Here is a 72,089-nt window from a genome sequence, read left to right on the forward strand (position 1 = left end):
TAGTTTTTATAAAGATGCCTGCCAAAGTTTCCAGCCAAATGTTAATTTAAAAAGTAAAGTCATGAAGTTTCATCAAGGTGATTCCCAAGACTGTGGCTAACAGGTCTTCACAATAGCAGCCCACAGAGCCACTGCTAATTGATGCATTATTTGGAGTTGTGAGGATAAAGTTACCACGACTGCACTGGAAGCAGTCAGATGCTATGACTGACCCCATCCCATGTCTTTCTCTAGTGGGATTTCTCTAGTAAATTGTGTTGTCTGAATGTTCACAAGTGCTTCTTAAAAAGGCATGTGAGAATTAGGAGTTTGATTAATGAAGTGCTCTTATTTTACGATTTAAAGAAATACAGTAATTATATATAAAAATGAAGCAGAACTGTGAATGCCCTGCTGTCATTTCAATCACTCCATTGACAGAAATATCTTGCAGAGTTGATGCTAGTAAATTAAGATTCACAGTGCCTAATAATTTTTATCCATGATGGCATTTTTTAGCGTGCCGGATAGAATGAAACTGAAATATATTTGATATTATTTGGTAGACAAAAATAGTAAAGTGAAATACGAATATGTGTACTGTTTCCATTGATTGGTACAGAGATGCCTTTGCCTTCCAGTAATGTCAGATTGCATGAAAACACACTAGTACCCATGGCAGAATATCTTGGGTGAATATTAACTCTTACCTGAAAAGTTAGAGCCACTCAGGCTTGTTTGTATGGAGTCTTCTAATGTTAATGGAGTTGTCCTCTGCTTTGTCACAAGCACACCTAGTATCCTGCCAGAGTAAATAGACATAACCCAAGGTAAATCCTTTCGTCTAGCAAAGGAATCACAGTAGATGGGCTGGGACAGGAAGGTACATCAGTGTCCTTGTAGCCTTCATGCCCCTTTGGTCTCACATTTGACGGTGCATTATGCTTTCAACCTGTGATGGAGGACTGGTCATACAAAAGCAGAGCATTTTAATCCATTAGTGAGGCAAAAGCTTTCCTGGAGCTGGAGTTCTTGTTCACCTATATAAAATGTGAGTGCAGCTAATTAGGACTGAATGAATATCTGTTTCGTGCTGTTTCTTAAAAGTCTGTGAAACGTTTTAAAATAGAAACCAGTAAACTTCAGGAGACTACTTTCAGACAGGATATTTTGGAAACTTTTATACACACACTACCAAAAGAAAAAATGGGTTCTGAATATTGTAGTGGAAAACCAAAACAAAACACCCTCACTTTGTTAATTATTTTACATAGTTTCACTAGTCTGAGTGCAGAACTCCCTATAAGAATGATAATTGGTATCATATAAGGATCTGCAATTTTTTTCTGAAGACTTTTTGTGTACCTTTCCAACTGGCCCCAGCCTACAATGACACTGGCAGAGGGTAGAACTACCAAACATTGTATAGATTCTGCGTGTAACTGCTATGACTGTAGGTCTAGCAGAGACTCCCATAGACCATTGTCTATGCTAATTTTAGAGAACAGACTCATTGCTTCTGGTATACCTCTTATTTTGTGTTTCATGCAGAGCATACCACTGCTGATGAAATTTCTGTCTTTAACTGAAGGTGCTAGTTTGTAAAGTTCAAGTGAAAAAAAGCACTGAAGTGCTGAGGTTTGTAGGTAATTTTATAACTTGAAATAACTATAATAATCTTGGATTGTACCTCCAAGATTACACATTGTTATTTTGCTCTAAATGAGCTTTTCTCACATTTTTAATTTCTAGGGATGTTGTGTGATATTCTGATCCTTTAAGAAGGACATTTTAGAAAACCAGTACTTTTGTAACAAAGAAGGCAGGATTGAGTCACCACTGACTTTATCTTAACTTTGCAGTTCCATCTACCCAATGACAGCACATCTGTGCATAGTTAATTCATGTAACCAGGCAAGACATTTATAATTTGTTGTGATTTGTTATAATGCAGACATAAGTAACAGTCTGCAAGTGGAAAACAGTGGTAAGCTTTCTTACCATGCTGAACTTACCTGTAGAAACACATTCCACAGCATTAGCTCTGCCTGCATCTGCACTCATCTGCACTGTTGGCATGTCCACTCTATATCTCTTTTTTTGTGGAAATACTATATGGTAGTGATGGCTAAATGGATTTCACTCAGAAGTATGGCTGGGGCTTACAACAATAATAAAGAGTCCGGAAGTGCTTCCATGGCTTAGGTGTAACCCATTTGTTTGACTGAGGGAAAAAGAGAAAATATTCAGCGTCAGGAGAGGTTGAAGGAATAATTATATCTTTCGGATCTCTTCACAAACAGATGGTTATAGTTAATGGGAATATCTTTCTACAGAGTGCTTTAAAACAGATAATGTTTTCAAATGGCTACTCCATGGAGAGGGTATTACCTTCACCTACTCTACCAGTTTTCTCAGGACAGTATGGAAAGAACAGTCCTTGGCTTTTCCTGAGAGCAGGATTTGCTTTGTTAGTTCTCAGTAAATTTGAAAAGCAACAACTTTCTCTCCTCTGCACCTATCCTCATAAATAAAAACCCTGCAGTACTTAGATCTAAGTGTATGTTCTATGTATATCTATGCAATAACTAAAGGACAAATGATCTTCCATTTTTATTTCTACAACTTTAATGAAAGGAATAGGATTGTATTACACAGCAGCAAGTGAGGAAGGAGTGCTGTCACTGCCAAGCCACAGAATTGCATCTAGGAAGCATTTATCTTATAATGCGGCACTTGACTCCAGGATAGTTTGAATCATCCTGCGTATATGCAGTAGTGACAAAGATATCATTCTTGATCTTTTTTTTCCTAAGCCTGGTCTGCTCATCAGTTGAAAAAAATATAACTCCTCTCTCTTCTTTCCTCAGTCATAACTTTATATCCAAGAATGACCTTTAATGTGCTATCTTGAAAGACATTGAAAATAATAGGTGTGTGATGTAAAACAATAAAATGTTCTGTGTCCCTGTTATGAGCAAGGGACTGTATAGAATCAAACTTTCTAATGCTTTTTTTTTACTAATTCTAACCTAACCAACCTTAACACGTAGCTAGTACAACTCACCATATTTTAAATAAAGTCCTAGAATTTCAGGATTAGCTTATTGTAAAAATTTACAATATTAAGATGTCAAATATATAGCATAATATGTGTAAAATACTGTGAATTCTATTTGAAAATAAGATTACAGGGAATCATAATGCACTGTTTACATAAATAAGCAAGTGTCTTTAAGAAAATGTAAGCACCTATCAGAATACACATCAGTGCAGGAGGCAAACAGTCATCAGCAGTGTACCAGTTTGCCTTCCATGGGCAGAGAGGCATGTCTGTATTTCATACTAAAACACACACTGTTACTGGCTGATGCAGCCTGGATGCATGCTGGATGTGCTGTGAGACCATCACAGGGGATGCAGGCAGAATTAGTCTCATTTTTGTTCACAAAGCTGAGAAGATTCAGCTGAGATGCAGATGAAATTAAAGCAGATCTGTGGGTGACTTATGGGCAAATGTAATGTCTGAAGGTATGCCAGGCCCAGCTCGGCACATACACTCACTCTGCAACATTCAATTTCCAATGGCATCATGTAGGACATGCTGAAACAGCTAGCTTGACTGTTCCAGTTTTCATTTGAAAGATTCTTAAAGCAAGAGGACCTTTTTTCTTTTGTACTTGTACCATAGTATTGAATGTCACAGGTTCATATAAACCTGTTAAAATATTGAATCAGTGCTATGTGATGTTTTACCAAGAGTTCGTTACCAATATGGGTAGGTCCAAACACAGATGGGAAGGCAAGCACCTGTCTTATTTCAACACTTGATGGTAGAAAGGGCAAGAAGGTGTTTTATTCGTCTTCTGCTGGTCATCTTACACAGCTTGGTGCAAACCTCAGAGCAGGACAGGCCTGGAAAGTTAAAACCAGAAGCAAATACACTATGTGATTAGTATGACATTCTGTAATCTAGGGTAAGAAACCTTGCCTCAGCCTTAGGATAGGGTGCAATATCGATTAACATCCTGCCAAAGGTTCAAAGGGACATGAATTAGACCCTGTAGAATAGAGAATGTGTCCCAACCAGGAACTGTAGTCAGAGGTATATATATAAATACCCCACCTCATTTTTAAAACAAAGTTTAGTAGACTTGTATCTGCATATGTTGTAACTCAATATAGTCCCATGAAAGTCACCTTGGTGTTATATTGTAATACACTGAAGTACATATTCTGTCATCTTGAGTTACAAAAGCTATGCTTAAAGCACAGATTAAATGACACCAGGAAATATTTCCAGGCACTGGAAGCCTTTCATATGTTATTGTATTGTTAGAATATTCTCTGTTACACTTTTGCTTTGTGTTACTAATGCCATCAAGAGTAATTCTCAGTCATATTTTTAGAGTTATCCTAATGGCTCACTTGGAATAAACACCTGCTTTTGTGGTCACCTGTTTTGAAGACTAAGAGAGCTTGATGGTATGGATGAAGCCAAACCACATGGTCCTATATATGTTCCATGAGTCTGTCTCAGTCTAACAGAAGCCTATAGGCTATTGATTCCTCACTGCATTACTGGTAGTTCCTTAGCTGCTTTCTTAGTCATACAGTTACAGTTAGAAAGAGAAAAGATTGTTTAATGGAAGAAGAAACAGATTAGGAATTTTATGTTTCCCACCTGGAAAGTAGAGATGGGCTAAAAAGAGCATATTGGCCTTTCCATATTTCCTTTGGGGAATACATATTGTAATTAGTTGCTTGAGTAATTGCATATCTGGCTGAGAGATATGGAACATGTGGAATTTAGGAGAAATTTAAAAGCAAATGAAGGCTAAAACTAGATTTACAAAGCCCTTGGTGACAAAAGGTTGGACAGATCCTTTATATCCCTTTTTATTTGAGGGATATAAAGGAAGGAGAATGTAGAGGGACACACTAGGGCTATGCTACCATAGCTGGGGCACGCCAGTAGGGACCCTGCTGTCATGTAGAGGGTAGCTCAGAAAAGCTACAAGTAAGCTCTTCCAGGAATGAATCATTCTTCCTGTTCAGCAACAGGTTTTCGGGTTTTTTAAAGGAACTCCAGGTTCTGAAACTCTGCAAACGAGAAACAGGACTTGCTTGAGAGACCAGAAGAAAAGATGGATGTTTGCATAGGTTTTCTATCAGTGAGAAAGGGAACTGCCTCTGGAGCTGAGAGGATGGTTGAAGAATTTTATCAGACACTCGTTGATCCCTTCTTTGTGGTGGTTTCTGAAGGCTTTCAAAGATGTCTTGAGTGAAAGAACATTATGATCTTCACCATATAAAGGCCTTTTGTATTGATTTCTTTCTTTGGTAAAAATTAATATTTAGAGAATACTAGAGATCAGAGATTTATTGCCTATTTGAAATAGATGACAAAATTTTGATTCTATTTTAGCTAAGAGACTGGGAAAGAAAATAACAAGACAATTATTACATCTCAGTCACTCTAGTATCCTTAAAGTGTAATGAAATTACCTTCTACCTGTCAAACTGCCCCTGCAAGACTCTTGACTTCTGTAATATTTGCTATTTACATTTGCTTGACATTTAACAGTTGTTGCTGCCTAGAAGGACACAGAGAGGATTTTTGCCAGAAATTAATTTCAATAACAGTATCTGAAGCAGTTGCATTTGTTGCTAATATCCTGATGGAATAAGGTCATCTGTGTTGGAAGAAAAACAAAAGAAGAAAACTGTAGTACTGGGCTGCATTTCTGCAGTTCAGAATTAAGCAGTGTCATGTCCTTGGCCACTGAGCCATAAACCTGTAGGTCTCTAGTGGATGAAAAGTGCAGGTGCACTGTCAATCACAACCTGTGAGGCCTGTCTCACTATTGTCTAGCTTTACATGCAAACACTATCTTTTAATGAGATCTTAGCTGTTAGAAATGCTTCCAGGTTGTGGTAGGATTCCAGTTCTTCAGACATTCAACTTTTTTGATTACTCTAGCTTCTATCAGCATGATGGATTTTTAGTGCTGCATGGGAGAGCAGGGCAAAGACAGGGAAAAAGGTGTGGCCAGGGCACTGCAGTCAGCCCTGTGTCTCATCCATTTCTTCACTATGTGAACCAAGAAAGGGGAGCTTTCTACTGCTTTCAGACAGTCTGGACATTATGATGTTAAATTTATTGCATCCCAAAACATTATTTGACCTATAATTTAAAACTATATTAAAGTAGCACCAAGAATCTTTAGTGATGCCCTGGTATATGAGTGCCATACCTGCAACAACCTCTCTGCTCAGACAGCTTGCTCTTGAATAGACAAGACAGTTTCCTCGTGCCTCTGTTAAGTGCTTTTCTTACGTTTCTTCTACTGGTTTGCCCAGGTCCGGCAGGGCTTCTGTAAGAAGAGCTAAATATCTAACCCAGATTTGCTGAGTCTTCATTTGGTATCTTAATCACAGTGCTATTTTTTTTTCCTTTCACAGACGATATATTTGCTTTCCATTTTTCAGAAGTGGCTTTAAAGACAGGCTAAATTATTAACTGAAGGCACCAGTTATTGGAAAACAAAAAACTCAAGGACGCACATACAGTAGCTCTCAACCTGCAGTGGTGTGAGGATGTTTTTCAATTGATACTGTAAGTGCAGAATTAGCATAATCAACAATCATTCCTCCAGAGTCACTGGATTCTATGATACTCTTGCTGTGAGTAGAATGTGCTCCAGCATGCTATGCTCCACTCACTGAGAAAATGAAAGATTCGTAGAGACCACGGATTAATGATCTCCAGCCGGCCAGCTTCACTTGGGTATGTAGCAGCAGGTAAGTTGAAGCTGAGGAAAAGTTCCAGTTCACATATTTGAATTTTAAAGGCAGTGTCTGTCCTTTGACTGTATGCTAGCACAATTCCCTCTGCAGTGTAGCAGAGTACTATTAATTAAATCAGAGCTGGCTTTTTATGTTTTACTGCTGTTGACATTTTTGCAGCTGTTAGAGAAATTACTCAAGGCCTACAAGTTCTGGGTCATTTTTCATTTATCAGATATTTTCTCCTCTGCGTACTCAATTCTGACTTTTATTTTTATTAATTTCTTATTGTACCTGAGGATCAATGTGATATTTCATAGGAATTTTATAACTTGCACAGAGGTAGGGATATTATCTGAAACCACCTTTACCAACCTGATATCTACTTAGACAGGGCCAAAATCTGACATTCTGCAGTGTGAAGACCCTCTTTAATTCAAGTTGCTTGAGGCATTTTGCATGATATCTCAAGTTTAAAATTTTAAAGTTTAAAATTTTTGGTTGTGTGAATTTATATGACAAATCTAGAGTTTACAGTGTTTACTAGCAGACTGAGTAACAGTAAACAGTAACAAATGGGACACATAATCAACTTCAAATAGTGGCATTTTGGATTTAGCTTTTTGGGTTTTCACCTTCACAATGTTAACTGATCATTAAATACAGGGCTTGTACTTCAAAATCTTCTTGAGCTATAGTAGAAACATCTGTTCTTGAATAGTGTTGATGTGATTAAGGTGATGCTTAAATATACACAGAAGAATATATTTAATAACCTTTAAATAACCTCAATATCTCTGTCTTTGAAAAAATGTAATACCATGACTTAATCCTAATCAATCACAAATTCATTTTTGTTGATTCAGCTTCCTCAGTGACTTGGCAAGATTCTTAAAATTGGCAGTGCTAAGAGATTACGGTCTAGTTTGAAATGAACAGTAGTTTGATATTGGCTGACCATTTTTTCCCTATCCAAATGGTATATTCTACCTTTCAGTAGTAATTATCATATAATTCCACACATGTCAGGTTAGAATAGTTAAGAGAACTAAATGGCTCATTTCCCTCTTTCCTTCATTTAATCTCCAAGGTTTATTATCCCCAGTAGAGAGACAGAGAGGGATGTCCATTGCAAAAAATTCTCCACAGTGTTTTCAAATGAGATTGCATGGAGGTGTATAGATTTCTGTGTAATTACTCATCTACATTTTTCCTGCTAAACTTTATTAGTCATATTGCCTTTGATCTCACTAACAGCATTGTTTTAAAGGGTGAAAGACACTCTAAAATGTTTACTTTCTGAATCAATGCACACAGGCCTGACCAAATGAAAAACTAGTATTTTTACCATTGGTGCATTCTCTAAATCAATGCAGGCTTGGTTCTGGCTATGATAGTGCTACTAAAATCTCTTCTCAGAGATTGATTTTGTTAGCTCCCAGGCCAGGTGGTGCAAGATGAGTCACTTCCCAGTGCAACCTCCTCTCCAGAGGGCTAGACACATCAATGTTACGTATCACCTGGTCCAACTCTGATCTGTGACCCTATGGCCCATCAGGGTTTTAATGACATTTTGTTTTGAAATGCATAAAGATGGAGATGTCAGAGTCTGCTTATAAGGTTTTTATGGAGAGTAGGTAACAGCATATGCCTCATGTCTCAAAATGCAGTATGAGGGCACATAGACGTGTTTGAGGCTAGAAAGGTGCTTGGAATCGTTCTAGAGGGTGTGAAACAAGGCAAAATTTTAATTACTTTATTACAACAAGCTACCGTCCTGCAGACTAGAGCAAACTATCCCTCAACCATACCTAGTTTTGTCTCAAAGGAAGCTCTGAGTACAAAGAGAACAGTGAGTGACGGTCAGGCTAAACCACCTATCTGAGAGCACACTCAATTATTCTACATGCTACATCGTACTGTCTTAAAAAAGAATGGTCTCATGATGGTTATTCAGATCCTAAGATGCTTCCTATCTTGAGCTTGGAGAGCAGAAATAACACCTATTATTGTGGGTAAAGTTTGGTGTATAATATTTTCATTATAAGCCTATTATAACTTCCCCAAACACCAATAATTTTGGCATAAGTTTTTCCACATTTTGAGTAGCTATTTTATTTTAATGCTTCAGTAAAAATGGCTTAGTCATTTAAAATGCAAAAAAAATTTAAAAGAATAAAAATATTTTTTTTTAAAAAATAATATTATAATTTGCTTCTTTGAAGTGTTTTAATGCCTTTGGGCTTAGGAACTGGAGCACTACATTCATCAGAGTGCTTTTCTTCTATGCTTAGTTTGGAACAAATTATTAGACTCTGAAAAGCCACAGGTTCATATACAGTTACATCATATACATACATCATATACATCATATACATACATCATATACATGATGATGAAATGTGCTATCAAGAAGCCTGCTGTTGAATTTTCTGCATGTACAGGTACAGAGCAAGTTCACAAGTCTCATAGACCTTGATCCATGGCTGAAGTACAGCAGCTGAAACCAGACTTTGGTACTGGGGCAGTAGGACTGGGCAGTCGTAGGTGTTTCAGATCATTCTTGTGATTTGCTGGTAGTTCTGAATTCTTCACTGTAAGACATCACATATCTGCTTCAGATGGGGATGACTGAACAACTTCATAGATACTTGGCCTCTCCTTTTCTTTACCTCATATTTCCTGGTAGCTCATCCACACAAAAAATAACTTACCTTCATCAGCTATGCTTTCCATCAGAAGCTCTTGGTCCAGACTGACTGTTTAAAAGACTTAAAATGAAACCTATTGACTTTCAAATTTAGAATTATTTGCTTATTTAAAAGTAGTTTTTCTTTCTTTAAGCACCCTTTTCCATTATCTTCTTTTATTTTAAGAGATATTCTACTCCACAGCTTAGATTTCAGCCTTTGTATTTCTATCATGCTGATAATATATTAATTACTCTCATTTTGTTTTCATATCTCCTTTATACAGTGCACAGCCTGGATGCTGCATGGAAAAGAAAGTAGTAATAAAAGGAAATATGATTTGAAGTTGAAATGAAAGTTAAGTAGACTTTCTGCATTTGTCACCATTGTCTACATAATTTTAGTTAAGAACTTATTATAAGTGCAAAGATGCTGAACTGAAGCTGCAAATGGAGCTTGATTCTGTCATTTCCTATTTTCTGTGTGCTTGCCTTTGTGGTTGTGGTGAGCCATTTAATATATACTTTAAAAGGAAATTAATTGTATGAAGCTACACAGTGCCACACACTAATAAATTCGTTTAATTGCCAAAATTGCTAAATCTCCCAGGAAGAACTTTACCATTGTAATTTTCACACTTCAACAACAATTGAAGTATCAGACTCTGAAACCGAATGCTATCTCTTTTCCAATGTTTAGATCAGTTTATATCTGATAACTGCATTGCTCATCAACACTTTTATTTTTACTTTCACTTTTCAATGAGACCTGTGATGCCCTACTGCCGAAAAAGTAGGCTTCTGAATAGGCTATCTGGCTAATGCAGGGATCTCTCGGTGGAAATCCAGTTGCTGATGTGGCCTTCTGATGTGTTCTCAAGTCACTTCATATTTTTAAAATATGCTCAGACACGTCATATTTTTAAAATATGCTGATCTTTCCATATTTGGAAGTGAAGACAATATTTTACATGATTAGTAATATCTACTATAAGCTGCTAAACAGCATATCCTTATAATATGACAAGTAAGTATACTATTAGCTAACATGAACAACGCAATCTCATTGTGGGAGTTAAATGATGAGATGAAATGATCTGTGAATTGGAAATGTGGCTTACAGTTCCTTAGGTATAGACTATATCGTTAATGAAGCAATTTGTTCTGTGTCCATTCACATTTCATTTGCTGCCATCAACAATTAAGAAATGTCATAGTAAGGTCATTCCAGATTAACACCTTGTCTTTGCAGAAATCTCATTAAAATAAAGTTCCAATTTCTATCAAGATAATGTTAATTCAATGGGAGAATAAATATTGTGGAGGACATTCGTGCAAAAGAAATTACTCTTAGAGACATTGTTCTCTTTTTACTAGAAGAAGTAATTCTTACACAGAAAGACATCCTATTGAAAATAGTAGCAAGGGATATTACTGTAGGAATTGGCTGAGTACCCTGGCCTGGTTAAGGAAGTGTGTCTTGTTGTCTGAGCTTTGCACAGATGTGCAGACCCTTAAATAAATTGAACAGAAAATAAGATTTCTCTCTTTGCTGGCTGCCTGTATTACAGCTAAACTACAAAGAAAGTAATTTCTCCAACCATCATGCATTTACTTCCCAGTCATCCTCAGAAACTTGTAACATTGAAGAGCGCTGTAATTGACATTTCATTCTAATATATTGACTGCATTGTCTGAATTCTGACTGGCTGATAAAGCTCACGGAAATCCAGAGTCTCATCATGCCCTGAATGATTTCAGTCTAGCCCTCTGGCAATCTAAGTGCTTAACCAGTGAAATAGGAAAGACAATATTTGGGAATTCTACTTTTCAAAATGCACAGGAACACAGTAACTGAAATAATCAAGTAGTCCCTGTATAAGGCAATTCTTTTTAAACTTGCAAAGCAGAATGAAGGAAAGATTTAAAAGAATATACATGCCAATTTAAATAAGTAAATGAGTTCATCCCAACTACAACTTCATTGAAGTTATATTTCAGATAAATTTCATCATATCACATTTTTATTGGAGAAAAAAATCAACGATCTTGTCTACAGATTTTCCATTACATCCCAGTTACTTGAAAGAAAATGTGATGTACATCAACTCATTCTTCAGGTCATACTTTCTAAATAGATGTGGATAATATTACACAGACTAAGTTATTGATCTCCCAGGTCCTCCACAAATGAAGTGTCATGTCATGCAACTTGTTCTTTACTATATCATCATGTTTTCATTCACATGGGCTTCTCTTCTTGAGAATGCATTTACTTATATAATGAGCTTTACTTCTTCCTAGGTCTCTGAAAAATACTCTTGTTTTCAGCCTGCCTTTTAATGTGTATGTATATGCCCCTTGTATAAAAAATTCAAACAGAAGGTAAGTAATTTTACAAATGTAAATATTTCTGATGTCTTTGACTTTTGATGTATTTGGGTTGTATAAATGCTGTGGGGTTTGGATTTGTTTCCTCTTTCTTTCTTTATCTTCCTTCTTTTTTTCTTCAGTGTTGCAGCATATCAAAATCCATGCTAACCTTGTCAATAATGGAATGATGACTGGGCAGCTGTTTACCAGTCTACAAAATACCTTATTTGTATTTGGCTCCTAATTGCAGAATTTTTACGTATTTGTTTCTTATTTTTGAACAAATAAAGAGAGATCATAAAATCGTTTCATTCCTAAAAGAAGGAGCTCCTCGATCCAGGCTAACTCCCCAGGTCTTGCTAGAAAACATCCTGAATGTCAGGCAGATTATTGTGCGGCCAGGGCTTCTCAAAGCCTCCATGGGATTTGCCCCAGAGCCAAGAATCCCAAAACTCCTGTGCCAGCGCCTCCTGCTCACGGACACAGCTCAGGGAAACGGGGTGAATAGAAAGGTGGCTTTGCCTTGTAGGTGGCTTTGCCTTGCTCTCTTTTAGACCTCTGAGAATAAATGCTTGCTAATAAACTAAAGATGCTCTGTGCTGTTCTCCAGCACCGAGGGCAAAACAGACTTAAAACTGCCTGTAATATAATATTCAGCTCCAGCAGGTCTGTTAAAAGTCTCTTATCCACCCTAACCCTGAACTGCACCCAGGAACTCTTTGGAAGCACACTAATTCATCAAGACCACAGCAAGGATGGGTGGTTCTGGATAGCATAGACAGCCAAAATTCCCCACCTGGGAAAAGCGTCCTTCAGTTTTTTATAATCTGGGTGCATATGCTTAGCCCCAAAGCTTTAGGACTTTGATTCCCATAAGTCACACTTAGAAATTCGTGCAGCAAAATTATTTTGATTATTCTGAAATGATATTTCTATTATTTTCCTCTTCTGCATAATTTAAAAAGTTGAAAATTCATTTTATTCTAAAAAAGGAAGATCTGTTATAGCCACTCTTAATTACTTGTGAGAATGTCACGCTATCTGCAAGTCTTGTAATTTATGTGTCACCTTGAGCTCTCATTTCTTTGAGGGACATATAATATCTACATTTTGTTAAAAACTCACTGCATGACAAACAATTCTAGGGGAATACACTGCTGCTCTGCTACATTTGAGCTGCTCAAAGGTAATGGTCCATGTGCATGACTTATCTTGAACTCTGTTGAGAATCAGAAGTTATTCTGGTGAGCACAGTTTTGTGTAAAACACAGGTAAATATCTCATATTTATCTTTGAGTTTGGAGGGAAGAGAATGCATACAGACAGTACCATGGATACTTGGTAAAATATTTCCCTGTGGTAATTTTGTTCATGTGTTTGATCCCTGCGAAGTAGCTCTCCATATCCACTTGTATTAACTTGTCTGGAATCTATTCTTCCTCCTACTTTCTTCTTAGGCATCCTACTTTTTTTTCAGAATTACTTTCCTCTTCTTTCAAGACTCTCCCTAGCCTTTCTCAGTACTATCTACAAGCTATCCAATACTGTTGACCTGTTAACTCACGTGTCTAATTGGTTGGCTGTGGTGAAATTCATAACTTTTCATAAATATTTTTTAAGGACCTTCCTATAAATATTAACAGTTTAAAATTTTTTAATATTTTTGGTTTTGTCTGCTTTAAGTTTTTCAATAGCAAAATACAAAACCTTCTTTGAAAAGTCTCCATGGTGTCCACAAAACACTTGACACCAGTCAAGGATCTTTTTGAATTGAGATATTTTTTTTGTCATGATAGTCATATCTCTCCCTTGTGTCTACCCTTCCAGCTAAATAGAACATAATTATCTAGCCATATATGTCAAACTAGACTGTAAATATTACTGAATGGAAACAGCATTTTTTTTTCCTGTGTTCATACAATATGTGAAACAGTAGGGGTGTCACTGAGCCATGACTTCTTTTCTTATATGCAAAAGAAAAAACAGAGTTCTGCAACAGAACAGAGAGCATACATGGTAATTCTTACTTTCAGAGTCCCAGGACAAGGTGTTAATGAACTAAGCAGATTCTCTGCTGCTCATAAGATCCTGCAGAACCTAAAATACCTGTCTACAAATCCTCAGTGTTGCCTTGTGCAATTAGATATTCTTCTAGACAGTAAGAAGGGGAGCTTACAAAACTGTGTAGAGGAGTTTTATTGAACTATTTTTCCAGAACTTTGTGTCCTCAGCTCACTGTAGCCTAGAAACTAAGACCAATAATGGATTTTGAAGATAAATCTGGTATGGCACTTACTATCACTGTAATTGATTTACATGGAAATATCTGTATACATATGCATATATATATAGATAATATTTATGTGCAAGCGTATGTATGTGAATTGCACACACAGGTCTATGGGGCCAGATGGGATCCACCCAAGGGTGCTGAGGGAGCTGGCTGAGCTGCTCACTGAGCCACTTTCCATCATTTACCAGCAGTCCTGACCAACTGGGGAGGTCCCAGTTGACTCAAGGCTTGCCAACGTGATGCCCATACAGAAGAAGGGCAGAAAGGAGGATAGGGGAACTACAGGCCTGTCAGCCCAACCTCAGTGCCAGGGAAGGTCATGGAGCAGATAATCGTCAGTGCCATCACCCAACACATACAGATCAACCAGTGGCTCAGGCCCAGACAGTAGTGGTTTATGAAAGGCGGGTCCTGCTTGACCAACCTGATCCCCTTCTGTGACAGGGTGATCCGCTTAGTGGATGAGGGAATCGCTGTGGATGTTGTCTGCCTGGACTTTGGTAAAACCTTTGACACTGTTTCTGACAGCATTCTCCTGGAGAAACTGGATGCTCATGGCTTGGACAGGTGCACTGTTCACTGGGTAAAAAATTGACTGGATGGCCAGGCCCAAAGAGTGATGGTGGAATCCTGGATTTACATACATCTGGCAGCTGCTCACAAGTAGCGTTCCCCAGGGCTCAGTACTGGGGCCAGTCCTGTTTAATAATATCTTTATCAATGATCTGGACGAGGGGATTGAGAGCATTCTCAGTCAGCTTGCAGATAACACCAAGTTCAGTGGGAGTATTGATCTGCTAGAGAGTAGGAAGGCTCTGCAGATGGATCTGGACGGGCTGGATCAATAGGCTAAGGCCAACTGCATGAGGTTCAACAAGGCGAAATCCACTTGGGTCACAATAACCCCATGCAGCCCTGCAGGCTGTGGGAAGAGTTGCCTGGTGGAAAAGGACCAGAGGGTGCTGGTCTACAGCCGCTCAATATGAGCCAGCATTGTGCCCAGGCAACCAAGAAGGCCAGTGGCATCCTGACTTATATCAAAAATAGTGTGGTCTGCAGAACTAGGGCAGTGATGTTTCTTCAGAAAAGAGTTTTCAAGCATTAGAAGAGGTGGCCCAGGAAAGCAGATGAGTCACTATCCCTGGAGGTATTTAAAAGACATTTAGATGTGGCATGAAACATGGTTTAGAGGTTGATTTGGATGATTGGATTCAATGATCTGAATAGTCTCTTCTGATGTGAATGACTCTGATTCTACGGTTCTGTTATTCTGTATCTTTTATGATGTGATCTTTCATTTCTATACTCTGGGCTACTGAAGAATACAAATGTTTTGCAAAAATTATCAAGTCTAGCAAAAATAGATCAGTTTCAAACCAACTGCTTTCCCTCCCAAGGGAAAAAAGCTGACAAAATTCAGTATAAAAATCAGTAGTATTCTCCTGATTTTAAAATTGTTATATTTTAGATATTACTATTTCTTATGCTCAGATTTAGCTTTTTCATGTTCACAAAGTTTCATTCTGGAAGTTTCTTTCCATATAATGCAATAATAAGAATTAATAATGAATAATAATATTAATAATATTGCATCAGATGGAAAGATATGTAAACCCTTATATATAGTCCTGAAAGTGAAGCAGTACCAAAGAATATAATTTGCTGCTACAGTAGGAAACTGTCAACTTTCTCACAAAAAGTCATTAACTTTTTTCTCTTTTGAATTATAATTTTGTCACTTGCGTATAACACCAAGGTAATAGATTTTCATTATATTCAGAGTGCAAAAACATTGGCTGTGGAAAAAGCAACGGGCTCAGATTAATAGGAGCCGACAAGCTGACCAAAGAGGAAGTGGCAGCATGGCTGGCACCATGGCTCAGTGGTTGTGACAGGCAATTAGTGAACAGAGCAGAACAGATGTAACAGGAGGCAGCAACAATTTACTGAAGTATTAGCTTGCTCACTCTGTAGTACAAGGAACTGATACTATTTGCTGATAAAAATAAATACTAATATGATCTTGAGAGGGGAAAAGAGACAATGTACACAGTCACATACAGGATTGAAATAACCTACAAAACAACAACAATAGAATCCCAACAAAGCAAGCTGTGGTAGACTAAAGGGAAAACAAAACAAAATGATCTTTGGGGATTTTGAAGATGAGATTAAGAGTCTTGCCTCATTACTGAGCTGTAACAAACTTTGAAAAAATAGCATGCTGTAGAGAACTTGTAATAGCATGTTCGTATTTCACAGCACTCAGAGAGGATGTACAATGTTCATTTTCTTTCTCCCCTGTTGTTCTGGGACAGACTTGCGTTACTGCAGCTCCTGGAAGTTGCTGCTTATTGGTGTGCTGACGTGCAGAGGACACAGCTACGTCCTTACCTAGATGGTCAGGGGAGAGAATTACAATCACATGGGAGGGTACAAACGTTGCTTTTTATTTTTTAAAACCCAGACACAACATTTGTATCTTGCTTTTTAAGATTTTTTCTTAAAAATACAGATCTCGCAGGTAAAATTAAATTATTTTACCTCAGAGAACTTAGGAGTTGTGGTTCCAGAAGGATTTGGATGGATGTCTTCAGTCTCAGAGGATGAAGTTGTCAATATGTACAGGGAAATTGAGACTGGATAAGTTACTGTTTTTTACTATATTAGGAATGGTTATGATTTTTCAAAAAGTAGAAGTGAAACTACATATTGTGGTTAACAGTAGATTACAGTATCTTCATTCTGTAAATTGACAATTTACAGATATAAATTCTGTATGTTATGGTAGCATACATTTTATTTAGAACTGAAAGTAAAATGGTCAGTCTTATGTGTACAGCCCACAGAATTGTTACTGATATCTTGTATTGGCAATATCAACAACCTTGAATATTTTGTGCAATTTTGGGCATCTCAATATAAGAAAGATACCAAGCTGTTAGAGAGTGTCCAAAGGAGGGCAACTTTGGTGAAGGGCCTTGAGGGGAAGCCCTGTGAGGAGCAGCTGAGGTCATTTGGTCTGTTCAGAATGGAGAAGGGGAGACTGAGGGGAGACCTCACTGCAGTTACAACTTCCTTGTGAGAGGAAGAGGAGGGGCAGGCACTGATCTCTTCTGCCTGGAGACCAGTGACAGGACTAGAGGCAATGGCTTGAAGTTGTGTCAGGGGAGGTTTAAGTCAAATATTAGAAAAAGATTCTTTCCCCAGAGGGTGGTTGGGCACTGGAACAGGCTCCCCAGGGAGGTGGTCACAGCACCAACACTGAGACAGTTCAAGAAGCATTTGGACAATACTCTCAGGTACATGGTGTGACTCTTGGGGATGGTCCTGTGCAGGGCCAGGATTTGGACTCTATGATCCTTGTTGGTCCCTTCCAACTTGGCATATTCTGTGATTCTGTGAACACAGTAATTTACTCTATTCCCACAAAGATAGGGCATCTACTTGTAAAGTATTACAAATTAGACCAGCTGAACATAGGAGAAGGCTTATCTTCTGTGCAGAGTAAGGAAATGACCTTAAGAGATGGTTTTCTACCAGGAGATGGACCTTGAGAATAATTTTTATGGTGCCAGATCAAAAATAGTAATATTTTTGATGTAGTTGTTCTTCCCTGACTGCAAGATCATGTTTTACAGTAACGAAGATGTGATTTGGTGCCATTCACCACGGTCATGCGACTTTTGTACTGCAAGGACTTGTGGAGTGGAAAGTTGCTGCAAAAGCCATGGGATCTCCTCTGCCTGCCTGTGACTCCAGCGGGCTGTAGTGGAGGTAGAGATGATTTCTGGTAACTGCTTGCTGTTTCTGGATTGCTGTTTCTGGATTGCCTTTCCTGTACTCTTTTTAGCTCTCTCCTTTAAATACAGGTGGGTGTGTGTAAATAAAGCAAAATATGTTTAGCATGCATCTTGTTTATTCTACTTGTTTCTCTTAAATGTGCTGTCTCTAAAGAGGACAAAAGGTTAGGTCAGAATCAGACAATACTGTTTAACTCAGTGGAAACAACCATATATGAACACTTCAGAAATATATGATTTTAACATTGTTTTATTAAAGAAGATACAAATTCACTTATATAAAGTAACCAGAAACTTCTCAACTAAACTGGAACAGGATTCAGCTCTGAAGGTTTTCTTAAAAATTGAAAGAATCATATTAATTCATGTCAAGGTCTTATTTTTTTACCAAAATATGTGTGCAAATACGTAAGACATGAAAAAAGAAAGATGGGATTTGTGAGAATGAAGTCTTCTCTGCTTAGTGAATAGGTAATTCATTTCACAATTACAAGCTGAGAAAAGAATAGGGAAGTGAGGGACATCCTAGCAAATGGTTCAATGAGACACTGGCAACACCAACACTACAGAAAACAACTTAAAGAAATGGGAAAAAATAGAATACAGAGACAGTTTTTAAAAGGAGACTGGATGACTAGGTGGTTGTAAGCCCTATATTTAGGTTGCACAAAAGTCTTCATTGTAAAGAGTTTACATACCTATTATTTCGAGGAGCTGAGATTTCTTTAATGTATGTAACAGACCTCTTGATATTCATCAAAGAGGACTTCAGCTAAGTGCCCTTTTCTTGTCCCTCAAAATTTGGTTCATGCTTTCACTCAGAGCTAATCTAAGGGATGGTCATTTTTGGTGCAGGAGATAACTGGAGACGAAAGCAGAATTATGGCTGTAAGAGAAGACTTGAGTTTTTCAAACATGGTAATTTTATAACTTTAGGTAGAAGCTACTAGGATATACTTCTCTACCAAACTGTAGGGTTTTGTATAGTTAGTTTAATTCTTGTAGCTGTTACAGTGGTGTTTACTTATTGGGTCAGGTAATGGGTAAAAATATTCTGTCTACAATTCAAAGTTCAAGTCAGTATCTAACATCGAAGGGCTTTAGAAGGAGAAATAAATGAGGATATTGTTTTTCTCTTTCATGAAAGCCCATTCTTTGCAAAGAGTGGTTGGTCACAGCCCTATTTTTCCTGCCTAACTGCAGTTCTTATGTTTACCGTTTTCAAATCTGTTCTTCCAATCAATTTTGTTCTGTTGAGTTTTGTCTCATTTTATTCCTTGGGCCACATTTCTCTGTCTCCTGAATGTTCTGCCTAGCTACATGCCCAGTGCTTTGAGGCCTATCAACATGAGTGTTTCCTTCTTTCTCTTACCAGCTACTTTCTTGAAAAGCTCTGTTTTTCTCCTAATAAGGAAGCTTGGTCTTGTGACAACTTTCTGCCTGTGACTGACTATAGCAGTCACAAACAACTTATGGCACAACAGCACTTCATGACTTGAATTGTACTGTAAAAACAAGAGCAGCAGCCTGGCACTTGAAATAGCAGGAATAGCCAATAAGAGTCAGGGGGAGGATTCACAGAAGTGAATAATGAAACAAGGGAACTGTGTAGGGAAATCCATTTTGGATGGATAGTCATCATACAAAATGAGGATAGAAAAGGATTCTCAACTCCTTGAGTCTGTAGGACAGAATAGTAAATGACAGGATCAATTCTGGAATATTGTGCTGCTGTCCAAAGGAGTTGAGTAACTTGAATAAAATTCTTATGCCAGAAAACTCAAGACAGTTTGGTTCAGGAGACTGGACCTTTACTCCTCCTCTTTTCATCTCATCCTCTCTTTTTCATCCTAAAGCTTTAGATAATTTCTGCCTTGCTCTTCTATTTCATCAATGCAGAGGCTGACCAAGCATCCAACTTCCCTTGGATACATGCCTTTCATGGACTGATACACAGCTCTGGCACATGCATTGCTACAAACATGTCTCATAGCATTTGGTAGATAGATCAGACTGTTTCTCTTGCTTTACTTTCTTCCTATATACATACCCAGGACTAGTTGCGTTTGTAGGCTTTTGGAATTTCTAATTTAATTCTGGTCTCCTGAGTTACAGCTTATTTTTCTAGAGACCAAAAATATGCACGAAAATGTCATCTCTATTTTTAGAAATAACCTGTTCTTTAACGTGATGTATCAGAAGTGTTAAAAAAATCAGTACTTGTGGCCTGTGGTATTTCTCCAAGGTTAGACCAGGAGTCCTTTTTTCGGTGCCAGACTTCTGAAATTAGTATTTTCAGAGGTTGTAGACCTCATAGACTCATCTAGAATTGCTGAGCAGGAAGACTGTCTGCTATCTATGAAAGACATTGAATTTATCATTTAGGATGTAGCTTGATAACACAGCAAGAATATTACTTGTATTTGTGAAAGTACTCTCAGAGTTGCTACCTGGTAGATTTTTTTTTCCCAAAATGATTTTATAGTTTATGATTATGGAAAGATCACTTGACACAAATTAAAAAGAACACTGAATAACTAACAACACTGTGGGAGAGAAGAACAAAATGCATATGGTGGTGCTTGGTGGGAAGCTGCTCAGTCCAGCCCTGGAGTAACTCAAGCCTTATCCTTAGATTTCCATTCTCTGTAAATCTGGCATTAAGATGTTGTTCAGTGGCTGCAGATGCAGCACAGGTGTCTCAGTTTGTGTTTTGCCTGCCATATCTACATGTGTAATTTTCCTTCTCATTGACTTCAGGAGTATTAGGGGGCCACTGTCAGACAGAGGAGATCACTGGAGATCCCTTCTTAGAAGCCTGGAACACGATATGTGCCTCCTGCAAAGAGCCTTAATTCTGGTTAAAACAATTTTGCCCAGAAAAGCACTTCAGTCAGCACTTAGGGTGCTTTCATATTGGGGAGTCCATATGTTTCAGTCTGAGCTATATAAACTTATTAAATCACTTTAGCCCACTAGATACTTGCTATCGCTAAAGTCTTCACAAGATCATTCTAAGAATAAATTCTCTAGGTCTGGACTCATCTCTATCTTAGCTTGATTCTATCTACTTACTGCTTTAACAACCCTCTGGCGTATGTTTCATAGATGTCAATTGTTTTGAAATTCTGTTTATATGACAAAGCCTATATTTAGTTCACAGCAATCAGTACAGGCCTTCAAAAACTCTTTCCTAGGAGCTTTTCTGCACTCTTATGGAAGGCTATTTTGTTTTATCTGATCTACAGATTTTGTGTGTGTGTGTGTGTGTGTGTGTGTGTCAAGGACTGTTTGGGGCAAGCTTGTCTGACAGGCTGCAGAGACAGATTCTCATGAGTATCACCCAAATGGAAAAAGCGTTACAAATTAAATTGTCATTTATTTGTCCTCAATTTAGCTGTCAGAAAAAAATTATTTTAATTTGACAATCATGCTAAATAGACATGCAGTTCTGGGACTGGTAAGAGTACTAGACTTACCCTATTGAGTCTGAAGTTCTGAAATACAAAACTGTTACAGTCCACCATATGTTACTTTTAAAGGCATACTGTATCCAACTAACTATTGCTTTCACTTTAGTTTGTCCAACAAAGAAAAAGTACCTCACCACACAAAAAAGTAGTCTCACAGAAATAGTAACATACACTAACGTGCTAATCTTTACATAGTGCCTCTTATATTGAAAAAGAGCATCCCTGAACAGGAATGAACATGCATACACTTTTTTTGTGAATTAGGTCCAGTGCAGTTTTGACTGAAACCAGATTAAAATTCAGACAAAAATTAGATTTCTGTAGATAGAGGGAAGAGAAGGAGAAAGGGACAATCCTGCACAACGCTGGGCCTGTCTGTCCTAAATATCTGCATATAGGCTCTTGTGAGTCAGTTCTCTTTTACAGTTGATTACAGAGGAAGTCTAGGCAACCAGCTTTAAGTCAAATGCCTAACTTTCAAATAGCTGAACTTAGATAAGATGAATTCCACACCTAACTTTTTTTTTAATTTCTCCCTAAAAACATACACCTCAGAAAGTCAGAATGGCTTTACTGGTGTCCCAACAATGGCCAGTGGTAAATGCTGAGAATTACAGAATGGTTTAGGTTGAAAGGGACCTTTGAAAGTCATCTGGTCCAACTCCTCTGCAATGAGCAGGGACATTTTCAAGTATATCAGGTGGCTCAGAACCCCATCCAGTCTGATCTTGAATGTTTCCAGGGATGAGACATCCACCACCACTCTTGGCAACCTGTTCCAGTGTTTTACCATTCTCATTCTAAAAAATCTTTTCTTCTATATGATCTAAATTTACCCTCTTTCATTTTAAAGCTATTACCCCTTGTTCTGTAACTACATGCCCTTGAAAAAAGTCCCTCTCTAACTTTCTTGTAGTCACCTTCATGTGCAGGAAGGCCCCTCTAAGGTCTCTCCGAATCCTTCTCTGCTCCAGTCTGAACAACCCCAACTCTCTCAGCCTGTCTTCATAGGAGAGGTTGGGATCTGTGGGTTGCTACCACATTCTGGTTTCAGATATGAAAGTGTGAGTGATCTAATGTGATTGTTGTCCAACAAAAAAAGATTGAGCATTCAAGGTGCCAGTTTTCTTTATGGCTGTTGAAGATGCAAGGGCAGCTCATGTTAATGAAAAACAGTGCTTAAGACAGTGTTTACTGCAAAAATAAGAGTGTTTTTAGATCAAGGAAGCTAAATCAAGATTGTAATCTCCATGTAAAATCTGAACAGAGACAAGCTAGGGCTAACAGACCACTATCTGAGATAAACCTCAAGAAGGACACACAAAGCTGACCTTCACTGGTCACATCAAGGCATGGATATAGATGACTATCTCATTGTTTGAGATATCCTTTCATTTGTTTTAGTCAAAACAATAAATTTCTGTCCTTGATTTACCCTTACTTCAGTGGTACAATATGGCTACCTTTCCATTTCAGAGGTGACAGATTTTCTGTGCAAAAAAGAATTGGATTATATTTTTCTGCTATGATCTGTATAGAAAAACAGTGTCATCTTGGAAAGTCTGCTGTTATGGAGCTGATGTGCTAAGCTTATATTAAAAATTATTGTACCTTTCGAGTTAGCAATATCTCTTCCACAAGCTTAATTTCATGCTAATTTGTTCACACGTTAACCAGCACATTTTAAAGCTTGCTGTTTCCTGATAGAAAGCAGTGCTGTGGTTGCCAGGTACAAAGGTGCTTTGAAAGTTATATTGCCTCATTTCAGTGATTGAATAACGGGGTCAGAGTTACCTGAGGGAATGTTTTGCCTCCTTTTCTAGAGGTTACATTCCCCAATTATAAGAGCTCTGTCCTTCATTTAGAGAGACAACGGTGGAATGAGATACTCTGCAGGATATTTATAACTGTCTATTCTCAGGCTGCTGCATTGTGGCTAGTTAGAAGAGTAACATATGGCACTGTAGAGAAAATAATTATTATTCTTTGATAACTTACTTAGGAGCAGTTATTCTAGATGACTATCATGACAGACTCTGAAAAACTGTAAAGTTATTGATACAATAATGCAGTAAAGGCATATATTTTCTCACAGTTTTCAGCACAATTAATACCCTTTAATGTGTTTTTAAACTTCCAAACATTTATCTATCTTTGCAAAAATCTCAAAGGAAGTCACTTTAATCTGTATTCAGATTAGTTGCTATTTAGGCTAATTTACTGTGGGCCAAAGTTCAAGAGAACTTTGTTTCAAACTATCATCTACCTAGGGCTATGAATCTGAGATTCCAGTCCAGTCATTCAAGAGAAGTGGTCATAGAAACTAAGTTAGAGAGCTTTTTAATGTGTTTTTAAACTTCCAAACATTTATCTATCTTTGCAAAAATCTCAAAGGAAGTCACTTTAATCTGTATTCAGATTAGTTGCTATTTAGGCTAATTTACTGTGGGCCAAAGTTCAAGAGAACTTTGTTTCAAACTATCATCTACCTAGGGCTATGAATCTGAGATTCCAGTCCAGTCATTCAAGAGAAGTGGTCATAGAAACTAAGTTAGAGAGCATCAGTGAAAATATTGCCCCTTTGTGGCATAGCTTTATTAGAAAAAGATATCCAGTCTTAGATCAAAACCAACTCTCTTTCCAGTTTATTTAATAAATCCTATCTAGAACATTTCAGATTTGGTTTTATTGGAACATTATCCCTATTTTTACAACATGTTATATTTATTTAGAAAATTTGTATTTGATGACAAGCTGTAGTACATATTTTACCATGCTACTTCACAACCAGTCTTGGGTTCATAAGGAGAAAGGGAGGAAGTTGACTGCTAATTTTTCAGCTTTGCAGGCAAAAAAAAAGAAAAGGAAAACTTCTTAAGTGCCATGGAAGAGACTATAATAGCTCCTTAGGCTGCAGATTTAGGTTGTGATAGCACAGGGACTGTAGTGTTGCTCTGGGACTTGCTGTTAAACTTGGATCTGAAATTCATGCTATGCTTTTTCAAGCATAATTACCTGGTCTTTAAGTAACTACAGTGAATTTTGCCCCTGAGGAGGATCATTATCCTGAATGACTCTATTTGACTTTTGATCCACGCTCAAACTAAGAAACAACACATAAGAAAAAGAAGTTCATTTCCTTGTAATCATAAATTATGTTTCTTATACTTGTGGCTGGTTTATTGGAAATACAGCAAGATAGAGTGGCATACAATGTTTTCCTTTTCACAAACATATGAAAGTCAAGAACCTAAGCATCACACTTCAGGAGGAAAGAGCTACACATCTTCCAGTTAGCCAAAGGTGGAGATAATTTAGAGTTAGAAGAGTACCTATTGACCTCCTGAATACAAGGAATCATGTTGTTTTTCATTTACTTATCACCACAATCAGACAACGGGTCTTTAGTGATGTGCCCAAAATATTGTTCAAAGGTAAAGAAACAGCATATTTTATTGTCTTGATTCTGGCCAGGAGTGGGTTAATTTTTGCAGTAGCCAGGAGGGGGGCATGGCCAGGACATGGAGGTTATTCTATACCACCTCATGTCATTGCTGGGGGCTGCAGGAGGAAGTCTCTTCCAGGGAGAAATGGTCCCTTCCCAGTTGGTGTAGTGTGGCAGAGGGAGTGGTCAGTTCATGTTGATAGTTTTCTTTGTCATCAGTCTAGGCTCCGCGTGGGATTGGACTTTTTACCGTTGTTTTAACATTTTGCTAATATTTTTTTACATTTTTGTTTTTCATTGTTTTGAAGACTTATATTTGAAAATTACATCTGAGTTTTCTCTATATGGTGTCTTTTGTGCACGATAGACGCCATTTCTTTGCTTGCTTTATTAGCTCTAAAACCAGTTTTGTTCACCACCAGGTCTGCATTTCTTTAGCTGATCATTGGTGAGTGGTTTATATATGTGAGGTTTCCCATGGCAAGCCTCTGCCTGTTCTTCCCTATACCACATTTCTGTCTCCCTTTCTCAAGACTTCTGTTGCTGTGCTAGACTTGTCTTTCTCCACATAATATTGTGATAGAGCTGTAAGTACCTCATTCTACATAGAATAATTTCTGAGTATTTCTATATGTATAAAATTATGAGTTTTAAACCACACCAAGTTAGAAAAAAGTAAATTAGCTGTAGACACCCAGTCGATTAAAGAAATTTCTGTCAGCCAAATCAAGTCAGACAGAATAGCAGGCAGGTTGAGAAAATTTCAGACATAGAATACCTGACAAACATCACTCCTGAGGCCTCACAAACTCAGTAGAAAGTTTACAGTCTGTTATTAGCAGTGGCAGTACAATTACAGAAGGCTCATCAGTTTTGCTAGTCTCAGTCACACAGCTGAAACCCTGCACTGGGGTTTCTGCCTGTCCAAGACCTAAGCACGAGCAGCCCCACCTCAGTGCCTTTAGTTCCCGGTCAACCTCCCTGCAGGAACCCCACTGAGCAGATGGCAGACTGTGCTTCAGACATTTCTGTAATAATTCTCTGGATAACCTCCTCTGGCCTTGTTTCCTTGGGAACAAGCTACCTGAAATGGTGGTCCCACAGCTCTATTAAGACCTCATTTACAATGGTGGGAAGATGGATTGTATGCAATATGAATAAAAAAAGTGCATTTCAATAAATCCAAGTCATAAGTCACTGAAGACAGTTAATAGCCACCCATAGAATAGGAAGGCAAAAGCTACGTATGAGATAAAAATACTAGAAGATTATTTAAGCTTTTTTTCCTCTAAACTATTTTACATAATTGCATGCAAAATAGTATACTTAGTGACTATAAAGTTTTCATATATAAGCATTTAAATTCCAGAAAATGTCACAAAGAAGACTGCTCCAAAACTCTGTAAATGGGCCAAAATCTTTTATGCCCCCTCATGATACATGCTATATTCAGCAAACAGAAGGCTACTTCTATTAAGGAGATTTTGATAGAAATTAAATAAATTGATGTGCAGGTAGTGAAACATCTGGGCAACATTTGCCCAATCTTATTCTGAAAAATAGCACAGCTCTTCTCTTGAAATTCTCTTTCTCATAATATTGGTAATAATAATGGTAGAAATTCTGATAATAATGATGCATTCAGCACAAGGTTATATTTTGGCAAAGATATATGAAATTGAATGGAAAATTGGGTTTTAAAAAGAAAATCATCAGGCTGTATTAACTCTAGAACTTGCTACATTCTCTGTCTGTAATAGGTATTGCAATGTTTTTCATTCTAATATTGAATTAAAATCTTTTTTATGTCCTTTTAACAAGGAAAGACCATGAAGAGAAAAAAAAATGAAATAATTAATAAAATAGAATATAAATTTAAAATAAAATGTAATCTGTAATCTAGTTGTTCCAAAGAAAACTCCATCTGCCATAGAATATTTTAGAACTTACTCCCCTGGAGCACATAATTCTTCCCATCTTAGGCTGTCCAGTTACACTTTAGAAAACTCAGCAGTTGGTATGATGATTTCTTTTATAATTTAGGCTATGAAAAATCATTTCTGATTAAACAGACTTGAGAAAAGAATTGCAGTTGATTATTTTATAAAGATACATCAAAATGAACACATTTTCAACTCTTGTGTGTCCATGTACTTTCTGGATTGTTAAGGTATCCCCATACTACTGCCTCTTAAATAGTTTTAGCTTTTTACTGTTGTACTTAATGTATAAGTATTTTGAGATATTATGATAATTGTCATCATTCTATGTCTTTATTCTTTGACTCCTGTCTAATTTGCATTCATAAATCTAATTATTTTTAATATGATTGGTAATATATGATGGCAAACAATTTTTTTTTAAATTAATGTAAAAAGGAAGGAGAGTTGTACCTTAGAATTCTTGGGGTTTTTATAGCATGAAGCTGTAGGTGCTCCACAAAATATCATTCAATCAATGAGAAGAAAGAAAGTGGAACTGAAAGGTTAATCAGTTAGCAATGATAGAATTTTCTTGCAATGTATTAGATTTTCTCTTTTGAACATCAGCCAACCTAACTGGCATATTATTCATATATGTATTCATAGGTTGTATTGCACTGCTATACTCAAATATAAGGGTCCTACTGGGCAAGTTGCTATAAGAAATGCTACATCTGGAGACAGCTTTAATACAGGTACAATCTTGTTTATTTTTGTCCAATTATATAAGAAAGCTGTATATTTAAATTTTCCAGAAATTTAAAACTAAATTAGATACAAAACAAAGGAATTATCTAAAGAATGGGCCTGAACAGTCCTAATAATTGCTGTCATACCTTAGAACAATTATTAAAAGTAATTTGTCTATTCTTCCTCCATCATTGCACTATTTCATGTCAGAGCAATATGTTGTACCAAGTTTGTTATACTTTTACTTCATGTTGAGTATCAGATTAAAAAAATCAACCTTTTTTATATCATTTCTCATGTCTTGCTGTGTGCATTCACATAGTATTATCATTCATACAGGAAACTCCTTGTAATTACCAAAGGATATGAGAGTCCCTGTGTACCATGAAGAGTGACTTTCAGGTATTGTAGTCTGGTGCAACTGGTCTAGTTTTGCTTCATATAGTACTTCAGAGTCTTGTTATTATTTGCTATTTTCTTACTTATTTCTAAGGTTTCGAAATTATTTCTGAGTTTGCAAATCTCAGCATCTAGTCTTGCCAGGAAAACCAAAAGTCAAAACACATATAGTGTGTAGGAAATTTAACATGAAACACTTCAAGATTGAAAGAAATAGAAAGAAACCAGAAAACAAAGGGAGGTTGTGTTTTTAAAAGTGCATAGCTTTGAATTTAACTTTTGCTATTCATACATATCCTGCTTATGAGTATAAAATTCTTAGAAATACTGTAGTTCCTCATCAGACAGAGTATTTCAAAGGTATCCATAATATCTGTGAAATTCTCACAGTGAAACTCTGTTTGAATGGGTACATATCTTACCTGAAAATATATCAATTTACATGGTTGACAGCTACATATGTCCTTTTTGCATAGGCAAAGCTGCTTTTTGTGTCCATCTTTGCTCATAAAGAGTCAAAGATGGAGTTATGAATGTCCATTTCTTAGGTGAATGGTAAGTTCACCTTAACTGGGGAATAGTTCAGTTTCTCTCTGAGAGTTTCCAAATATAGATGGTAGTATATCTTCCACAAATCGTAGGGATAGGGAGGAGAAAATTATACTTGTGGCAGATCTGTATATGTTTTGCCATAGACTATCATTGCTGGAATTGCATAAAATATTTTCTGTGTCTAGCCTCCTGACGGTATCTGACGTATGCTGTTTCTCCATGCGGCTGAATGAGGGGTTTCTCCATTTGTGTCACCACATTGTGTGGGTCTGATTTCCTTCAGATCTTCTGGTTGCTCATGTTGCTTTTTCAATGCACATAGTGCATGCCAGTGGCAACACGAGCATTTCAACAGCTGTACCCCCAAATAAACTTGTGGCTGTGTTCATTATTACTGGTGCTGGCAGACTGAGCTCTGTCTGTAGGTAAACATAGGCCAGCTATAAATATGTTTTTAAAACTACAGGCATGTATCATGATACTGAAGCAACAGGTATCACACTAAATTCCCATTTGCTCTGTCATTATTGAAACATATTTTTTTAACTTATCTATATATTTTTATGGGTCACAAAGATGCAATCTTATCTGTTACTTTTTATGCATCATATTCTTGTTGTTGCTTTCCTCTAAAGAAGAAAAGATGCAATAGCAGTAGTACCAACAGGTAGAATTCTGAAAATAATGAAATTTAATACAATCAGTCTCTCCCTGGAGGGAACAATAGCAGGATTTCGCTACCAAACATAAGTCAGGTCTCTGGAAAGAGGATAGCAGGATTTTGCTACAAAACATAAGTCAGGTCTCTTGCTAATCCTGAGATAGTGTGGCCCTTTAGAAGTCTTTTGAATATTTAGCAATTAAAAAAAAAAAAAAGGGAAGGTCTTTTTCTAAAACTTTCACCCTGTACAATCCTTTTATAATAACCTCAATTCCAAGTGAAGAGAGTAAACTAAGTGTTAGCTTCTTTATCACACCTCCTGCTATATTGCCTGCTTGTGACAAAACCCAAACTAGTAACTAAACCAGATCTTTCTGACATACTGATTTTAGTCCTAAAGGGACAATCTTGACAGGAGTTCTCTTACAGCCATATTCCCTGTATCCCAAACCAGGCAATGATTCTGTATATACCAGGTGCTGGCTCTGCCCTTTCCAACAGAAGAGAGACATTTTCTATCTCATAAATTTTCTTCAAAGGCAAGCTTAATATGTTTGTAATACTCTTTATGGAGAGAATGCAATATTTTATATTGACCAAATGTGCTCAAGGGCAAGGGCTGATTATAGCCAAACAGTTAAGAGCAAGACACTCAAACTGTGCAGGGCTTCTTGCCTATCCACGGATTGTGTGACAAGGATGGCTCCGTGCTCAGCAGCTGCTTTGAACACACTGTTTAGGCTGCTGTGCTGAAATACGGATTTTCCAAAACCCTGCTTCTCAGGCAATGACTCCTTCACCTGTGTAATAAGATTAGCAGAGCTACTTGAAGGACAGAAAAGCCTTGCCAGTCAAGTGGAGATCAACATCTTTTACACTGGTTTTCTAAAAGATGAACAAGACATACACAACACTAGAACCAGGACAATTTTTTAGTATCCATAAGTGCTTGATTTTCACTGGGTCTATTCAGTTAACAAGAAGTGTTGTTCACCAAAACTGGTTGAACTATAGCAAATAGTAGATAGATAGTATTTAAACTTAGCTGAACTTGAAAATTTAAGCCAAGTGAAACTAACTGCGAAATGTCTCAGTTATAAGGCAAGATAGAAAACTCTACTCTCCTAAACAATTTCTGCCATAGGCCTGCAAGACAAAATTCACAAAACCACAAAGCATGCTTTCCCTGTACTGGAAAATGAAATAGATTGGCAGATTAAGGATAAAATAAAGGTTCAATAGGTACAATCATCAATAAACAATAAAGCAATTTCACTACAACACTAGATGACATTAGCTGCACTTGTTTTATGAATAGCAGAATAGACTTTATGTCAGTATCAAGAGTAACAAAACCTATAAGAGAGCAGAAGTATGTTGCTTTTATGAACGTATCTTGAAGAAATTTGCTCTTATTATGTCAGCATGAGTTTACTGATATGAACTGGAACGTCAAGAGATTTTAAAAACAGGGAAAATACAGTGAGTTATGGTCATAAGTTCTATGGTGAATTCAGGGGCTTCTGGTCATTCACTAGTTTTTCCAAGACTCATACTAAGTACAGAGAAACAAAACTCACAGTACACTGTAAGCTTTCTCTATCAAGTTCTCCTAGTTCAGGTCAGTACTGACCTGCAATGAACTTTGTCTGACCAGAGTTTCTCCTGAGCAAAGCTTGCCAATCACACAAAATTACTTAGTGGTTTTGGGATCTGGACACATATATGGACAAGGGAATTAATGGATACTACTACCAAACTAATTTAATGTGTACTATAAATCAGAAGTGAAAGTTAGTTTCCCGAGGGGGAAAAAAGGACCTAGTGTATTAAACCACTTTGACACCTTTGATCTTCAATGTTCACAACATGAAGTATTTTCTAAACACCTTTAAACTGAAATTGAAAGATACATTGCTGAAATTGACCCTGGTCTTTCTACCCGTTTTTTCTGAGTAAATGTGAAACTTCAGTGCTGTCCTAGACACAGATATGATTTTTTTACAATGTTCAAAAATCCTTAACTGAAATCTGTTTTTATGCCTAATGTGTGCAGAGCTATTATTTGCTTTAAATAGTTCTCTTCTGTGTACAAGAAGACTATTGTAGTCCTAGTTAGATTGGTAATAGTTTTCAATTTTCCTTTAATTGATACTATGAGAGGTAAGAAAAGACTGCATCTACCTTTGCCCTTCAGCAGACTGTGCACCCATGTAAGTTTGAGATCTGTTGAGGTTAATGGAATTGTCAGTCTAATATTACCATTCCAAGTTCTGTGATTTCTGTTTGCAATTAACTACATATGGCATTTATTATAAAATATCTAACTTATTAATAACAATTACATTTAATACAGCAATACAATCACACTTATATACATATTTAACCTTCAAATTGCATTGATCTTTTATTTTAATTGACTCATTGTTACAGGGTGGTTTTTTTAAATTAATGGCTGGCTATGTTTCAAACAGCTTCCATGTTTATGAACTTTGGCCTATCTAAATAGTCTTTGTTTCCAGACTGATTTATTTGAATTTGATTTTCTGATTTTATCAGGATAAATTTCTTGTCATATTGAAGATACGACTTGAATACAAGAAAAAACAAATAATCCTCTGTAACTTTCTCAGTTTACAGTCTCTCTGAAGTGATGGGGCTAAAGAAAGCACCGTTCTTAATCCATTCTTCATTCTTCCATACATTCTGAAGAATGGATTACTAACAGAGGAATAGTCAAGAAGGTTTTCGCATTTTGTTTTGGTTTTGTTTTTTTCCAGTTACCCCACATTGGGAAACCTCACTAAGCATTTTAGATGTTGATAGAAGTTCTGATTCCTTCTTTGTTGCAGATGTGAATAATGGCCAAAATTTATGCTTCATGAAAGGATAAAGTAAAGCCAACAATACTGAATATACATACATATATATATGAAAAAAGTATATTGACCGCTACCGAGCTTACAAAAACAGTGAGTTTTTGTAAGTGCCTACACTGCCTACATGAGCACACTGAGCAGTCACAGTGAATCCAAACAGCTAGGAATGCCTGTGTCTGTGGAGTGTACTGCAGTCCTAGGGTCATAGGTACCACTATCTGGCTGAATCTTCCTCTCAGATGTCCTTTGTCTAGAAGGTACAAATCTATCAGAGACTTAAATAGATGTGATGAAGCATCTCATTTCCTCTGCTCCCACTTCCTTGGTGATACCATCAAAGCCACGACCGCTATGAGAAAGAATGCCACCTACACAAGATTACTCAGACTACTCGATATATTTGCCGTGACTTCAAGTACTTAAAAGCTGAATATTTAATTTTAAGAGTTTTTTAATCTCTATAGACAGTGATGTACAGGGTGATTCAGAGTATGACTCAGAATGCCTGTACTGAAGCAGTTAAGCACCTAATTTTAGGTACAATCCGGCTGGCCTCAGTCTAGGCTAGTTACACCCCTCCTTAAGATAAATGTTTCAGATGGTTTTAGATGCAACACTTCAGAATTTCCTCCCTACCAGCTGATATAGTGGCTGATTTACACTGATAGCTTTTAAATGACTCTAAATGCCACAGATGAGCTGGTGTCCTTAGACACCTAAGTTAGATGCCCAAAGTTAAGATATATGACTGTCATTTTAGCTGTGTCCTTTTAAACACACAAAAAACCCTCCCTGAGCATCACTTAAGAAAAACAGGAGACTTTCTGTAGGAAAGCTCTATAGAGGCCAAACTTCTCCCAAGGCAAATGCAACAGTAATTGACTGTTTCACTTAAAATGAAGACACTAGGGATCACCAACAAGATGTTTTCCCACTTAATTTTCCCAAAGTATCTAACATTTTAAAAGTGCTCAGAACACTGTGTAAATTGGGAATCGAGTCAGGGAATTTCGATGACACTTTTTTTTACAGACTTTTGATAGCCCTTTCATTGACTCAGACTCAAATGTGTCAAAGTAAATGAGGACAAGGTTATAAAAAATGCAGTTTCTTAAACAGTTTCTTTTTCAGTTTAAATTGGAGGAATTTAAATAAAATTCTTCATTTCAGCCTGTTTCTTAGGGAGCAATAGTGAATGTTAGACCTCTCACTTTTTTGTAGGAGGAGATGAAGAGGATGTTTGTGGTTGCCTCCACTAATGAACTGGAGACATTTCACTATAGATATATCTGAGAAAATTTAGGTTTATTTGTTGGGATGAATTATGAGCATGTTGCCCATGGAAATGTAACCCTGATCAACAAAATTTTCCTAAGAAGGACATCATTCAATAGAATTATAGAATTGGTTTGGAAGGGACATTAAAGATGTCCCTTAAAGATAAAGTTCCAAACTCACTGCCATGGGGGGCAATAGGCAAGATAGTCGAATAACAACTCCAAGCAGGTGTTATAGCAGTTCTGGAGCAGAAAACTTCTTAATGAATTGAAACAAAACATTTTGAAATTTCCAAATTAAGACTTCTGGAAAATTATTTTACCAGTGGAAAAAAAATATCTAATTTTGAGTTCTTATAGAGTACAGCTATTACTTTTGCCAATAATTTATTGCTGTTGATTATAGTTTCTTAACTGACTTTTAACATTTTGCAAGTGGAAGGGAGGCATTGTTGTTGCCACTGCACTGGCAGACAAATTGAAACCTGATTTGAAGTGAATTACCTAAAGTCAAACAAGGTTATTGTAATGACCACTGGGGAAATTAAAAAACCGTGCAAAAGTTTGGAGATATTTTTGTTAGGGCATCTGTGTCTTGAAATACTCTATGTCTCTTAGTTAAAATAAAATTGTGTGATCACTCCTAAGTGATTTCAGGAGTTAGTAAGTGACTGATTTTCTGTTCCCTTGGTAAGCAATAATTCTTGCAAACAGATTGACTGAGGTTTTACTGTGCTACCGAAGTGAAGGGAAACCAGTGAAATATTGTTTGAGACTTTTTACAAGTGAAAATGACAGCATATAGGGAAAAAATTTTATGAAAGGTGGATAGTACTCAGAATAAAATTCAGAAACCTAGACATTTTTTTAAAGCAAATTATATTAAAGAAACTGAAAAGAAAAAAGCCTACTTGTTTCTTATATGTGGAAAGAAAATAGGCATTAATATCCTAAATATGCCTAGATCAGCAAATTTATGAATAAATGTATGAACAGAAAATACCTGACATCAGTGCCATTTAAAATTATGGGATGGTTCACAAGGAGCTGAAAAAAAATGAAGCAGATTAAAAGTTTTAGCAGTTGCAAGAAAAGTTTTGTCAGTTTGTGCTGGTTTTAAAGGCTATTTTTCTGGAACAGATTTGTTCCATTGTGTTTAGCTTGAGTTCTTATGAAATACAGATATCATCACTTGCTTAAACAAACCTTACCTTTTAAAGTAGCATTGACATTGCTGTCAGCAAAAAGCAACTGAAAAAATAAAAAGGAGGGCCCTAATTAAGGACATAAAATGAAACTATCTTGTATGCTTTAATTCTAATGTGGTAAACCAACATATGGTGTTATGCACGTTTTATATATATATATATACATATATATATATTTACTCCTCTGTATCACAATGGTCAGAAAAATGAATTGTGTAATTGTTTATGCAGCAGCAAATTACAGGAAAAATTGCTTCCACGTGATAGGAAGTGAGAATCTAGTAAACCTGCTTCAGAAGTGTACTTGTCTGGTCTAACTTTAAACACCAATAATATAGAAGTCCACATCTGAGCTAATCACTTTAAGCACATTTAACATTCTCCTGACCCACATTGAATGGTTTCTTTAGGATGAGATGAAGTCTGAATATAAACCCAAAAGGGCACTTGAAGATGGAAGTAAAAGCACACACTTGTGATTGTAGAATTGCATCTCTGGGAAAGACAAAATTTCCTCCTCTGCCTATAAAATTACTAAAAAAAGTATAGGAAATTAACATTGAAAAATGCACATGCCAGTATGAAATTTTTTCAGTTATTCTGATGTTTAAAAATAATTAATAATCAGTTATCTCCCCTTATATTGGTATAGAGATTAAAGTTTGGCACAATAAACGTTTCCTAGTTTCTCAACAGCAGTTGACATTCTGCAAAGCTTTCCATGAGGAGTTTTCCCAGAAGATTTAATAGCATATTTAAGATACAATATACTACTTGAAAATGTAGAGGGTGCTGTGAAATATTTAAATATCAGTGGACTAAGATGAAAAATGCCTAATGACTTTTCTTGGAGAATAGTATCTTGAATATTTTGGATCTATTTTAAATCTTAAGGGATCCATCTAGCCACTTAATTGCTGGAAAAATGCTGCAATAGTTACATATGTACCAAAATTCCTTTAACCATGTCTTGAATTAAAAACCTCTTGTATTTTTACTGCAGAATATGAATTCCAATATATCTGCAATGGCAAAATCTCCTGAAAAGCTATTAACCAGAAGAATTACTTGGCCGAGCAAACCAACCTACGAAGCAATTTTGCGAAAATTAAAATTCATTTCCTACACAGTATAGTAGCTGGTTCACTATAGCCCCAGTAAACAGGTTTTCTGTTGATGTTTCCCCTTTTTAAACTGGGAGAAGCAGTCATCCTATTCTTTCAGTTCAAGAGCCTTAACACCTGCTGAGAAAAAGTGCTGAGGATTTGTGAGAGATGTCTAGTTTTTTATTTTATAAGTATCTACCTGGTAAAACCAAATCAAGCCAAAATGACAGAACTCACTTTTCTTAGCCTTTATTCCTAATTCATTGAAAAAAAAAAAGACTGATTTTTGCCTAAAGACTTCACAGATGGACAAGTCAGTCATTATTTGAGTAGTGTTCTTTTGCTTAAGATGATAGTGCTGCTGCAGCGTTTTAGTTTGTCTTGAAGATTGCCTCAATATTTTGTGAAAAGATTATTCTGCATACCACAAGTAACCAGCTTCTGCTACAGAGCTGTATATTACAAATTGACAGATCACCTGTATCATTCCAAACAAGCCTTCTGGATCTCACAAATACAGACATTTCCAGTCTACAAGAACCGGATGTCAAAATAAACATCAACTGTTCAGTAGCTTCATATTTTTCTAATATATATGAAGTTAGTGTGGATAAATCAGTGCAGTTTAATAATTTCAGAAAGGATCTAGAAATTCCCAAAGCACAGCTATATATATGACTAGTATGACAGGAGGAGACACAGTAGAATTAAAGAATGCTGAAAATCTTTTGAGTTTGCAAAACCATTTGTTTATTTTCATTATGCTTTTGTAAAGTCATAACATTCATGAAGTGAATTCTACTCCTTTCCAGCTGAAGGCAGAGACTGATCTAGACGTCCAGAAGGTATCTTAGTACCCCAATGAAGAGATTTAGGAAATAGCTCAATGAAAAGGATTCAGATTGCCTTGAAAATTATGTGCATTAATGTTCCAAAGCATTACTCTTAATTTTTTCAATTACTAAAAAATCAGAGATAAATTGTCTCCATTGAAAGTCAGTCCACAGCATTCTTCTGTTAAAGTTTGCAATGCCTTTGACTCCTAAGATAAATTTAAATTTCTTTTTTCTTGTTGCATCCAGGAGCTTTTAAGCAGTGTATTACAAAATGCCATAAAAAAAAAAAAGACATTTAGTGAAGCCATTAAGGAAATAAAAGTATTTTTCAACTAAAATGTCTACAATTCAAACAATAGTACAGCTTTTGGCAGATAATTAGTCAATGATTGCCTTTTGAACTCTGAAAATTAGTGACAGCTTTAACTGTTTGGTGGTGGTAGGGGGTTGTTAGGGTTTTTTTTGGTTGCCTTTTTTTTTTCTTTTTAAGACTTTTAATGATTTTTTTTTCAAAGGCATTTTTCTAACCAAGTACCCATAATTATGTACACATGAAGAGGTCTTGAGGAAACCATACAGGTCTATTCAACCACATGCTATAAAGATTTTAATTTTACAGATTCTTATTATTTTAGTTCCACTAAATGCTTTTAGCTAAGGTTGACCAAAACTCTTACCTTTGAGACCCTGTTTTGAATCACTTATAATTGCCATATTTAAACTGTTCAGACTGACATCCCCCATGCCAGATGTCTACTCTAGGATGAATCATTTTGGAAAATTCCAGCATAAATAGCTCAGTAGTTTTGCAATATTAAAGAAAGAAGTTTTTAGTTTGTCCTTATTAATGTGTTATTTTGAAGCAATTAACTTGAATATTCTTGTTATTTTTTAATAAATCTGTCTCCACTTTACAATGGTGTCTTTGCAGAAATGGGTCCAAATGAAGCTTCAGATAAACTTTTAGCAACAAACAATTTTAACAACAAAACAATGACACACACACACACTACCCTCCCATTGATTTTATTGGGGGTGAAATTATGGCATTTGGAGGAGTTAACAATTTTATAATAACTTCTAATACAAATTTAATATTGTTTAAATACTCTCTTTTGTTTCTGCTTTCTTTGCTTCTCCTCTTTTGTCACTTTCCTCCAGGCCCTTGCATATGACTTTTTATGCAGCAGATACAGAAATCTGTGATCTACAGGAGCTAGTGTAGAGGTGGTTTAGCCTGGTGCCTCAGTATACTGTCAGGAATGGAGACACCACAAAATCGTAGTGACAGGAAGTCCTACCTGAATGAGTCATTTCCTCTCACAGGTGCTACTTTAGAAGAAAGAAAGAGAGAGAGAGAGAAAGAAAGAAAGAGAGAGAGGAAGACATAAAGAAAGAGAGGAAGAAAGAAAGAAAAGAAAGAAAGAAAGGAAGGAAAAGAAAGAACAATTAGAAGGGCTGAATACTTAAAGTAGTATTTTGTCTCTAAAAACTATTTAAAAAAAACTCCTGGGTATCAATGGAGCTTGGGTAGGGCTGTATTGTACATTTACATGAGGGAACTTGGGAATGTTTCTCAATTTAGCAAAATAAACATAGTTTTAGAGCTTAGCCTTTGAGTGGTTATGTAAACCATGCAAGTATTTGCAGGATCAAAAGACAGCTAAAGTAGAGAAAACTAGATGGAAAATAAAAATATCTGTTAGTTTGCCAGGTTAGGCTGTATAATGTGCTAGTAGCACATTTTTGTCATATTAGAGGTATATAATTTGTTTTCATGTACCAACACTTCAACCATAGTCTTTCAGAAGGGTTTCCATTTACCACTGATTTTAAATCGTAAAGTGACAAAAGACTTTCATTTAACACATTAGATGATCTTGATAAGTGTTTTCTTTAAAAAAAGAACCAATCAGTGTGTTGAAAGGAATGGCAATCTACTACATCTCATAATATTCAATCACCATTTATCTGATAAATAATGAAGATTAAAGTTTCTTCATTTTCACTATACATCACCCCTTGGTCAGGTTTGCTGCTTCAGCAGCTCTCTGAGAAAAATATATCTTGCAGCATGCCCTCAAGGGCATTAGATTTGGACTATTTCAGATTAAGGAGATTTCACTGAGAATGCACTGCCAAGAATACTTTCTCTTTTACATCTAGAAGGATCCATCTTGAGTGACATTTTACATGCGTTGTGGTTGAAGAGGACCTGTAAGAGATATATGGCTGAGAAGACTTTAATGGCTTTACAGATCATTTCAGAAAGGACATTCCTTGACTTTTAGCCTTCATGGTCTCATCTGGATGTTCATCAGCTAAGAAAAGCAATTAAAATTGTCTTTACTGCTCTTTGATTTCATGCACCAGATAAGGTGCATATCTCTCCAGTCTCTTCAAACTCTTTGCATCACTCTGTTTCTTTTCTCCACTGACTCCTAGCCAATTCTTCTCCCCAGAAAAGACACTTGGCACCCACAGTAATTAAGAATAGTCTTACTGCCTTATTAAAAGGAAGCTGCAGCAGTGTCCTTTGCAATTACACAGTGCACCAGAAGGCATCATACCTAAAGGTCAAACACTAATTGAATTTACAGGTGGGATTAGCTTGATCAAATATAGATACCTAAACAATAAATATCTACAACTGCAGAAGACATTCACCAGAGAGAAGAAACAGACATTTTTAGGCTTTGGTTTGTCTGACCTGTTTCAGTCATCTACTTTAGGTGGTTAATCACATCCTGCAGATTCTTCAGTTCTTTCTATTGACAATAAAGAGAGACTACAGTATCTTGCTCACATGTAGGCATGGACATGTCTAAAGGTGGGTGAGGTAAAACCTGTGCTGATGAGTATGTAGATCAGAGCAGGCTGTAAAGTCTGTGATTGGACTGCATGCCTTCACCCAGAAAAGGTAGAAAGAACAGTCTTAGAAATAATGAAGTTAGCGGTACTTGTGTCTTTGAAATTTGAAATTGACTTTCGCAAAACACCCATTTAAACTATGTGAACTTTAAATTAAACAAACTTTGATTTTAAAATTAAATTAACTGTGTTAGTGTTTCTACAGGCACGGGGTTTCTGAAATATCCATATAGACTATCTTTTCAAAACTTCAAAGCTTCTGCGTTGCTTCATTAGCACTTATACATAGAGGTCATCTTTATATTCAGAAAAGGAAAAATATAACCCAAAACATTCAAATTAGAATGTCTTAGAGCATTGAAACAAAATTTAACAGAATTCAACAATGAGTGCTTATGAAGTCCTTCACTGTTTTAGGCATCCAAGTTTGAAAAAGGAACCTGGTTTGCTCTTTGGTTTATGTAAGTATATTTCATTGGAATAATTTATGTGTCAGTTATACAGTTGTGCAGATCTTGGTTGCCTGAAACTTAAATGGTCTGAAACTTAAACTACACAGGAAATACCTTATATCTTACCACAAAATCTCCAGCAGAACTCTGAATCAACAAGTGTATGGTAATTCTGCATATATGGATATGCAGCATGACTTAAATGTGCAATTTCTGGTTTGTGGTATGTTAGAAACATGGAACAATGTATAAATAACATAGATGTCTGGGGTAAAGGAAAATAGGGGAATTTTCATCAGACTTGGACTGGTTCTCTAAAGGAATGTAAATCTTACGTAGCTAGTCTTTACAGGAAGAAAATGAATTTCACTGCCCATTTGCAGAACTGGATATTATAGTCAGTGATTTCAGGAGTAAACATATTCAAACAATTGACAGTATAAAAGATCTGAGTAAAGCTGATTAGTATTTTATACTGCTTTGATATCTGGGATAATATCTGTAAATAGTGCTAGTTTCTGACATCATATATATATGTGTGTGTGTATATATATATATATATATATATATATATATATATATATATGTGGGACATTAACTTACCAGGCTGAGTTATTTTCATAATTCGAAAACTACTATTTGAGATACTAGTGTGCAATGTGAAAAAGGTTTATTTGAATGTGGACCTGTAAATAGATCTAAATTGCATTCAATGGTTATGATTCTTCAACTACATACTTAGAGTGGAGCTTCTCTGAGACCAGGAAGGTTTCAGATGAGCACACCCATGAGAACAGTGGTTGTTAGTAGAATTTCACTCTTCCCGATGTACTAGCATCCAGCAAAGTACCAATATACTGGCAATATACTGGACTAAACAAACCCAACTCCCTCAGCTACTCCTCACAGGACTTGTGCTTCAGACCCTTCACCAGCTTCATTGTCCTTCTCTGGACTCGCTTCAGCATCTCAATGTCTTTCCTGATTTGATGGATCCAGTACTTGAGATGTGGCCTCACCAGTGCTGAGAATTATGCAAGGTAGATAAAATAATGCAGAGGAAGCAATATTAAAGGAAAAAATCCTACCTATTTAGCAATCAAAAGCAAGGAAAATAACTATGAAACTGTGCCTATTGAGTGAATCCACATTGTTTTCTTCTTGATTGCTTTAGGCAACCTAAATAATTTTGTATACAACAAAAATAGAGGTTAATAGAGATAACTGTGAGCTTGGTATTACAAAATAAACCAAAATTTGATGCCTGAAGGAGGGAAAAGGAAAGAAATTATTCAAAACGTAGTGTATGTTAGTATTTTCTAAGGAGACCACTGTTGACTAGATAGAAAACTACAGAGTAATTTAAAATAACGTTTTCTTAAGATCAGCTCATTAAGATCAAATATACTAATATGAAGGCAATCCACATTTTGTAAGTTTGGTTTATGTCATGTTAGAGCTTAGGACTAATTAACTTTTAATTTATGAAGTTTTAACAATCCTATCACTTACAAAATAAACTATTTAGAAAGCTTGCTAGTCAAATCAATTTAGTTTGTAATATCATATTTTTAAAACACTACAGAAAATTCCAAAAAAATAAGAATTTAGTTGAATTGACCACAAATTGGGGAAAAGATGTATTACAAAAGGCACATTAGTAACTTCTGTGACAAGTACCCCTACCTTCATTAACAGGGGTAGTATAAGTTGTTTTGCAGAATTGATCCTAATTTGGTTTAAACAGAGAAAATATCATTATAGGTAGAAGGAGTGGTTTCAACTCATCTTTTGAAGTTTTTCTCTGGTTGATTCTCTGGCCCGTGTGTAAATTAGAAAAGTCTAGAGACCACTCTCAGAATAAAGAGATCTTTCTTCTCACTTGTTGCCTTTAAGTGGTAGAAGCTGGAGTACTAATGTTAAATCTGTCACTTCATTTTGTCTTTAAGGAAAAACATAAAATATTCCTTTGTCTCAGAAAGTGAGGCCTTAAAAATTTTTCTGGCTCACTATATAAAATTTACATTTTAAAAAGAAGTAAAAGCCTTGACATATGCATCAGTTGATATTGTTAGAGGCAATGTCTTTCACACACATTCATTTCCAAGACAGTGATATCGGAAGCAGCAATTCTTACCAGTTTGTCTTTGCACAAAAATAGATTTACTGTGAGAGTTTAAGTGGGCTGAAGCCCACAGTATCCTTACACAATGAAGCATAGTTAGACCAGGTTGTGCATCACCATGCAGCATCACATATGTGCATCTTACAAACCTGACTTGTGTGTCTGCTTGCAGAGGAAGACAGCTCAACAGTAATTTGAGTTCTGTCCTGAAATAGTTTTCTAGAGACAGCTCAATAAAAGAATAAAACTAGTTTGTAAATATATGATGTTGACACTTCTGCTGCACCATGTTACCTAAAGGCATCAGCGCACTCTATGTAAGTCAACGTATGCCTTCTGTAAAGGAACAGATCATAGGTCGTGATGATGGTGAGATGTCGTCAGAACAGCACTTATCTCTGTAAACTTAGGATAAAAACTCACAATGAAAGCAGTCATTTTAAAGTGTTGCACCTAGAAGGATCTTCAAAACAAGTGAATGCAGAAATAAATGTGAGTTTCCATCTTGCTTCAAGATGAGGATGATGGGATATCATTTACAGTAGGATATATTTCTCAGTATTATTTCCAAAGAGGCGTGCTGCACGGTGGCCCGGGCCTGGCCGGCCCTGGGCGTGGACGTGGCACTGGGGCCCGGCCCCGGGCGCTGGGGCACCCGGCCTGGCCCCGGGCTTGGAAAGGAGTGAGAGAATGGGAGCTTCGCCTGTGCGGACAGTGCCATCGTGGGAGACGAGAGGGGAGCCCCGGAACACACAGAAGAGAAGGACAACTCTAAACCCGGGCAGATGGAGCTCATTCAGCCCTGTAAGGCCATCCATCTAAGAGAAGGTCACTCTAAACAAACCTACATCCTTAGGACCTTGCTGCCACCGTCCAAGCTCGCTCGGCCCCAGCAGATGAACTTTAGGATTAAAGTTCAGTGCATACTGTGCCTCACCTAAAAAATCCATTGCGCAGGCTTGAAGGCCTTACCCGCATTTGCAAAGCCCTGTATCACCAGCATGCTTGTGACAAATGTGGGTAGAGACCTTTCCCAAATCTTCGTTCACGAAGACTGGTCATGATTTCCAAAGAAAAAAGAAGTTTCACTTCTTTGTACACTGTTCAGCACATGAAGCAAAGAATGGATATCTGTAGCTTGTTATCAGCAGAAAACTACAAGGTTTTCTTAAATTCTACAATAAAAAAACTTTTTCAGACTGCTTGTAGTTAGTCTAATGTCTCTGTCTCCAATGACTTGTTCTAAAGCTGTAGTTGATGGTATTGTAAGCTCTTGAGTAATATGGCATCAGATTTATTTTTGTTGATGTATCAGAATGAGAAAAATCAATTTTCTGTCAAGAAGAAAGAATTAGTACTGTAGAGGAAAAATCTCTAAATATATACATTGGCTTTGTGACAGGAGAAAGTTAAATAGGGATTAAAACACTGTGATATGTATACTGTATGCCTCACTACATAGATGCCACATCAGAAAGAGTTTAGTTTCAGTGTCTACCAAAGTAAACAAAGTAGCATAACAAAGACAAGTATACGTCAATGTGATGATCAACAGGACCATGTCTAATATCTCAATGAAAATGTAATTAAAAAAACCCTTTCACTTAGTAAAAAAAAAATCCTCCGCAATAATGACATTTGCAAGTGATAATTTCCTTTGTGATCTAATTGTTGTTAACTATTGAGGAATTCATCCTGTTTGAATTTCAGCTTCTGCAGTTTTCCCTGACTTGTGTACTGGAGGAAACATTATTGGTACCACAGCAGGTGGCACTATTTCCTTCACATTCTTTCTGAATTTGTTTCTTCAGACACAGAACACAAAAAATAATTGAAAGTATCTTGTTTCATGAGATCTGTGAAATAGTGTTTGTGTTGGCTGAAGATCAGCTTGAGGGTCTTTGAGTCTTCTTACTGTTCCAGTACCTTCCCTGGATGCTGCTGAAGAGGTTTTCAGATGCCTTGTGGGGAGCTGTAGAAGTCACCTGTATGGTGTCTTTGATGCAAGCAACACTAGATAGTATCAAAAAAGTGCCTTGGTAGAAAGAGAGTCTTTGCACTAGGGATTTGGAGAGCTGTCATCTCATAACTTGCTGTCTAAAGCTAGAGTTTATGGCAAAGCCCAATTTTTCCTCAGTGCACCACTGATGGCTTTAATTTCTGTCTTCCACCTGGATGCTTGTGCTGCATGTCTAAAAAGAGTAATGCCTAACTATTCTATACCCTAAAATACTGATCCTGTAATGCATGGTATAGAGTTTGTTGGGTGATTGACACAAACTTTTTACCCTGTTATGGCAAATTCAGCTCACCTCAGGGATAGGAGTAATTCCTATCATACCATGCCAAGATAAGTACAATCCACAGTAAGTAGGATAAATGTCTTTTCAGAACTCAAAGCTTCTGTTCTGTTTGATATGTGCAAGTATTTTGTTATTTAATCACATGAAATTTTTTTTTTCTCCTAAAGATCCGTCTATGAGTACAGGAGATTAAAAATGTAGTGGTTATCTAAGAAGAGATTGTTACACAAGGGTGAAGCATCTGCATCATTACCATCCACATCATGTTTGTAGAATTTAATTATTTCATTTAACAGTTTTCCATACTTATCTTTATTGAGTAAGAGAAGTACAGAATGGATTACATAAAATTATTTAAATTAAGTATAAAAAAATTAAGATTATGTATGCCCAGAATCAAGTAGCAGATCAAACAACTAAGCTAAGAACTGTTCCAAGGCTTTACTTTTCCTACCAAGTCCTTCTGCATTCTCTCTGTCTTCTACATGAATTAACAAATTTAGCTGCATTTTCTTTCTCCAACTTGATAAATATATTTCTCTAGGAAAGGGAGAGAAAATGAACTAAATTTACAGTTATGAGCCTATTCTAGGATAATGATACTGAGTTGTTATTAAGTGAGGTGAGGCCTTGAGCTAGTGTAGTCTGAAGTTCCTTTTTGTGTAAGCTTTTTTTTGTTTATCAAAAAGAACTTGGTGATTTTGTTTGCTTTGAAAAGGACTAATTTATTAGAATCATAATGTCTATTATATCACAGAGTTTCTACTGTCAAAATCTGCACTCTTTTGGCACAAATATTTTGCAGCACATAAAGGCAATCTGAAAGCATGTAAAAAGTAATATTGGAAAAATTATGTTACTAATCAACAGGTTGACTTTGCAAGCAGACACTGAATTAATTATCTTAACAATACATTCGAACAGAAAGTTGTTTGTGATGGAGACTTGAAATTAATTTTGTCTGTAAATCTAGTTGCATGCAGAATCGCCAATCATACCAAGAAGGAAAGTTTTAAAACCAGAGGAATTTACCTTCTATGTATGATGTACTGTGACATGTACTGTAAAACAAAAATAATGCCATTTGTCCAAATGCTGTACAAATGATGATTCTTGTTCCACGAGCAAGATTATTATTAAGAATTATTAACTCTCATGAAGCTAAAAACTTGGGTATCAGTGGATTTTGGGTTCCAAAATCCAAGTCAATCAGCTTGAGCAGCTATGAGGATGAGAGTTCGCTTTGGAGAGCTTCCCTCTGGACAAGGGGGTTGAGGTGGCACCAGTGCTCACTGCAATATGTGAAATCCTGAGGAGCTGCTCGTGGGTTTTGTTGTTTGATTTTGTTGGAGTTTTTTTGAAATCTAGTTGAATGGGTGATCTTCATGTGGTTTGTTACACCATGGTGACTGAAGTGGATTGACTCTTTTGCCTGTCCTTTTAGTGGGAATTAACCATACGGCCTCAGTTTAGAAGCATGCTTAATTCACAAAATGTCATATTGGGTTCTTCCCTTGTCACAGTGGATACAGCAGCTGTGACAGATGACATAGATTTGTTGTCAGTTGCTCTTTGTGGTGGGTTCACCTTGGCTGAATGCCAGGTACCCCCCCAGCTGCTCTATCCCTCCCCTTCCCAGCCAGACAGGGAAGAGGGTAAGGTGGGAAAAGAAAACAACACAAATCGCGGGTTGCAATAATGCAGTTTATATTTATGCAAAAAAAGAAAGCAAAAGCAGTGTGAACACACAGGAAGCAGAAGCCAGCAGTTAATCTCTACTTCCCATAAGCAGCGATGGTCGGCCACTTCTCCAAGAAGCAGGGCTCCAGCACGCGTAATGGTTGTCAGCAGGCAGCCATCAGAGACAATGAGTGCCTCCAGTCCTGCTCCTTGCCTCAGCTTTCTTATCTGGGTTGACGCCATATGGTATGGAACATCCCCTTGGTCAGTGTGGGTCAGCTGGCCTACTCGTGTCCCCTCCCAGAACCTCGCCCTTGATTGAATGTTACAGTGCTGTGCCCAGCAGTAGCCAAAATATGGGTGTGTTATTAACACTCCTCTAGCTACCAATGCAGAGCTACTATGGGGAAATAAATTCCGGCTCGGCCAGACCCACCACACTTCTTGGGGCAGATGGAGCTACGGGAGCACAGTGATAAGGGTCAAAATCTGCTCAGAAGTTCTTTTGTTTTGCTTGTCACACTTATGTACTCCCTAAGGCTGGGCTAAAAAAATGGGAATGACTCAGTGGCAGAGTGATTAGGGCTGTTAAATGAGGCAGTGTGCACCACCTCCTACAATTTATAGTCATGTCTTCAGTGCAAAATGGAGCACTTAAGCTGAGTGATTTTGGAAAGGTGAGAAGAAAACCCTCCTAATTAGATACACTGATCAGTGCACTGCTGAGCAACAGTGGAGACTTTCACTCCTTTCCCTATCATACCCTTGCTGGTTTTTAAAATGGTACCTTTCCTAGATCTCTTTCTCCTGTATAATCAATGAAGGGGGTGGATGGCCCCGAAATGTGATTTATATCAACTTTCAACTTACCTCCTTCCATTGGTGACAGGGGGAGTTAGGTGACTTAATTAGATTGGACATCTAAACTGCGGTTGGCAAAGTTAGTAGAGATGGTTCTCACTCTAAATTACAGCAATCTAGAGAAAAAATCAATTTTATCTTAAAAGTAGATAGGTATAATTCAATATTTCTGAATTGATCTTCCTAAGGTTAAAAATTACATGCATGAAAAGGAGGCAAAGGTTCCTCAAAAATATGGAGCATACTGCACTGTGATATGGAGAATATTAGGAGCCAAGCAAATAATTAAAGCATGGAATGAGATTAATCAAGTCATATGCAATCTTGCATGAGAAAAAACTTAAAATGCAATAATATTAGAAGATAAAATGCTTGTGCATTTTATGTGGATGATTGTATTTAAAAAATAGCAGAAGCTGTAATGAGCAGTAATTTCAATCAGAGCTTCAAAAGCAGTACTTGAGTTGCTGAATAGGAGTTCTAAATATGGTAAACAGCAAAAAAGCTATCTCTACTGTAAAATTAAAAAGGTTCATTGAAGTTAAAGATGCTATGATGACTTACATCAGCTGAAGAGCTGCCCCATGAAGTTTATCAGTTCCATATTGAAATATAAATTGGAAGGCGTTTATAATAATTACTTCAGCTGCTTCCTGTCAGACAACATTTAAACCTGCATGCTGTACCTAAAGACTGCCTTATCCAAAAGGGTCTGAGAAGGAAGCCGGAGAGGGAGGAGAGGCACATCAGGAAAAAAAAAAAGAGTTTGTGTACTTTAAATGTACAAAGAAAGACAAACTACTCGTTATTCTGCACAGCACAGGTTTAGTAGAACACTGCAGCATGCACCTTGATTTTACCTTAGCACATCTAGGTTAATCTTCAGACAAATAGTAGCAAAAGCAAAGGATGCAGGCATTAGCATCAGATTTGCCTAAGCCACTTAATCATGTTACAGCACTCTGAGCAAGCTGCAAGCTTGAGAGCAGGGAGTGACAATAATCAGGCATTATTGTCACAGAGGCAGATGCCAGTCTGGAAAGTTACCACAGAATGAATCAGATTAAGCCTTTGCAACTTGGCTAACGGAAAAGGATATTGGAGGACGTACTGGTGGCTTTCAGCTACAGCAAATGACAACATTAGTTACTTTTTGCATTACTTCATGAGGATTTTCCTCCTTCAGGGAAAAAAGACTGTTCATGATAACATCTTCCCCTATGATGAGGAGACATTGACTTCTACTTCCTCAGTTCTTAACATCCATATCTCATCTTTTTTGTCTTCAGTCCTACCCTTTACATTTGCTTACAATTTGTGGCCTTATATACATATCTGTATGCACACATATATACACATATATGTGTATGAGAAATATATATCAGTTTCTCTACCCATCTTGCAGGGATCCAGTCTTTACAGAAAACAGTTCTGAAATGGGCTTCTCAAATTCCTCAAAGACATGACGATAAGGAAATGAATAAAAAATAATAACCCCCCTACCTGATTAAGATAATGGTTTTAGTTTATGAGAGCCATAAAAATTGAATGAAAATGGTTGGTGACATGTATCCTTTATATAATTAGTTCCTCACTAATCATGGATAGTATTTTACCCATTTGGCTTACAATTTTCTTTTTTTTCTGATCACAAATTAATTATATAATATATGCCAGCAATAAAATCCCAACACCACTACAATGAAAAGAGCACCTGTTCAGATCCTGTACCAATTAAAATAACAGAAAGCTTTTAAAAAATACTTCAGGTAAAGACTTAAACAAAGTGTGTAATGTCTTTTATATTGCTAAGATGCTTTTACATCTATTGTCCTTAAATCCACCTGTGTTTTCAGGGTGCAATGAGACAGTAATATGAACAGATTTCTTGAGAACATTCTTCGTGGAGACAGATTTACTGGCATGAACTGAGGAGATATACTACTGTAAATCTGTGGCACCATGGGGGCACAGTCCTATCTGTACAGTGGAAGTAGATCCATCAGATCTGATTTCAAGATCTGAAATGGGACTAGTGTCTCTTTTGAATGATATGACCTTAATGTTGCCATTTTGTGAAAAACATGGAAGGGAAATGTTGTATCGATTCCTGCCCATCCAATAAGAAAAAGACTTTCAGGATCTGGGAGAAAATCCTGGACGTGAGCAGTTTAGACACGTGTCATTGTGTCATTAAGAATGTCCTTTTTGTATTTTTTCCCCACTACATATCTCAGCTGAAGGTGCTGCTCTCTTCCCTACCAGCATGCTCACATAATCATTAATTTTTGCATCAGTTTAGAGCAGAAGTGTTTACAGTGCAGTAATATATGGATATGCTGCACAATGTGGGTGTTCCAGAACAGGGAATATGCCAAATAAATATGGCTCTGAGTTTTTAGAGGTGAACTAACCAACTAATTCTAGGGATAGTAAAGGATGTTCTTATTAACAAATGTAAGAGTCTGGCTTTATTTCAGTACATATTCATATTGATCTAATGGAAAACAGATGGCCTATTTATGGAAGTTGAGTATTAAAGGACATTTTCACCCTTATGATGTTCCCCCTAATGGGGAAAATGAACCACTTATATCATCTTAGAGAACTGTCAGCTATATTAGATAGTAGGTATGCTTGATTAACTCTCACCCTTAAAATGTAATATGGCTTTAAATGAAACACAGTAAGATGGTATTGTGCTGGAACTAACATTATCTTTTTTGCTCTTTTGCAACAGAGTAAATCTAGAGACTAATTGCTTTTTTAAATCTGTAAAATCCCTATTTTCTTTAGTCATATCAGTTAATAAAGTTGTATTTAAACACATATTTTTAAGGCAAAATACATGTCACCATTATCCCTACAGATAAAATGGCTAATGAAACAGCAGTTTGAGTGTAGTAAGTGCTATACTGCCCATAAAGCAATGCAAAATGCTCTGTGAAAAAACTGAGATCTCATTTCCAAGTTAAGATATTCTGAACAATTGCCTTTAAAAAAAAGTGGTGTGAATGCATTTTTTATTTATTTCTTTTGCATTGTACAACAGATATGAAGTGTGTTGCAGAATTTTTATAATAACTATAGTGATCTAGCATTTTTTTTTCTTCTTTTGTTAAGTAATTACTTAAGCAAAATTCAAAATAAAAATATTTTGCTGGGTTTTAAAAGCAGTGGTCATTATTGGCCTTTTAGAAAACATAACTATTGGACATTTTTATATTTCTTCCTTCTGCTTCTTTCACTTGTAGTCTTAAGGTCTTAACTTGGTGCAGTGTAAATAGTTCCACTTATCAACAGAACTAATGTTTTAAAGCTAAACATGGATGTGATATTTTGGAAGATTTAGAGTATAGTAGTCTTCCAGAGAAAAACAAAATAAACCCCTCTATCATTCAGAGACATGTGTCTTTAAATCTTTTTTAATCCATTATCTTTTCTGATTTTATTTCTGTCAAAAATCTTCTGTTTTACTTACATGGTTAACACCTTTCTGAACTACATCTATACATCTCTCTATGCATTTTTCAAAAATTTTAATTCTAGTCAGGGCATACTTGTGGGGGTTTTTTTGTTTTGTTTTGTTTTTTTTCCTGTATTGCAGTTTAGCTAGGTAATGAATTTGTCTTGGAATCATAAAGAAAAATGGAAGTTTAACCGAGGCTGATATTCAAAGGATGAAAATATTCTTCTATAGCAGGGTTGAAGGTTTATTTCCTTGATTATATATTCTGGTATTTTCTGTGTTAATTTTACTTTGCTACTTTCTATGAGATAGAAGATGGATAAAAATGCTTAGGAATTTATCTAATCTACCTTTGTACTTGAAGTCTTTTGATTGTCTTAAAAGCTCTTGGTGACCTTTTGCACCTAGTGCATCTACCCAATTTTAGTTCACTGGTTTCCATGGCTTCCAAACGTTATTCATTTTGTTTAATAAATAGCATTACTGACACTCATCTTTCCAGCAGCTAGAGTAATTTTATCCAAGTGAATCCCACAATAGTTTCTGCAGTGTGACTTAATGTGATCCTGAAAATTAATTTCCCATGCAACTTCTCCCATTAGGAGTGAAGTGGTTACATGCTGAACTGATTTTCCTCTGAGTTCTGAACCCCAGCGCTGGCCTCACTTCTGGTCAACATAATTGTAGCCAGGCAGCAATAAAATACGCTTGAAGTGAAGAGCCTTTAAATGTTACAAGATCAATTATATTGGTTGGTCTTTTCTAGGAGCCAGCACTGACATAATCAGACTTGTGAGCTACCATTATTAGCTGCTGAGAAATGCTTCCTCTTCTGGTTCAAAATGAATGCACCCTCTCGCAAATTGCAGAACTTTAATGAAAACAAGGCTTATTGCTGTCTTTTACATCTTTTATATTGCAGCTGCAGAAATATCTACTGAAATGTATCTTGAGATGAAGACAAAAAGGCAGTGTCAGGTGGGAAATACATGTCTATGGGACAGAATTCAAATTTTGCTGAATAGATTTGTGGCTTTGATGAAAACAACTTTTTTCCCAGATACCATATACCGTCACCAATTTATAAATAATAAATCTGATTTAGAAGTATGCAAAGGAAAAGACTCAGTCCATCCATAGCATGAAAGACAAATTACGTAAAAAAGACAACTCAATGTAGGTAAATTGCCATAGTCATGTGATTGGGTAATATTTGAGTTACAGGAATGCTGAGTATCAGCAGCATAGTTGTCAAGTCTAGGGATATCTGTATTTCCAAAGACAAGACAAAGAGAGTATTTATGTAATTTGTGTGTTTGAGTTTAATAGAATGTTTCTCTGTTTTGATACATAGAAAGTATTCAAAGGATACTGAAATTTAATTTCAGTTGGTATTTTATGTACTACAAAGAAACTGGAAAAAAGCTGAGCATTCCTTTCTTTTCATTTTGTAGGCTTAACTTGCATTTATTTTTCAGAAGGGTAGTTATTTGCAAGACTGATATTTCCAAAGAAAATAGGATGGTTTGATTTGACTGCTTGGTGGCACATTTCAGGGTAAAAAAACTAATGAAATGTTGTTTCAAGAAGATTAAAAAGAGAGAGACAAATGAACCATGTACAGTAAATAATTGTTCTAGGAAAGTCAAGGAGGTCTCTAATAACTCAGTTTTACTAACTAAACTAAACACTGGCAGTTTACTTTGTAAAAGACCAAGTGCTTAAAATTAAGATCTTCATAAAACTACTTTGGTTTTGGGTATCCGTGGCAATGAGCAGCAATATACATGTGTATAAAATAGTAAATGGTTTGCACAAAGTAGACTTTTAAATTAGTGCTTCAGAATTCCTATGGTTATCGTAAAATATTGACTTTCTTGCAGCAATAAATTCACTTTTGGGGTTGCTTACCACTGTCTGAATACCAATGTGATGTAAATGACAAAGTGACACTCAGTGACTGGCAAACTTATGGCTGCCAGCCTTTCAGTTGGTACCAACACACAGAATCCCAATGATTTGTATGCAGTGCTAAATCACTCTATCTACTGCCTAACTGTGCAGCAGATGTATTTGACCGTAACGTCTGATAGCATTCACTAAGCAATTTCATGTTGAACTGTTTACCCAAATGCTTGACTTCTTGGCTCTGCTCACTGACAAATTCCATGGAAATGAACTGTGGGGCAACCCTAGACTCTCTTGTCTCTTTGCTTCTAGTTTTAATCTTCTTCATACTAGCAGTGGTCCATTAATCTTGAAAGAAAATTTATTTGATCTCTTAAGAGAAGTTGATTTAGTGCTCTATGCCATTACTTCAGCTATGGACAGGCCAACAAAGATAGCTTCTACTCTTTTCAAATCTGCTGTCAATAATCCTGATAAAGAACTCTGCAGCTTGCAAAAGTATGTCTTTGTTTTATATAAGTTCTGGAAACATATAACAGTTTATAAATTAAGATTTCTGTTTACACTATGTTAGGATGTTTTTTAGGATGCATGGAAGGGAATGTGGTAAAGAGAAATTAATGGAATTGTAGTAATTTAAAATGAGATTGAGATATTCTGCATTGAATGGATAAAAAAACTTTGTATAGACTAAGGAATAATTCAGCTGATTGCTTTTTGATTGTGTATGTTAATTTAGTATTATATTGCAGGATTTAACATCCACAGCAGAGGCCATTACATAACTTCTTATAAATAAAAACAATTCATAACTTCTTACTTTTTTGGCATGGTACAGAGTGAGTGCTATAGGTCTGAACAAAACTACTAAGTTAACATTCAAAAGTATGGTACAAAAAGGAGCAAGATGGAAAAAATGCTTTGGTATCTTTGCTCTACCATGTAGCTGTTAGGTCTGTCTTGGGGAAATGTACAGGGAGTTTCTCCAAAGGAGATTAATATGTAGAGCAAAATCCTTCCAACTACATGGGTATGGAGAAGAATAAAACCAGGCATCACTGTTAGAATTTTTCATCATATCTCATTCCCCTTCTTATTATGACTCTAGGCAGAAAGATCTTACTGTGAACATAAAATGGCCTTTTTTAAAACAGACACTAGCCTCTGAAGTACTTACAAAAGGACTATATGTCAGGAAACTGGAATGGAACAAATACTACAAGAATGCTGAACAGCTTTCCTTGTAACAACAAAGACAATGTTAGATTCCAAAATAAAAGAGTTTAACAACCTGCCAAAGTAATAACTATGCTTTCTATCTAATGCCTTTGGCCACATTCATCTCTGAGGATTAATCCTGTGTGAGGCATAAAGGACAGCTAAAGCTAAAGAAAACTTTTGCTGTTTCATGAGGATGATAGAGGTCTTGCCAGAATAGGGAAGGTAGAGCCTTTTCGTGTAGAATAACTAAGACAACTTAGGCAAAGTAAATTAAATTCCAAAGTGTGACTCTTCTAGTTCATGGTAGCAATATTTTAAATGATTCATTGATAAATGTCATCTCCTCAGCTCTGTTAATCAGTTAGTAATATACTTGTATATTTGTTTGCAAATTTAATATCTGTAAACTGCAACTTTCATCTGCTCTAGTTCCCTTAATAGTGTTAAAATAGTTAAGATATCTTTCTTTAAAAAATTACTCAGTTTTGTTTTCTGGGCATTCAGACTCTGTATTTTGACAGAAATAGTTTGTATGTTGCTTCACTGTTGGGTTCTGATATCTGCAGAGAGAGATTTGAGTGGTCTCTGCAAAAGGCCATGGGCTACAGAAGCTGGGAAAACCCCTTTAACAAACCTCATCTCTGTGGACTCTTCCCTCGCTGCCTCGCTTCCAAGCTTACCAGCCCTGGCAGATGAACTTTAGGATTAAAGAGTGGGTCCAGTTCCGCGCATGCTGCGTCTCACCTAAAAAATCCATTGCACAGGCTCTAAGGACTCTTCCTGCCTTCTTCAGCAGAATGTAGACTCCCTACATGATGTTATCACATGCCCTGCCCAAGCCAGAGAGCCACATCCTGATCTCATCAGACCTCTGCATAAAACGCATTGTGTTCCCTCCTTTGCATATGTATTCTCTCTATCCCTTGCATCCTGTAGATCCAAATACCTAACCCCCCCTGTAAAATCCCCTAAAATAATATGGGTTTTTCCCATGAGGTAATTACTAAGACCCTGAGATTGTCAACCTGGGTTTTTCCGTTACCTCATCCTTGTGAAATCCTCTAATTGTATTAGAATGAACATGCAAACCTCCCGATGAATATGTAAACCCCCTGTTAAATATGTAAACCCTAAACCCTTTAAATGTGAAATCGTAAGTCCAATAAAACATTCCAGTTTTCTCGCCTCCCCTGGGATCGTCTTAGCTTCGTTGACCTCTGCACTTCACTGCCAGTAAATAAAAATCCTGAGGAACGGTGGCCTAAGGTTCTACACTTTAGTTTCACCTTTGCAGCTCAGCCACCTGCACCAAAAGGAAAGGTACTGAGGAGTGTGGTGTGCTTAGAAAGACATCTAAACACTCAGATGATGATTACTTGTGATTAACGAAAAATGGAAACTATAATAGTCTTTTCACTGTAGATTTAGCTTGCATCCTGCATATCTCTACAGTTTTGTTTGATTTATCGGCAGTATGAAGTTGGGGATTTTTACTTTAAATAGTTCTTTGCATTATGGACCACTAGCTGTGAAATCTGCATCAGGTGAGTGAGTCCTGGAGTAGACAAGGCTCTGGATGAATTTCGTTTTCTGCAATTGTCCATCCCAACATATTTTAGTCTGAAAACATGAACATGCAAATAACTATATTAAAGAAAGATATCAGCTTTAATTCCATAAAGGAAAAAAGAAAAGGAAAATCAACCAAAACACCCACTCTATTAATAATTATAAATAAATTGATCAAAATGTTTTTCTGCACATGGATTTTTTGAAATAGCTTTATATTTCTGGCTTTTGAAAAATTATTAGTAAAGAAGAGAATGCTATTCATAAACACTGAATTTTCTGGAGTAGGACAAGTGTTCTGAGGTTGTGCTGATTGAGAACAGGCAGTTTTACATTCCATAAAAATAGCCATTTTTACTGATTATTTTAAATGGCAGTAACTTTGCTAGTTTGATGTAATGGAATGCCAGTTCAACTGTGAAGTTTTCTGATGTGAAGCAGCATGTTTAGGAGAATATTTCACTCTTGACAGTAATAATCCTAAATTAATACATCTCAGTAAGATTCAGAAAATCTGGTTCAAATTTAGTGCTACTTATACAAGTTTTGCAGAACAGTAAGAATTAGAAAATCATGTCATGATTTCAAATTAGTAAAATATATATTTAGGACCTGCTAAAAGACTGAGTTAAAATATGAAAATGCTATGAAAATATTACCTTGTGTGTTCAAGGACACCAAATACTTATTTTACAGAGGTTGAAGACTAGGTGCACATATGCTATTTTTTTTCTGATATATATTCTGACTTAATTTGTATTATAATAATCATGTTGAATGAATTTTTGACAGACACAGAACAAAAGTTTCCCTGGGCTAAGTTCCATTTCCTGCTGTCCCACTGCTGACCCTGCGATTCTTAATGAAACATACTGAAGGAAATCTCCACATGTGTGAAGGTGGAAGACAGCAATGGGATGGATTAGTACATAGTTTTCTCTCCTCTTTGCTATTTTTATCTTCCTTTCTCAGCTGACAGAAGGTGAAAAACATCTAGATTTGTAAGATGGAAGAGGGTAGGCTGCAGATTGACACAGCTCCAGATGAATGTAGAGGGATGTGAGAGAAAAACATCTTCTTTAGGCTAGCTGGGCAATCTTACTACAGATTTTAAGAACTGACAATACAAAACATTCATTTTGGTACAATAAAATCAGCTAATTTACCCATCTACTGCATAGATCTGATAAGCGTGTTTTGTCTGGCTCTCATCTAGGTTCCTTTTAAGTGATAAAGAATGTAATGTTAGTATAATGTTCCTCTAATTAGATTAGTCTTGAGTGTTTTTCCTTTGGCTAGACTCACTATGTGTAGTGAGACCCATGTGCAACTAAGTTTCTCCTTAGCAGCTTTTTTTTAGAAGTTTTTTACTATTTTTTTACCATCTCTTGCTGTTACAAAGGCAGAAATTCCCTTACTAACATGTCAACAGCAGTTAGGGATTTTGGATAGATTCGATATCTATCCATAAACGTATTCATGGGATAACCAAGGTATAAGGATATGAGTGGGCACATGTATGTGGAAGAAACTAGCACCAATCAACCCGATTTTCAGTTCTGTGAGCATAATGTAGTTAATTGTCATGTATACCACCTCTCAGAGAAATGAGGAACCTATAAGATTGCTTGAACTCTCTTTTTGTAAAAATATTTTTTTCAAAGACTTTTAAAGTTCTTTCAGAAAGTTGCATGTCATGATTTCAGCTTTCTTAGTAAAATATGATTGATTCTGACTAGAATATTAAAGTTCTCTGTGGAAGTATCAAGATGCACAGTGATTAAACACATCCCAAAAAATGGAGAAAATGAATGACCTGTGCATTCATATGAAATATGCATTGGGTTTCCCTTTAAATGAGGGTAATTTTTGAGATATGCTGCATTGACTTTCTTGTATATCGCATTACACTGTATTGTATGTCTCATTACACTGTGTTATCACTTCATGGTACTGTAGTTTGTATGGTGACAGGGAGAGTGTAATGTAATGTGATGATGTGCTGTAGCTGTGAAATACTATTAAATTATGACACTCTAGGGATTCAGTAAAATACGCCATTTCACTAATCTCAGTTTCAGAATCTGTAGGAGAGTGCTGAGGGAAATACTCATCTTGAAAGGATTTTCTGAGTTTACTTACCTCATTTGTGACTTATATGGCTTATTGCTGAAATTGCCATTTCCATAGGATTCTGCTTTTGGAGTTGATACCTAGACTTTCCTAGTCTACTGCAGTAATGCTCCAGTAATCTGTTAACTGCATACTGCTAAAGGAGTGGAATCTTTTGTGGAGACAGTAATTTAATTTAGAAGACTATGACTGCCTCGGTGCTTGACCTCATCTATGGCACAAACTGAGAATTTAAGAGACAGATTGACTTGGGAAGGCTATGAACAGTGGCAATTTAAAAGCAACAACAACAAACCCCCAAACTTTTTACACTTTCCTATGTCTCTATTTTTGTCAAAAACTGTTACAGCAAGTCTGTGTTCACTTTCTCCTGTATTAAGACCACTGGAACAGTGCTCTACCAACATGAAATTGTGTACCATTGTCTTGCATTACAAAACATATTTAACCTTGAGTTATCATGTTTCATAAACTGAATTTTTAATCTGATTATACAAGAAATTTTTACCTTTAATCTTAATTTACAACAACAAATGTATTTCATTGCTCAGGTAGGTTCTTAAAATGTTATGTATCTATGACAGATACACAGCTCAGCCAATGGCACATGACAAACAAAATTTTTAATTTTAAATTATATGACATTTAATTTCAGATTTGTTGTCATCAGTATTATAAAAAGTAGATGAATGCCTTCACAAACCTTCTCTGTGTTATTTTCCTGTCATAAGACAGAATAGTTTTAGAAGTGTTGAAACAGTTTTCTTGTGTTTATTATTTTCTATTCTTTCATGTAAAAATGGGTAACTATATATAGCTGCCATGTATATTTTCTTTGTTTAGATAGAAAGAACATCTTAAAGCATTTTTAAGAATCTTAAGAGCTTCATCATATCTAATATTTGTTACCTGCACTGCTTCGGGAACAATTTCATGGAAACAATTAACAACTATACTTTTCCCCTCTTCTCCTCCAAGAACCAATTTGTGAACAAACAAAGAATGGAACCTTCCCGTTCTTCTGTGGAGTAGGTGTTTTCTGACTTTTTGGAATGACTTCAGTAACTTGAACATGCTTAGGTAATAAGAATGCTCATACTGGTGCGCCTCATGAATCTGCTCCTGGCTTTTCTGAATGTTATCAAACTGTTTCGGGAAATCACCCAGGGATGTGCCCCAATGTAGTGTGGTCATGGTGGCGGGGTGTGTGAGAGAAGATGGTTTGCAATTTAGCGTGGCATATGAGCATGACCTAAATGGTATGGCATGAGGGGTGGAGACTGTGCTGGTTTGGGCTGGGATAGTCTTAATTATCCTCATAGTAGCTGGTATGGGGCTGTGTTGTGGATTTGTGGCAGAAAAAGTCTTGATAACCCAGGGATGTTTCAGCTGTTGCCGAGCAGCACTTGTACAGAGTCAAGGCCTTTCCTCACCCCACCCCACCAGCAAATAGGCTGGGGCTGCACAAGGAGCCGGGAGAGGACACAGCTGGGACAGCTGACCAAAGGGATATCCCAACTGACCAAAGGGATATCCTGTGCTGTATGATGTTCTCAGCAACAAAAGTGGGGATAAGAAGAAGGAAGTGAGGGGACATTTGGAGTGATAGTGTTTGTCTTCCCAGCTTGCACATGATGGAGCCTGGCTTTCCTGGGGATGGCTGAACACTTGTCTGCCCATGCAAAGCAGTAAATGAATTTCTTGCTTTGTTTTGCTTGTGAATGCAACTTTTGCTTTACCTATTAAACTATCCTTATCTTAGCCCATGAGTTTTCTCACTTTCATTCATCTGATTCTTACCCCATCCCACTGGGGAAAGGTGAGCAGGGGCTGTGTGGGGCTGAGCTGCTGGCTGGGTTTAAAACACAACAGTAAGACAGACTAGAAGAATGGAAATGCAAAGGCCTTTACATCACTCTTCCCCGTATTGGAATAGCTACAATGTGGAGAAGCATTTATATAGTGAACTTACTATACTGACTTTGATTGTGAATTACACTTCCTTTCATGAGGTAAATAAAGTAAGACAGTAAAAAAAAAATCGTTGTTTCACTGGAAAGCTTTAATAATAATTTGCATGTTAATTTACTTCTGAAAGCTAATGAGAATAATCAGTTTCTTTGTAGTTCTTTATTATAACCATGCCTTTGATTATCTCCTTCATTATCTCCTCATATTACATTATGTCTTGATCTAAATGTACTAGCCATTTTTTAGATCTTGAATTTGCAACAGCCCTTTTTGTCAAAAATTCAATACTAAAAACTCATGAATAACATCTACTCTGGACATAGATCTTCTTAACTGGAATTTAGAAATCCTTTTCAGTTCTGACATCTTTTATCAATAGCTATGGATGCTTTATTTGGAAATGTTTCACTTAAAAAAAACCCATCCAGTTATTTATGTTACTGTTTAAGAAGCTGTTGCTGGCCAGAGGCCATTTGTCACTTATCTGCTTGACTTTATATGCCCTTTTAATAAAAATTCTGAGAAACAAAGATAATGATTCTTCTACAGCCTCTCTTTTATGAAACTGCACTGTTTGTAATTTTTTGGTCAACTTTGACTCTGATTGTTGTTGAAGGATACATTTAGTGCAGGTAGCTTGGTGTGCAAGCTTGCAGTGCCAGCTGCAGATTGAGCTCTGTCTGGATGATGAGAGCCCGAGGCAAGAGACTGTGAATTGTTGACCCTTTGCCTAACAAGGGCACAGGGACTTGTGGCCCATCCAGGGGACCAGATACTCAGAGACACAGCAGATACTCAGATACACAGAGACTCAGATACTTATCAGCTCCTAAGAATGATTCCCAGACTTTTCTGTCCTTAGACTGTTAGGGTATAAAAACCCAGGGATCCCTTTGTTTGGGATCCCTCCTCAGAGACACCAACTCAAGCTGTTATTTTGTTATTTAGTTATTACACCAAGACTAAATTATTTTAAGAATCTGGATGTCTCAGACTCTGCTATGGGAAACCTGGGGTAGAGGTGGTAAGGAAACCTAGTCTGACTGTGAGTGTGGGGGGTGTAGCTGAGAAGGACCCTCAGTCCCAGCTCGGGTGGTAGTGTGTGAATGCCAGAGTGGCTCCTTGATGGTTGGACAGGGAACTTTCCTTAACACCATAATGCTAATAGACATACAGCATTAATTTTGGTTTTCATTTCCAGCTGAATTTTGGTTTTAGACCTCTTCAAGCTTTTCTAAAAGTAATCATGTTATGCAAATCTCAAGGTTTGTTTTAAATGCTTGCAGAATGTCAGCTTTTCACACATAATTAATTTATTAAGTTTTACTTTTTTATGTATTCTGTCCATTCTTTAGCATAACATTTTATTTTTGATGTTACATTTGTTAGTTGGAGTTATTCTGGACTTGCAGTATACCCAGAGAGATTTCTCTATTACTGCATTTACCATGACCTTTTGAGCAAAACTTGATCAAGCCACCTGTCTGATTAAAAGTTGGACAAACACTAATTATTTGCTAATAGAAACCCAGCACAAACACTCCAGTTGAGATTTCATCTTTTGTACAGTTTTTTTTTTGCTTTCCTGCCTTTGTCCCATTCAGTCTTTCATGAAAAGGGGAAAACAATAGAATGTCAAAATGAGTGACTTAAATCTGTTTTGGACAATGAATCTGTTCATGGCTAATTTATCTATTTACCCTCTAAGAAAGTGTCATCATCCCTTTCCAAGGAGATCCTGAGCTGATTTAAAGATAATGGTCAGGGTTCATTAGAAACCAAACTGAGAAGCTCTCCACTTAGTACCAAATGCCAGAGAAAAGTGCATTTTCTTAATCACACTAAAACATTGGTTTGTTTCTGCATTGCTGAAAAGACTATTAATTATGGGTGTATTTTCACGAACATACGACTTTTTATTAATGATGGGTGGCCTTCAAATGGTTAAGCTATGAATAACCACGTTGGTGTTTACACTAGGTTGATTAGAATAGTAAAACAGATCTGCTTCTGTGATGCCTGGCTCTTTATGTGGAGCAGATTGCTGGGAGCAGGCACCACAAACAGGGCCTTGCAGCAGCCCTGTGATGTGATCCAGCTCCCAGCCTGCCATGCTGGGCTGGCAAGGATGTGCCCCTGAGGGCTTTCTTGGCAGGCAAACTCTGGCAACCTCTAGCCTGGCACCACCACTCTGACAATGGTGAGGGAGGTGTCCCAGGTCATTCTGAATAGCTTTCTAAAATGTATCTTATACAACTAAATAGTTTCTAGGGGAAATGGTGATACACCGAGTCAGTTACATTTTAGGGCATCTCATCTGAGCCTCTGGTATCTCCTGAAAGAAGCAATAATAGATGGGAAAGCCATTTTTACTTCAACAATATCTGTTCACTAAAATCCCCTCAATAGATTTCAGTAGGCTGCCATGGTTTCCTGAAAATACTGTTTAATTCTGTATATTTTTATTTGTTTATTTATTTATTCACTTATTTACTTCAGGCAGTGTATTAACAAATGTCTTTGTTTTAAAGCTGCAAAAATCAGGTTGAGATTGTTACTGAATACGTTGCCAGAAAAATGTCATTTTGTAGTGTACTTACAGTAAAAGGACCTTATAAATATATTGCAACTGCTACTATACTCTAGTAGAACCCAGTGTTGCCTGAAAAACTGAAAGAAAAACTCTTCCATTTAATGCAAAAGAAAATATCAATTATTCAGTTTTATATATAAAAAAAGATTTAATTTTGAAACTAAAGTTTTTTGATGCTACTTGGCAGATGATTATTTTTTTCTCTAACTAGTGTGATCATTACTAGTCCTGAAATCTACTGATCATTTCTTTCTACTTTATGACATACTGCCATTACACTTGAAAGGACCAGTGGTTCTCACTTCTCTGCTTTGCAGCTTTTGCTGAGTGAACAGGCAAGAAGGCAGAGGAGATAAAGTATTTTGATTGGGCATTTTTACTGTTACCATAGAGACTCATTGAAAAACTCAACTAAATGTACTCCTTAAAATGTCAAACACAGGAAGCAGGAGGGAAATTTCAGCGGAAAAATATCTGAAAAGCATAAAGCTGTTATATTAGCTAAACTCGCTGTGCCACTCCTTCGTTCACTGCAGGTTAAGTAAATCCTGCTTCTGAACCGAAATGAATTATTTCCTTCAAATATGGGCTTTCAATTACCTTTGAGATATGAACTCTAATCTCTTTGGTAGAAGATGAAAATTAACTGTATCTACCAATGCCAGTCTTACATGAAGCTTAATTAATTTGGATTTGATTTTTCCTCTCACTTCAGCTAGGGAAAAAAAAAGTAAACACATGAGCAATAGTCATAATCTGCAGAACACTAGACATACCTCTGATTTTATTATTGACGGTCAAGAATTCCTTTTAGCATCACATTCGGCATTTAGCATCACAACTTTTATTAATGATTTTCCATGGGAGATGGGCTTTCAGAGAGGAGTCAGTAAGCAATGAAACCAACATGACTGTGGGAGTGGGTTGACTTTGCTGCCCAACTGGGAGATACTGAGAGCAGGGCAGCACCTGGCACAGACAACCTTCCTGCTGCACTCAGAACCTGGCTCACACTTGCCATTACCACCTTCCCCCTGTCTTCTTATTTAAGGAGATTAATGATGTACTATTTAGAGAAGGGTCCTCGCTATCAGCAGCAGCACTGAACTACAGAAACCTCCCCAAAATCATACCAGATACTGTAACTATTTTAATAGGAAATACCGTGTGCATGAGGAAAAATGAATGTAAGATAAAAATTGTGCATTGCGTGGTTTGCAGGAGGATTAATATATAGTTGCCTAAAAGACCAATGGGGATCAATTTTAGAATTAATATCCTGTCAGTTCTGGGTAGCCCTGTCATGTAGATTAAAACACTTTGGCTAGATTGGATATATTAGAGTGAAGTATTTATTTTGTGGTCTAAGATATTGGGCTATGGGCCAGGATTCCCAAGTTCTTTAGTCTTTTCCTAGGTTTTGACAAATATGTTGGAGAATTTCCCTTGACCTTCCTTTCTCTTTGCTTGTTTATCTGTGAAACTACCACCATGGTTCTGAGTATGTAAAAATATTCCATTTACCTTAGGCCTAATGTTTTAGTAGTTAATCTTGAAAATACATGATTTCTTAGAATTCCTTATATCTGAAGTAAGAGCATACTGTAATGAATTCATAACTGTTGAAGAAACGCACTCATATTTTCTTCATTCGTGAGTCTCCTTTACGTTATTTCTTCAGTTGGAGGGTAGACTTTTTTTCCATGTAAAAACTTATGTTTAAAAATCAAGATTCTTATGCAACAATAAACATTTAGTGAGATATTTGAATTCTGTTAAAGATCTAATACTAATTACCAGTAAAAACATAAAGCTGTGTTAGTTGTATGTTATTTTTTTCTCTTCTCTATTTCAATGCTAAAATGAGAGATGAAACAAGTAAAGGCAGCAAAAGGAGTAACTTTATTCAAAAATTTTCTTGTAAAGAAAGTCTTTCCAATATATCTGGAAAAACACTGTGAATTTTATGGTTTTTGCAAGTCCTTGATTTTCAAGTCTCTGTTGTTAAAAGGTATTATTTAATGTCAGTAAGTTTGTATTATGAAATACTCTTCACAGTTATCTAACAAGATCATCTCAATGCATTCATTATGCTGCAATTCTTCTTGATGCATGAAAAATATAGAAGTTCATATTTTGACACTGTATCATGTTAAAATAAGTAACATGAAACGCAACTTTTCAAAAATGAAATATGTGTGATTTTTTGAAGACGTATCACATTAATATCTAGGGTGACAACTCTTAATCCTTCCTACAACCAGGAAAATCTGTCACTGGAGTAATAAAAAAAAGGCTTTTTTTTGAATTAACAGGAAAAATAATAGCAATAATCTAAAAATGGGAAATGCCTTGGGAAATCTAGTCTGTGGACTTCAATACTCTGTTTCTATCTAATGAAAAAATGTTTCCATAGATATTTAAAGTAGTTTGTAAAATGAACCAAATTTAAATCTCATCAGATCTCTGTTCTCTAATGAGTTCTGTGCATCCCCTCTTCATATGAAGGAGGTCGAGAGATGGACGCTTGTGCTATGACACAGTGCTAAGTCCCTGCCTAAATGAACAGATGACAATGCAAGGTGCTCTACAGGTGTGAGAGACAAACCAATTATTGTGTTTTTCACCTCAATTTCTGTCAAATTACTAAGAGAAATTTATGAAAATATCAGTTCACTTCTCTGGACATTAAGATATGTCTGCAAATACAGTGACTTATTTTGTTGATAAACAGCAGACTCAGAATGAATGCGTTTGAGAATAGGCTCTTTTTATGAGGTATTTGCCTTAAAAAATCCAGCCATTGGCTATCCAACTTAATAAACTTTGATGATGTCTGGAAAATGTTTTGAAATTTAATCAGGAACTAACTTTGGTGCTTACTTTGCAAAATAGTTTTAAAAATTGTCTTTACAGAAATTCAGAAAAAGGTAAAAATATTGCACATATCACACTGTTAATAAAGACTAAACCAGGATATATGCTAAAGAATTAGTATTAGCCCTTTCAGAGCTTTTAAGAAGTACTCAATGCCACACAGAACAAACATGATGTATTTTTTATTTGGTATAATTACACTGTATTATTTCTCATTCTTTATCTTTGCATTTACCTTCCTGCTGTGACTCTGGAAAATCTTGTGTAAAATAAAATAAAAAACCCCCACCAAACCACATCTTGGGCTGTGTTACTTTTCCCCCTACTGTAATGTGACGTTTGTTTTTCATGGCTACTGATCTGTTCTATGTTGCAGTAAAATGCTAATTTAAAAAATCAATGAAAACATTTGTCCTGTAAAACACAACGCCCTCCAGAGGTTTACTTGGCTCTGTATAGGTCAAAATCTGTGACCTCACAGTATTTGTAAAATACCATTGGTAACTTCTCAGATTGTCACACCAAAATTGTTTTCAGTTCTCCAAGGAGGGTGCACACTATAGTGTCAGTAGCAACAAAGGTAAGGGCAACAATTATATGTCAGCTGTACTCTATCTTCAAAGAGGGCATTTTGCCAGTCTGACACATTGGCTGAAAAAGCTTCACATGTAGAAATCTTTGTTTTCTTTCTAATTTATTTTTGGAGATGTAGTAGAACCTGAGATGAATCTGTAAAAATAAATAGAATCAGAACAACCATATAAGACCACCATATATTTAGTCACAGATGAACTGAAAGGTAGTTCAATTTCTTTCAGCTCTTGGAGCAAAAGATATATACCCTGTTTTGTAGTTTCCTCATAGTAATAAGTTTTTGTTACACTGAGCAAGTCAGTAACCAAGAAAAAGTAAATTGCCTAAATAAAAATAATTGTAAAGAAGTCTGAGGTGTCAGACTGCATGGGTTTTTATTACTATTATTTAAATTACAACCTTTACAAATAGTAGGATTTTTCTCATTCACAAGGTTATAAAGGATTGTAGAAAAATGAAGAAAGATTTCTCAGGAAAACAGTATTTGATTGACTGCTATTTCTTTTATGCTTTAAAAAAAGCTGTCTTGTCTTTATGTAATGCTGTTGGTAAAAAGATTGCTTGTCATCTCTGCAGGTATGGAATAATTAGAAAAGAGGACATAAATGAGATTAACATCTTAATAATACTAGGGAGTATTGAAGGAAGGAGGAAATTCCTCAGGGGAGCAGAAAGGTTACAGATAAAGGAAATACGATTAAATTCCATTAAGGACTTGCTAGGGAAAAATTAAATGAAACACACTGTCTGTGATGCTTTCTGGATAGACTTTGTGGAGAAAAAAATTTAGAATAATGGTACACAGACATAGGTATCAATCCACTACTATTTTTGAAAAAAAAAAAAGAGTCAGAAAGAGAGAAAGCTTTCAAGAAGAAATAAAGTCCTGAAAGACTGGAATCCTAAAGTCTCACTGTTAAAGTGTTCAGCTGGTAACTTCTGACCAAATTCAGCTTCAATAAACCCCAGATAGGAAGGACACCCTCACTCTGACATTGGTTTAAGAAAAAAAAAAGTCTATACAACTGCTGAAACTGAGTCTACAAAACTGAAAAGTTGTTAGAGCAGTGCACAGATCACTGATGTTCTACATTACCTCAGGGAGACAATTGCTCTTTCAAAAAGGATAAGTATGCATATGTAGAAATGACTCATGATACACATTTAGACTTTGAACTAATTATTATTTAATGAGTGCCTGATAAAATAATAAAACCTCAGAAGAGGTAATTTCCTTTTGTTTTATTGCATAAATAAGAGTCATGTAAAGCCAGCTGTGTAAATGTGTGTTCTTCTTTCAGGCATGTTATTCTAGGCAGAACTAGTAGCAGTAGCTCTATTTTTAGAGCTGCCTGATACTCCCTGCTGTGTGAAGCTGTGTCTATTATATCAGCTTTGCCAAACTTTCCTGTTTCACTTGAAAATTTTGATGGTAAACATCTTCATGAACATTTCTGAAATTTTTCTACCATAAAAGTGTAGTTCTGATCATGAAGCCAGAGTAGTAAATTTTGCTATTTTAAATACTACTTGAGACTCAGAAATTGAATCCCCTATGCATTGATATAAGAACTTCACATTTTGCAGGTATTATTTCTTGTGTCAAAAATGACCTTTATGCCACCTCTAATGGTGATTTAAAATGTTTCATTCTTTAAACAGTTTAAACGTGCTCAACAGAAACTCACTGCTGAAGAATAACAGCTGTTAATGTTCACATCAGAACACATCATCACTGTGGGTGCTGAATCTCCTTAGTATATTGCATAATGCTGTGCTCAAGGCTGGTCTTATTTTCAGTGGAAGACAATTACATATTTTAGGCAAGATGTGTCCCAGTTAAGGGTCATTTGAAGAGCAGAATGTAGCATTTGAAAAACATATTACTACTGTACAAGCAGAGTACCCATATATGCATGTTCATTGTTTTTTACACCATTTGAATTTCTTCTGACACTGAGGAATATACGAATGTAACCACAGCACATCTTTAGACTACTCAGCAGTGCTGAAAACAGAATGCCTGGTAAGGCAAGGTGTTCACACAGTTTTGGATTCTGGTACCTGAATGAGTTTTTCAAAATCTGATTTTCTGTAGACATACATTAAAGCAAGAAGTATCCAATGATGCATTCTTTGAAACTGTAAAATTTTTAAAAAAGAAGCACTGTACTACTGTCTAATCACAAAAACGGGAATGGTCAACTGACCTTTCATGCCAGTCATGCTCCTAAGCCTCCACTAAGTGAAGAACTAGAAAGTTTATTTGCCCCAGCAGAGAGATGCCCTGGGGCATTGTCATGATGCTGCTGAAGTCATGACATGTAGTAACACCAGAGAAAGTCCAAAAACATGGAGAAAAGGATGTGACTTACTAGTAATTTGTTCAACTCCTAGAAGTCTATTGGTATGATCCTCAAGAATGTTGAGGATCTACTGTTCAGTGATGGTATGATCCTCAAGAAGAGGAACACCTAATATTTGCTTTCTTTTCTTTTCCTCCTTATTACTCCCCTTTCCAACTGTTGATAACATCCTCAATGTATAAGCTATAATCATGATAAACTAATGTCTTCTATCCGAAAGATACTTGTAGTTTGCTTTATCAAAAAAATTGGTATTGGCTGAACAAATTTCAGACACATATAGAGTGAAGAAGAACATTTAATGCAACTGGATTTTTTGTGTCTTTAATTGGGTTTATTTGAATGGACATGGAAAAGAGACACCCATATTCAACAAGGTATTAATTAAAAGTACTTAGTTTCTTATTTATATTGCATCCTGATGCACTACAAAACATGATTAATTTTGCTAAAATAGATATTAACATACAACTTACAAGACAACATTAACCTGGTAGCATTGTGTCTACTTGTCAATTCCCAGTTAAGTGCTCAACTTTCCTTGTTGATACAATCAGATGGCAAAATGGTCAAGTCTGTATATGACTCTTAGAAAAACTTGAAAGTATAACCCAAGTGTAAATCAAACCAATAGGGACGGATAAGAATATTCTGAGCTGAGTAAAAAAATAAAACTATTCTATAATGACTTTAAAGTCATTAGGTCACAAAGTGCTGAGATACTAAAGTGTCACACTGACACCAGAAGGAGCGCTTCCATCAGCCTAATTCAGTAGAAAATCTTACCTAAAAAACAAATAGTTTTGTTGAACAATACAAAAAGAGGACGAGTCAAAATGGTATTGTTGCAGCATTTTTTAACCTTAGTGGTTATTATCAGGAGCAAAAGGCTAGTAACAGTCATAATAAGGTGAGCAATACCTATTTGCTGTAAATTTCAGTCATCTAAAAATCTGACTAAGACTGTTGTTCTTAGTGACCTAAACTGAGGACTGATTATGCTCAGATACTAAAAGGTGCTTCTTAACACTTAACGGTAACAAGAAATCAATATCCAATATAGCTAAATATCTTTAGCTGTTACTACCCTACATGTCAGCTGTGTGTAACGTGGTTGTAAAGGGACAGAACATTTGTTTTGGACCTCTGGTGGATTCGGTTGCTTTATCCAGATGGTGCGTCTGAGGAGAATATGACGGCTGACAAAATACCCTTCCTATGGAAAAGTAAAGAGAAGAGAGCCTAGACACAATGGAATTGAGATTTCACCTCCATGGAGGCTTGAGAATTATAAAAAACCCCATGTCTCTCTCCTGAGTTTGAGACAAATGAAAGAGCTCAGCCCCAAAGAGGCAAGCATGTGGCAGATTTTACACCACAGATATGCATAGCTGAGCCTACCAGCTCCAAGTCATCAGTGGAATGGTAAGTGTCCCTAGGGAACCTTGGTTCCACACTCTATCAGTGTTACTTACAAAATACGTAGGCATAGATGATGAGTTCAGAGAAAGATGTTACGTGGAGTGATAAAAGAATGTAAGTATCTAGGACCAAAATGAGACCTGAGAGCTTTTTGTTCCCCTGTAGAGAGAACACCACAGAGCACCTCTGAAGTACAGTGCTTCCTTTAGTTACTTCTTTGTTCCTTTGTCTGGCAGATATATACCAGACAGTTAGCAGCACATAGTCAGGGTTGTGACTGTTGACACAATGCGGTCCTAAATACTTTGAAACAGGCACACAGATCAAAAACATACTCTTTGTTTAAGTTAAACTCACAGCAGGCATGTGGAAACATCTAGACATAACTCTGAAATCACAATCAAGTCAGAGTTTCTACCTAAATACATATTTGGAAGGCTTTGTATAAACTGAAGAGGAAGAATATTTGCTGTTTAAATGGAAGATGTAAAAAATATGAGCCACATCAAAACTGTGGAACATGGATCTGCTTCATGGTACCCGGATGTATGCTGATTGTGTATCAGGATGGGACCTGAGAGTGTATCTTGCCATACAGCATTCTTCCCTCTCCTCCATTGCTTCCTCTTTCCATGGGATGAAAATGTGGGTGCATGACTAGGAAAGCATTTACTGAAGACTCTGGCAGTTTATGAGAGCAGGTTTATGGGAACACAACACAAAACATACACAGCTGAGATGCTGCCACCACTCATGCTCTACTGGTTAATATTTCAGAGGTAGCACCATTGAGAAAAATACACAATAGCATATTATAGTAAAGGTGGAAATAACTTGTCCAAAGTAGATTACCATTTCTACCTGATTAACATAAATTCCTACAGCCTAACCAGGATCAAAGTTTAATTTTTTCAAAGCCTGTCTTGTATCCACACATCTGCTGCACTTGACATTTTAACAACATCTGTTTTAACTTATCTAATGTCTCTGTTTCATTCTGCTAGTGCTGAGAATATGTTCTCATGTGCACGTGGAATTTTATCTTTCCGACTTCCAAAGTCAGTGTGGACATCTGGTGTTCATGATTATTTACTCTGCTTACTGATTTTGAGGAAGGAATATGTTATTACTGTTCAGAAAAGGAAGTTAAAGTATTTTAAAGTTTTAACCCTTTTTTTTTTTTTACAGGAGGCAAGTGATTGTCCAGAGTCATATTTTTGTAGAGTTACCCTTGAATCTTGCTTCTAAGGAAGGATTACTTATAGTGAGTGAGACAGGACAGTATGTGTCCTTAGTATCCCAGCCGAAAAACAAAAAGAGTGCTCAGGAAGGCAGGCAGGATTTAAGGCTTACATATTTCATTAGCTTTCTTCAGTAGATTCATCTTTAATTCTCTGAGCTACAGGCAGTTAATAAAATCTTAGGGATAGTTTCTCTGGCCTACATGTAAAATGAGTTAAAGCATTTATTTTAAGTTCTGAATTTGAAAGTTAACAGCCTCTGCTAGTAACTTAGGACAATTTGTATCAGTGCTCTTGATATAATGCTGATATAGATAGATCAGGGTCAGATGGGGAGCTTTTCTTGGCACTGGAAAAATAGGGAAATATTTATTATATGAGTAGAAAGGGCTTGTGTTTGTCCTATATTTATTGCAAGCATTTTACTACTAAGAATACCGTTATTCAAAGGGTTGTGTCTGGATAAAGCTGTCTTCATACAAGAGGAATCTTGGCAGCCCTGAGCATAAATTTATCCTCTCTTCAAGCAGCATTAACTGGTACAACCATTTTCCCACAAACTGAAAAAAATACTACCTTGTAAGAAATGACAGCGAAGATATACAACACACACATATACAGATATACACAAAAACCACTTGTGCAGTAGAAAATGGTACTAATCTTATTCAAACTGCATAGTAAATGTACTGAGTCAGCAAACACCATTTAATCACATTATTTTAATGAAGTAGAAGAATACTAGATTTGGCAATGGGGAAAAGAAATTTTCCTGTTACTTGGCTAACCAGCTGATTGAGCATATTCTGGTGATTGGAAAAACCCAAAGGCTCATCTCTCAACCCAAGAGCAAGTTTAACAATACAGTTTGAGTTTATACAGCCGAATTCCCTCTCCAGCCTGAAGAGAACTGTCTCATCTTTTTTACCTACTGAGAACACTCCCAGGCCTCTGCAGTCTTCTGATCATTAGTGTAGTTGAAATTATTGTCTTGTACTGTAGTTTTTGTCTTACAAGAGTGTGAGCCAAAAATCATGTCAGGCAATTAAAAAACTATGCAGTGAATTATTATTATGTGGATTATTGTGGACCACTGCTGTATGCTGTATGTGAACCCATGCGCTGATCATACTTAGCTTGCTAATATAGATATAGCCAACAGAGATTATGATTCTGGTTTTACATGTGCTTAGTAGGCAAACAATGCCCAGACCATCTTACAGCCATATTTTGCTACATCTGAGCAATGTTAGCCCTGCTTTGATTGAGAATGTTGGACTAGCTGACCTCTAGAAGTGTTTTCCATCTTACACAGTTCTGTGATTCCTCTAAAAGTAGTACCAATTTTTTCTCATTCTCAGGGTTGACAGATTAGATTGTATCCACTTAGAAATATTAGCATTAAACAATACAGAACTCCACTGATCTAGAATATCATTCATGGCATGAAAATATGCAATGAAATTGACCTTGATTACTCAAAATTTCCTGCTATGCAGGATAAAGCTATATGAGTTACTGAGGTGTCAAACCTGCAGCACCTATAGTAGCATTCTAGTGGTTTCTAGAACTTTTTTTCACCAAGAGTGAATTTTACAATAGGTTGTGAAGAACACCTTTAATACCATTACACTTTAATAGTGCTTCCTGTCATTCTTCAATGTAAGCTGTTTTTTTACGGTCTTCCAACTGTGTGTCAGTGAAAGAATTAGAGGCAAGATTAAGCAATAATTCAAGTGACTACAGTGTGGTAAATACTGTTTAAATGGCTTTGAACATTTAGAAAATATTTTTCTGCCATTCAGACAACGTGATGATTGTAGCAAGAGCAGTAGAACTTTTTATTTCTTCTTTTTACACTATGTAGGTAGCAGTCTTAACTTGTCAGAAAGGAAAATGATCCCCTACCTTTGGAACAATTATAATTCAGACATTAAACATTATTCCCACAGTTTGGGTTTTCTTATGTTTTCTGACTTATCACAAACTGAATAAAGAA

This window comes from Pseudopipra pipra, chromosome 2 (assembly GCF_036250125.1).
Source record: "Pseudopipra pipra isolate bDixPip1 chromosome 2, bDixPip1.hap1, whole genome shotgun sequence".
Classification (NCBI taxonomy): domain Eukaryota; kingdom Metazoa; phylum Chordata; class Aves; order Passeriformes; family Pipridae; genus Pseudopipra; species Pseudopipra pipra.